The sequence below is a fragment of the Trachurus japonicus genome, chromosome 14 (genome assembly GCF_045865225.1).
Source record: "Trachurus japonicus isolate A0001 chromosome 14, Traja_1.0".
Lineage (NCBI taxonomy): Eukaryota > Metazoa > Chordata > Actinopteri > Carangiformes > Carangidae > Trachurus > Trachurus japonicus.
The window spans coordinates 32,279,150-32,351,238 of record NC_140920.1 but is presented as its reverse complement, the minus strand read 5'-3'; the positions used below and the strand labels follow the sequence as shown (position 1 = coordinate 32,351,238).

At 42.2% G+C, this 72,089-nt stretch overlaps 5 protein-coding genes across 5 annotated transcripts; all 5 read left to right on the top strand.

Annotated features, from left to right (window-relative positions):
• The first annotated feature begins 27,482 nt into the window (after nucleotides 1-27,482).
• Nucleotides 27,483-28,469, top strand: LOC146975125 (odorant receptor 131-2-like). Its single transcript, XM_085796944.1, has one exon. It carries the CDS (start codon nucleotides 27,486-27,488, stop codon nucleotides 28,467-28,469), a length of 984 nt encoding a protein of 327 aa, XP_085653070.1. The 5' UTR covers nucleotides 27,483-27,485.
• A 13,345-nt stretch (nucleotides 28,470-41,814) lies between these two features.
• LOC146975124 (uncharacterized) lies at nucleotides 41,815-43,960 on the top strand. The gene is made up of 3 exons (XM_085796892.1): nucleotides 41,815-42,369; nucleotides 42,606-42,749; nucleotides 43,904-43,960. The coding sequence occupies exons 1-3, from the start codon at nucleotides 41,833-41,835 to the stop codon at nucleotides 43,958-43,960; spliced, it is 738 nt and encodes a 245-aa protein (XP_085653018.1). The 5' UTR covers nucleotides 41,815-41,832.
• A 1,887-nt stretch (nucleotides 43,961-45,847) lies between these two features.
• LOC146975123 (odorant receptor 131-2-like) lies at nucleotides 45,848-46,834 on the top strand. Its single transcript, XM_085796943.1, has one exon. It carries the CDS (start codon nucleotides 45,851-45,853, stop codon nucleotides 46,832-46,834), a length of 984 nt encoding a protein of 327 aa, XP_085653069.1. The 5' UTR covers nucleotides 45,848-45,850.
• A 13,849-nt stretch (nucleotides 46,835-60,683) lies between these two features.
• Nucleotides 60,684-61,762, top strand: LOC146975122 (odorant receptor 131-2-like). The gene has a single exon (XM_085796942.1). It carries the CDS (start codon nucleotides 60,779-60,781, stop codon nucleotides 61,760-61,762), a length of 984 nt encoding a protein of 327 aa, XP_085653068.1. The 5' UTR covers nucleotides 60,684-60,778.
• A 6,827-nt stretch (nucleotides 61,763-68,589) lies between these two features.
• On the top strand, nucleotides 68,590-69,552 carry LOC146975121 (odorant receptor 131-2-like). Its single transcript, XM_085798901.1, has one exon. It carries the CDS (start codon nucleotides 68,590-68,592, stop codon nucleotides 69,550-69,552), a length of 963 nt encoding a protein of 320 aa, XP_085655027.1.
• The last annotated feature ends 2,537 nt before the right edge of the window (nucleotides 69,553-72,089 follow it).

Sequence of the window (72,089 nt, the reverse complement as noted above, 5' to 3'; positions counted from 1 at the left end):
ATGGTAGGCTACATGTACTGTAGATGTGGCAACTGCTGGAAATGTCACCGTAGTTAACCCATAATTAGTGTGAATGCTGGAAGCATTCACACTATTGTTATTCGGTTCGGCCATTTTCTGCCTTTCTTCGTCATGTAACTAGTCCTTCATACTTTGTGCTATTTCAACAATTCAAATATCAAAATGTTCAGCCTTTTCGGGACAGGTGTGCTATGTCTTTTCTCTTTTCAACTATTCATACTTTTTGCAATATTCAACTATTTCTGATTTCTTTTTCCCCATAGAGAATGCATTGGAACAGTCTTGAAACTCTTCAAATCTTCTTACTTCTTTCAGCCTTTAAAGCGTCCACATACTTTCAGCTAGAGACTTCATTCAAATTCTGAGCTGTAGACAAACTTCTAATGTATTCATCCTGTATTTACAACTTTTTCATAGCTTGTACCGTTTTTGAGATAAATCCTTTAAAAGCACATGAGGATTTCTGACAAATTTCACACTTTTCAATGAGTGTGTATGGGGTTGGGTCAGAGTGAGTGACATCATCGTTAGAGTGAGAGGGATCGAAAAAACATTCAGGATTTTTTCTGGATAAATTGCCAGCACGGCCACAAATTAAACTCTAGACACATGATTTCCTCACCGGTTTGTAGCCACACTTGTTGTGTCTCATCTGATGTGCTCAAAACAGCAGACAGACTTACAGAATTGTCTCAGTGAGCCTAATTGTCCAGCTAGACCCGCTCCAGTGGCTCATCCACTTCAATAGAAAAGTAGGAGCTGATTTTTTTAGAAAAGCAGAAATGCCCCCCTTTTCTACCTTGCGACCCTGAGAAAAGTTTTTGCCCTACAAACATTTAATGCACATTGCCTCGCTCAGGAAGGTCTGCTTGCCCAGATGGTCAGATGGCCACATTCTGATAAGAGTTACGGTTCTCTTTTTCTGGGCTGTTTTGGGAAGCTGCTCAGAGCACAAATCTCTCTGCTCTGCTCTGCTCTGCTCTGTGTGCAGTTGGTCCAGCTGTAGCGGCCAGCTCGTTATCATGTCTATAAATAGAACAGGTGCAGCTGCAGCCTGGCCGCTCGTTAAGATGTTTTTAAACACAGGCCCACACACACACATGATAAACCAGACTGACAGAGGATGTCCACGCACAAACACAGGCATCACACTCACACAGACAGACACACACAGACACTCACACACAGTCACACACACACACATACACAAACAGACAAACACACAAACACAACACTGTTCCACACAGTAAAATGTAAGCATGGTAGTCGCCATGGTAACTTCTGAGGGCAGGCTGCCAATCAATCAGATCATTAGGGAGAGAGGAGTTCTGTGGCGCTTATCAACAGTTTTACTTTCTGCACATGTACACGCAGACAGAGAGACCGTCAGACTCACACACCCAGACACACACACAGGTTTTCAGCTCAAATTCATCAGGCTCTCAATTATTTTATACTTTTGATGTAAACATCTCCAACAATTAATTTTTTTCTCATGAATTGAAGTTCAGACGTTTAGCCTTTCCAACTCTATTAATAGTAGTACAATTACAGGTGGAGCCTGGGACATAGGATGCAGCTTTTAACATGTGTCCTATCTATCTATCTATCTATCTATCTATCTATCTATCTATCTATCTATCTATCTATCTATCTATCTATCTATCTATCTATCTATCTATCTATCTATCTATCTATCTATCCCCTCCCTATTTTTAACCCCTCTGTCTCCTTTTTTTCTTTCTTTCTTTCTTCTACTCCTTCATTTGTATTTTACGTAACTTTTTCTATCCTTCCCTCTCTATCCATCCATCCATCCATCCATCCATCTACCTCTTTCTATCTATCACCCCCCTCTCTCTTTTTCTTTCTTTCTTTCTTTCTTTCCTTCTTTCTTTCACTCACTCCATTTCTGTCTTTTTACTTCTTTGTTTGTTTGATTGTTTCTTTCTTTCTTTCTATTCCTTTTCTCTTCCTTTGTTTTTACTCCATTTCTTTCTTTCTTTCTTTCTTTCTTTCACTCCATTTCTGTTTGTTTACTTCTTTGTTTGTTTGATTCTTTCTTTCTTTCTTTCTACTCCTTTTCTCTTCCTTTGTTTTTACTCCATTTCTTTCTTTCTTTCTTTCTTTCTTTCACTCCATTTCTGTCTTTTTACTTCTTTGTTTGTTTGGTTCTTTCTTTCTTTCTTTCTTTCTTTCTTTCTTTCTTTCTTTCTTTCTGTCCTTTTCTTTTTTCTCTCTTGTTTCAATCTTTCTTTCTTTCTTTCTTTCTTTCTTTCTTTCTTTCTTTCTTTCAACAATTTCTTCAGCTCATTCAGCATTGCTTCCAGCATTCACACCATTTCCATTCTTGGAAATGTTTTTTCTAGTTACCTTTCTGCTGCCTGTAAACTATAGTGTGTTTTGTTCCTTGGTAACATACAGGTAGTTTCAACATAACTAAAACTGTGATAACAAATTTGACTGTAGTTACTTTCCCCATGGCCTTGACGCACAGTGACCCATTTGGACGATTGTCATTACCTCCTGTAAAGTGCAATGCAAACCCTTTTTAGGAACACAGAAGCCATTTCCATACGATGGAGGAGATAATTACTTTCACATTCTATATCAATAATTCAATAATCCTGCCATGACCTATAGAAAGGCAAAATAGATTCCAAGTACATGAATAAATGCTACCATGTTAATTCTCAAAACTCATATTCACATGTTCCCACACCTGGGAAGAAAATACAGTAGGGGAGAGCCGGGTCGATTGATACACTTTTCATTTAAACGTCTTTTTCAAAGATGACGTTATGTACACAAACATTTTTATCATGTGATCAACAACTCACATGTGTATTCTCTTAGTTACAAGTGTAATTTAACACATATGTTGGATGATCGCGCTGTTTTATAACTTTGAACGTAAGTTGACATTTGTCTCAAACGCCCCACCTATGGTCCGTGTACGAAGTATAATTCAATTGCGTTGTTCACTTCGAACCATGAGAAATGTCATTTTTAGGGGTATTTCCTATTTCATTGACGTAAGACGTACAACGCAATTCAGCGCACCGAAGTGCCCGCTTGTTCCTTTCTCCAACTTGTACAATGAAAATTGAAAAAGGAAGTCGAGAGCCGGAACCAGCCTTCAAAATAAAAGCTCCGCGTTTTGAAGCATGTTGGCTACAGCGCCGGACAATTTAAAAGAAAAAAAAAACCCCGAAACGAATTAAATACAAACTCACAACAAATCGCCTAAACGATTATCATTTCATAAATGATATAAAGTGATATTTCGGCTACTTTCCCCACAACTGTCAGGATCCCTGGGGATTTTCACAATAAGGGCACTGGATCGCACTGAGATGCTGTCAACGACGTGAGGTGAGTGAGTCAAACTTTGTTGTGGTTGATGACTTCATCACTGCTGCACTCATGAAGTAGGTCACACGTTATGTTGTTTTTAATTTTTTCGACCTAACTTCAAGTTGTTGACCTGTAGCTAACGGTTAGCTCCAGAAGATAATCAACGCTAGCAATCCTAATTGTTTACAGGTAAACTAGCTAGCGGTTGTAGCTAAGTAACAGCTGTTGGATGCTAACGTTACGTCTTTTGTTATTATCAGCTCTTTAACGCCACCTCATTTGAATATTTTCTTCTCTAAGTCTGTGAGAAATGTCCTCATTTATGGTAGAAGTGAATAAATACGCGTTTTTGATTTATTTGCTAGTTGTGTTCACAACTGTGTAACATAACTTATTACCAGCATCATGTTTGTCCACGCAGACTACTAAGCAGTCTAAACTAAGTCTAAATGAAATATGAAATGTCATGTGTGTCTCTATTTGGCAGATGTGGGTCCACCGTGAGCTGATGCATGAACTCATCCTATGACAGCACCAGGATCAGCTTGAAAACAGCTGGTAAGTTGAGAGTAACCAGTGAGTAGAGTCCATCATTTAGACACATTTTTAGGGCATTTTGATCATCACATTTCCACGGACATGACTCCCTGTCATCATTTCATCAATTTATAATGTTTAAAGTTTGAATTCAGAGGGGAAGCTTTTAGTCTTCTTCTTTGATGTGGTGCATTTGTGTGGCAGCGTTATAGCGCCACGCCAGCTCCACACAGGCCTGGCACAATACTACAGTATTTTGAGTCGTGTATACACAGTCTGAAAGACCTCATCATTCCTTACTGTCCTACCAGAGCACTCTGCTCCCAGAACGCAGGTCTGTTAGTGACTTCCAGTATCTCTAAAACAGACTGGGAGGTAGAGCCTTCAGTGACCGGGCTCCTTTACTGTGGAACCAGCTCTCTCCATGGGTCAAAGAGGCAGTCAGACACTCTAACTACATTTAAGTCTAGGCTTAAGACCCTCCTCTATGACAGAGCTTGTAGTTAGGGCTGGTTCAGGTAGCTCTGAACCATTTTATAGCTACACAGCTACAGTATAGGCTTAGACTGCTGTGATAAGGAGTTGTGAGCCAATGGAAGTTCTGGAGGTAATATACATTCCAAATTAATTTATTAATTGTTCAACATTTGTAAAATCCTAGCACCCAGCATGTCTGTGTCTTAGTACTATCCTTTGCACTAGAAAGCAGGCTGTGTTTTGCTGTGAAAGCCATTCTTAGTAGGTACAGTTTGGGACTCAGAAAGCAGACATGTTGAAGCTCCTTCAAAAGCATCTGAGGTGAGTGACACTCCATCCACAGGAGAGCAGGAGTACTGATGGGCAGGCTGGTTGGTGTAGGGGCAGAGGAAAGCAGGCGCTGCAGGTGGAGCTCTAGAGAAATCTGTGGAAAACACAGAGAGGGTGTAAGACCAAGGCCAAAGTACAACAGATAATGACAACACAAAAAGAGAGGAGAGGAGAGGGCTTCCTGTAACATGATGTGTCCCCCCAGCAGTCTAAGCCCTCTTTGACCCATGGAGAGAGCTGGTTCCACAGTAAAGGAGCCCGGTCACTGAAGGCTCTACCTCCCAGTCTGTTTTAGAGATACTGGAAGTCACTAACAGACCTGCGTTCTGGGAGCAGAGTGCTCTGGTAGGACAGTAAGGAATGATGAGGTCTTTCAGACTGTGTATACACGACTCAAAATACTGTAGTATTGTGCCAGGCCTGTGTGGAGCTGGCGTGGCGCTATAACGCTGCCACACAAATGCACCACATCAAAGAAGAAGACTAAAAGCTTCCCCTCTGAATTCAAACTTTAAACATTATAAATTGATGAAATGATGACAGGGAGTCATGTCCGTGGAAATGTGATGATCAAAATGCCCTAAAAATGTGTCTAAATGATGGACTCTACTCACTGGTTACTCTCAACTTACCAGCTGTTTTCAAGCTGATCCTGGTGCTGTCATAGGATGAGTTCATGCATCAGCTCACGGTGGACCCACATCTGCCAAATAGAGACACACATGACATTTCATATTTCATTTAGACTTAGTTTAGACTGCTTAGTAGTCTGCGTGGACAAACATGATGCTGGTAATAAGTTATGTTACACAGTTGTGAACACAACTAGCAAATAGCCTAAATCAAAAACGCGTATTTATTCACTTCTACCATAAATGAGGACATTTCTCACAGACTTAGAGAAGAAAATATTCAAATGAGGTGGCGTTAAAGAGCTGATAATAACAAAAGACGTAACGTTAGCATCCAACAGCTGTTACTTAGCTACAACCGCTAGCTAGTTTACCTGTAAACAATTAGCATTGCTAGCGTTGATTATCTTCTGGAGCTAACCGTTAGCTACAGGTCAACAACTTGAAGTTAGGTCGAAAAAATTAAAAACAACATAACGTGTGACCTACTTCATGAGTGCAGCAGTGATGAAGTCATCAACCACAACAAAGTTTGACTCACTCACCTCACGTCGTTGACAGCATCTCAGTGCGATCCAGTGCCCTTATTGTGAAAATCCCCAGGGATCCTGACAGTTGTGGGGAAAGTAGCCGAAATATCACTTTATATCATTTATGAAATGATAATCGTTTAGGCGATTTGTTGTGAGTTTGTATTTAATTCGTTTCGGGGTTTTTTTTTCTTTTAAATTGTCCGGCGCTGTAGCCAACATGCTTCAAAACGCGGAGCTTTTATTTTGAAGGCTGGTTCCGGCTCTCGACTTCCTTTTTCAATTTTCATTGTACAAGTTGGAGAAAGGAACAAGCGGGCACTTCGGTGCGCTGAATTGCGTTGTACGTCTTACGTCAATGAAATAGGAAATACCCCTAAAAATGACATTTCTCATGGTTCGAAGTGAACAACGCAATTGAATTATACTTCGTACACGGACCACCTATGCGGGTCGTTTGAGACACAGAGGAGGGACGGTTGAAACAGCATGTTTTAAACAGAAACTACTGACATTACTCTAGTTTTTATGCAGCATATCGGACAACATACTAGTGTACTCGTTATTGCCAAAATGTCACATAATTTCTCACAATATAAATAGGTCAAATAAATATTTTTGTCCCGTGCGCAATTGTCAAGATCCGCATTTCGATTAAACTCGCCTTTCTTCTTTTGTACGAGTTGTTGGATGACTGCATTTTCATTTTATCTACTTATTTCCCTGTCGTAAGTCATGTTTATGGATACACAGTTGAACATATTGTCATTTTACCCTCGGCATTTTCCCCTCACTTTGCTGAATATCTGTTGATTCATGTCATAAACACGTTTTGTTCATTAAAAATATGTGGTGTTTATTAAAAATACATGTTGTTCATTCAAATCAGTTGTTGTTCATTGTAGAACAATAGAGTATTAATACGGTGATTTATATACAGATATTGATCGCGCAGTGTGACCACAATCACTACGCACGGTGGCGTGAGGGACATTTGAAACAGCTGTATCAATCGTCCCTGCAGCGACTACTGACACTTCAACCTGTTTTGCCTCTAAACTTCAAAACTATGACATTTCATAGTTTAGGACCTGTTTATGTACGACTTCATCTGTTGTTAGGTCATATTATTATTATTGCATGAAACACACAATACAACTTTTGATCACAAAAAAACTACCGCACGTAACATTTTACTTTCCGTAGTAAAAAACAGGTTCGCGCTAATAACTTTTGAATGGCGTGACGTCATTTCACAAGCTTTCCCAGGATTGGTCGGTGTTGAGTGCTGAACATAGTGACAAAATCTGACGGCTCAAGCTTGTGTGGTTTTCGAGGAAATCGCTGTGTATCAATCGTCCCGTGTATCAATCGACCCGGCGCTCCCCTAAAGCAGTTTTTAGGTGTTTTTATTATTTCCCTTTACACTCCCAGGAAGAACAACAGGAGGTAGGTAATCTCACTTATTAACATTGGATGAGGTCCACAATAATATCAACAATAACCTCATCCATCTTTTGTAAGGCAACTTGCCTCGTTTTACAAAGGCAGAAGACTCCTTGTGGACTTCATTTTCAGGACTTTTTGTGCAAGTCCAGAATTATTACTGATCATAGCCTTGCATATGTTTGCATAGGCTATTAAGGTTATGCCTTCTTGGTGGGCTGGTATCTCTGTGTCCTTCCCAGCAAGGTGGACCTCTGCTATCGGAGCAGTCAAAGATATGGTTTTTCGGTCGACGTGATACCTCTTCAGTGACGTATTCAGGCTTTTTGTCTTTTGGAAATGTTTTAGCAGGACCTCATAACGATGTACCACCTCCTCTGGTTTGGTAACTGGTAGACAGAGAGAGAGAGAGAGAGAGAGAGAGATAGATGACTGACTGTCAGAGAAGCGCAACACCAACACACAATGCTACTGTCCATGGTCCATGGTCCATGAGTCTGTCTCAATCAATTATCAACATTTTCTCTACTTGTACGAGTGTTTGATATGTCTATTCAATTGGTGAGGGATGTTAAGTCCAAAGTAGGCTATTAATGAATTACCTCGTTTAGCAAAGGCCCGGTCCTTCTCCCTTGTAGCTTTTAGCAGCTGCTGCTGCTGCTGCTTCTTCTTCTTCTGCTGCTTCTGCCTCTTCTTCTTCTTCTTCTTCTTCTCCTCCTCCTCCTCCTCCTCCGCCTCCTCTGAGGATGTGTCGGATGACACAGACGACTCCTCAGACAACTCCTCAGAGGTATCCGAAGGACTGCCCGAATCAGAGGAAGACAGAGGACTCTTCCTCTTTACCTGTCATGAGCAAAAGTGAAAAGGTTGGGTATTAGTACAGTCATTTGTGTGTTTTATACAGTATAACTAAATGTATTCTGTTTTGTGGCATGCAGCTGATCATTCATAGCCTGGCTCTCGCCAGACCCTTGTAGTTCCGCAAAGCTACGCTGAGCTCCACTCAAGGGTCTGGGACTGCTCCATAGGCGATTCATTTCAGAAGGCGGGGCCTTGTAAAAAAATCTTGTATGTGATTGGATAAACCACTTGTCCGTTATCTTGAATGACGTGCTACTTCAGCCACTCACTGCGAGCCGCCATTGTTGTTTGACTCAAACAGTCGCTTCAGTGCTACGTCACACCTCAGAAAGTCCAGCCCGGCGATCCTGATTGGTTCATTATTTTTTGCTCCGGGGAAGAAGTTTGCATTGGCCTCGAGTCCAGACCCTTGTGTGAAGCTGAGCGTAGCGCCTCTGGTGGAGCTTTGCGGAACTACAAGGGTCTGGCGAGAGCCAGGCTAGATCATTCATTCATCATTACAAATTAATTGCGGACAATAATATTTTATGTAGGCTACCAAACGATCACAAACTTTGACAATTGATACATGAAATCGATTTTGAAAATCAGAACAAAACGTCACATTTTTTATTGTTTATTTTACCTTTAACCCCGAGGAAAATAACAAGGGTTAAGGTAAGAAAGACCAACGGTCTGTACAGCTGGTCCCACTGTGTGTGTCAGGGCATATCCAGTGGCGGAGCTAAGGGGTGGCCAGGGGTGGCCACTCTCTGGCCACCCCACTGGCCACCCCCATGGCTGGGGCATAATTTGACAAAAAACGGCTCTGCGCGCGGAACTTTAGTTCCGCCCTACCGCCGTTTCCGCACGGACGCATTTTACTGCAGCACACAACAAACTTACTGCGGGAGCAGAGGAGCAGAGCAGAGCAGGAGCAGCCAGTTTGTCATAATACGCTGTCGCCAAGCAAGGACACCTTTGGAGGTAAGTTTTCTATGGTCACTTTGGTCGGTTCTGGTCGAGTTTTCTTACTTGTTGACTGTGACTTTACTCCAGTTCTGAAGCATTTCAGACACATACATCTGGTCTCCTTGTGGTACATTAGCGAATGGAGAGTCTGCTCTGACTGCCCTCATTTACGTTATATTGTGTGTATTTTGTGATTTTAGACAAGTCTTTTGCACTTAAAAAAATAGACATCATTATACCATTGATTAATCACCAGCTGCAATGTTTTTCCCCCCACACATTCAGCACACAATATCTTTTAATAGTGACTTGCATGCTGCTATTCTCTGTAGCAGAGCTGCATGAGCATAAACACTCAAATAACGATAGTCGTGTGGTAACTTAATGTATTTTGCTGCTCTCCTTACCTGTCAGGCAAAATGAAAAGAAAAATTGCCTGCTAGGCTACTTCAGTAGAAAGACAGGGAATGTTGAAAGGAGGGACAGTGGTGAGGACAGACAGGAACAGGATGAGAACACAGATCCTGTAGCTACTGCACACTGTGACTGCCTGCCGTTTCTGCCTTTTGTATCACCTATAATATAATATGTAATGATGTTTGATAAAATCATTGAGACTTACTGACAGTTTCAACATTTGTGTTTCAGACACTGTCACCACAGAACCTATGCAGGGCTCATCACAAGGTAGGTATGCCCACAGCTACTGTTTACTTTATGTATTGCAATTAATCTTTACATTCTAAGTAACAATGCTAGGTAATAGTATAGTATAATTTAAACCCGACATGACCAAATACTCCTATTAATATTTTATCGTGTGTGTGGTTCAACTGACAGGTGTCAACAGACAACAGACTAGACCCACAGCAGGAGATGGTGAACAATGTGTTGTAAATTGTTTTCTTGTCTGTATACAACATCCACTGCATGTCTGCCCGTCCTGAGGGATCCCTCCTCTGTTGCTCACCCTAAGGTTTCTCCAGTTTATTTTCAACAACATTCCAGGCCATCAACATATAACTGTTTTGTGCATTTGTACAGTAGCCCTTAAAGGGATAGTTCAACATTTTGGCAAATTGGCCCATTGCCATAATCGCTATAGTCATAGCAGTAGGTTCGTTACCTTTAATTGTGGGTGTAAGCTATTTTCAGTACGGCGGAGCGCAGCAGCTGGCTGCTCAGAGCTACGCTATGGAGGCTAACGGAATTTCTTGGTTTCCCTCATTAAACTCATCAAATTCAACATCCCAAAACTCCACAGCGCTTTTGTAGACAAGTTGTGACCTGCACAACCACCACGCTATGAGATAATGACGGAACGATACGAAACGGAGCCGTTTTCGAGGTAAATTCATACAAAACCGCTGATGCGCGTTGCGTTCAGGGACAGTTTTTCAGCAAGCAGTCTCCGTATTTACCCTGTATTTACCTCGAAAACGGCTCCGTTTCGTATCGTTCCGTCATTATCTCATAGCGTGGTGGTTGTGCAGGTCACAACTTGTCTACAAAAGCGCTGTGGAGTTTTGGGATGTTGAATTTGATGAGTTTAATGAGGGAAACCAAGAAATTCCGTTAGCCTCCATAGCGTAGCTCTGAGCAGCCAGCTGCTGCGCTCCGCCGTACTGAAAATAGCTTACACCTACAATTAAAGGTAATGAACCTACTGCTATGACTATAGCGATTATGGCAATAGGCCAATTTGCCAAAATGTTGAACTATCCCTTTAAGCCTTGTCTATGACTGGAATCCTTATGTTGACCCAATTTGCTGGCCATTATTTGTGTGTGTTTATACTGTAGCTTGATCAGCCTATAATAAAACAACTGTTTCTCAAATTATGTCTGTGTATTCCTGATACACCAACAGAATGAGCTCATAGTGATCACTACAAGCGGAGCTGATCATCTCCCGAATCCTCTCATTACAGTACGCTGTGCAGTTGTCTGTATATTGTGCTATTTGTAGTGTAAACATCTTTGTTACTTTACTTGCAGGAATAAGAAAAAAAGTTAGATACACTGAATATTAGTTGATCTTTTCCATCATTACCTGCGTTCTAAATATTATGGAGGTGTGTGGTTTACAGTAGGTGACCTAAATATTGCTATATTTTACAGTGAGACATTGCCACCCCATAATGATCACATAACCATCCTGGCCACCCCACAGAAAATTTCCTGGCTCCGCCACTGGGCATATCAGGTTGTGTTGTGATCGAAAGATCGGTTTAACATATTGGAGCAATTTCATACAATTGCGGCCATGGTAAACTGCTCACAGGATTCAGCTGAAGCATAATGAGCGTTATATGTCATTAATATGAAGTATTTGCTTATTTTGGTATACATTGTAGTTAAAAAACCATTTCATGCATTTTTATTATTAAATAAATACCTAAAGATTTCCCAGCTCGTTCCTGCATGAAATCAGGACAACAGCATGACCACAGTAAAAGGTTACCCCTCGCCACGGCTATATTACCTGTCCGTCTCCAGATGTAAGGAAGTCTTTCAGCTGAGCCCTCCAATAGTCCCGCTCCTCCCAGAGAACTTTATTTTCAGCTTTTAGCCGGGTTATTAACACCTGGGCAGTTGGAGCAACCCCCTTTGCCTCCGATGGCCCTGGCTCCGCCTCAGCAGACAACAGACAAAATTAATTGAGCAATTCTAATTAGTTAAATGTTTTCAAGTAGTCACATTAACTCATTATGTGAGCTGCCATTATTTAACACCAACATTTTTTATTTGCTTCTCTCACTAAAAGTGTAAACTCAATCATCATTTAAGATTTCAAGGATGTTACCTTCTCCCTCTGATTCTGCGGCCGAGACAACAGTGACAGCCTCCACCATGGACGTCGCAGGAGTGTGTTGTTTGGTCCATTTTACTTTCCTCCCCCTTGTGGTAGGTCCCATGTTCTGAAAAAGAAATCATGTTTGTTATGTTCATGGAAGCACACTGCGTTGACTGTCTGCCCTACAAAATCAACAACAAACAACTCATAATTTACTTTAGAAAAAAGGGAAGCTGGCTAAAGCCAAAAAGGCAGTGTGAGGCACTCTGAATGTTATGTAATAAACAAAAAACCTATAGGTTTTTAAGTTAAGTTTTTTTGTCATGTAATGTGTATATTTCATTATATTTTTCACTATTGTCCTTTTTCCTCTTCTTTTTGGTTTGTCTGCCATGTTGGGCTGTGTCTTGTGATCACATGACCTTTTAAATAGTGACACCTGTGCCTGAAGAAGACAATGTAAGTGTTGAAACGCGTTGGTTTATCCCCGTCAAATAAAGGATTTTTATTACATTACATTCAGAGTGCCTCAGACTGCCTTTTTGGCTTTACCCAGCTTCCCTTTTTTCTATACATTTTTTGAGTCTTGGTGAGCACCTGATTTTTTACACTCTTCCACAACCCTCCTGGACCCAGATTGCAGCACTACCTATTGCTTCGTCTCTCAATTTACTTTGTTGTTTAGATTGAATTGTGCCTCCTTCCAACAAACCTCACAAACATCCAAACTACTGTCTCTCAATGACATCTCTGTCAGATGAGATTCACGTTCTGTATGCTGTTTCCATGTTTCCGGGTCTTCAAGAGCTGAAAAAACAATAAGACTATTTACTTTTTCCACATTATGTTTCATTACATTTAGCCCTAATCCACAAGCCTGCATGTTTCCCTGGTGATAAACTGCCTTTAAAACAAACTTATTGTAATGACAACAATCGTGGTGAATCTTAACTCATCCTACAACAATTAATAATTATGTACACAACAATCCGCCTTTGCACTCGTGCATGGTGCAGGGATGGATTGCAGAGAATGTTTTATGTGGGACCATAATAGAAAAAAAAATATTACACCACCATGAAGTAATACTTCAATTACTAAGTGAGCCGTCAGACTTCAGAAATACTATAATATAATTAACAGAAGTAAAATCCCTTTTTATGTTGAAACTACCTGTATGTTACCAAGGAACAAAACACACTACAGTTTACAGGCAGCAGAACGGTAATTATGTGTTAACTATTTCCAGCAGTTGCCACATCTACATGTAGCCTACCATCTTTCATGCAGAGCAACACTATTACAGTGGAAGTTCTTTTAACTGTGTTAATGATGTTGAAACTACCTGTAGGGGAGAGTGGGGTAATTTGTGCCATGGGGCAAGTAGTTCCACCCCTGTTATCTAGAAAACCATAGAAGAAGTTGGTCATGTGACCACAAGGGGCATCCATTTCACTCATCCTATCAAGAAGGGAGACACATGGCTTGAGAGGAAAGCACATTTATGTTCAAAAAACAAGTTTTTGCCCTCCAAAGTAAAATTTCTATGATCAAGGTTTTTTGATTTGTTTGAACAATTATAGATAACTTTGAAAACAGTTCACACATGTTTTAGTGCTTTATTAAGCTACACCATGAGTCTATACAGTTAGCATTATGCCAGCTCAAAACAGCTGGGGAATCCTTTTTTCTCAAAATGCTGGGCTTGGGGTAATTTGTGCCAAAGGGCCTGGGTAAAGTTGTGCCAGTGGCAGTGCTGTGTATAGGAGAAACATGGCAGTGGGCACGGATTTGCTTGAAACTTAACATGTGTGATGAGGGACCGCCCCTGAACACACCTGCCCAGTCTGGTTGTGCTCGTAGCCTGGTGGATGAACAAAACATGGCGTTTCGTTGCGCCACAGCCCCCAGCGTGCCTCAGGCCTCCGCGACTGCATGGGGACAAGCGAGGGCCCGATCATCGCCGCTTCTGGCTTTCATTTTGTATTGAATGTCTTGCTTTTATATAGCATTAACATTTGTGAGATTAAAATGAAGTAATAATAAATAAAGGCCCAAATAGGACAATATATGTTCTATATATGTTTTTTCTTCTACACCTTCCCTCTGGCAGGCGCTACAGAGCCATAACCGCCAAGACCACCCGTCACAGGAATAGCTTCTTCCCCTCTGCCATAAACCTCCTGAACCACTGACTGTTTTTTTTTTGTTCTCTTTGCACATTACGCCTGATTGCACATTTTCTTACTAGGTTTGTTAATATATTTTTAGATTTGATTTATTATTGTTTCTTATCTGTCCTCTGTATAGATTTTATAGTGGCTTTGTTGTTTTTTATTTGCCATTATCATTGACAGCAGTGCTGTGTGCTTTGTGTTTGTGCTTTTTACCTCTATGTTCTCCTGTGGTGTGTCTTGTTTTCAAAGTCTAGCAGCTGCTGCAACAATATTTGCCCATTACGGGACAATAAAGAATTTACTTACTTACTTACCTCTTACTGCACAACAGTGGCGGCTGGTGCTAAAATAAATTGGGGGGGCGTCAGATAAATAAGATAAATAAAGAGCATTGCTAACTTCACATCCAGCAGTAAACAGCAGTCAGCAGCGGATCAGCTGATCTCTCCCTCCGTACAAACGCTCAGTTCTGATCCAGCTCCACTGGACTTTCAAAGTAAAGGTGACGTCAGCTGAAAATTAGTTAGGCTAAATAGTGAAACAGCGGCGCCTTTATAGCCGATTTTATGATACCAGGTTATGAGCTAAGCATAAGTTACCGTGGTGATCAGGCCTGGAATTTCGTCATTTTAGGGGCAGGGCCACTTGGCCTTAGGTGTTGTCAATTTTTTGAGGGCACAAAGGCCAAAAGCCAGGGCAGCAAGGCCATAAAATAGAACAATGATTTTAAATCCACGTCTTTAATGAATTTACTAACTACCGGTATCTGTTAAATTAATACATAAAACGGGCTCAAGCAAACCAGAAATTTTCAACTTTAAATTCATTTATGCATTTAATTTTTTGCACAAGATCCAGTCCTATGCGGCTATGTTTTGAAATTCCTATCTTACTTTATTACTATTGCACTGGCCGATATGAGAAAAAATCCTATCACGATAATTTTTTTCATATCAGTAGACATCAATTTATATCACGATATAGCCTAACTCAAATCACTAATTTGGTCAATCTTAAATATTCCCTTATTGCCACAAGTGAGATTTGAAGTTATCAGGGGGTTATTTTGTGATTTTTTTTTCCCCTGTCAAAAACTGAACATGACAGATGTAATGATGAACATTATACAACAGTATCATATAAATAAAACAGATGTTAGTATAGTAGCTTGCCTGGATCTGGGCAGTGTTCAGGTCGGCACAGTTTAACTTTACGCCGGAGTGCGGTGCGTTTGTGTCGGTGTGAACAGTCGCTCTGGGCTGAGCAGCAGCAGCAGCAGAGCGGCCGCACCGTGACCGCGTCCGTTTGTTGTGTGAACGCGGCCGGACGTCGGTCCGCTCCAGTTGTCTGGCGTCTCCATTGTGAAAGTTTAGCGTTAGCCTACTTCAGAGTTTCAATCAGTTTCAATTGGATCATGTAAACATGACGCACCACGCATCTTTTCACGGCCATCCGAGTTCTCCTTGACTCCTTCACATTTTCTTCCGAGGCAAAACTCTTTTTTATTTTTTTTACCGGCGGTGTCCCTCTGCTGACGTGCACAGCTGTAGCAACCCAAGCACTTAGCACGTGTTGACATGTTGTGGCTTGGCTCTTTTCCAGCCACATGATTGGTTCGGCGGGTGGGGTGTGTTTGATGAAGTCACCTGGTTGGCCGGTGATAGATTGGTCATCAAACTGTTGTTATAGCCCGCCCGAGCGGTTTATGCCAGGCTCGAATCAAACCCACCCCTGGTGATGCTGCTGCCAGGATGTCATCAAAATACGCATTGTTTTTCTTCAAAGACGCAGGTGTCAAAGCCGTGTTGACAGGAAAGAGGCAAAGGAGACAACCGCAAAATCAACCGGGGCAGTGCGGGTGGGGCATCAAGGCCACTGTGGCCTTAGGGCAGATATTTTTTTCAAGGGCACAAGGCCAAATCGGACGGGCACGAGGGCCATGGCCCTCGTGGCCCTCGTGAAATTCCTGCGCTGGTGGTGATCTAGTCGGGTTAAAAGAGAGCCACCTTTGTAGTACAGGAGAGCCTGGCTTTAACACACCTCGCTAACACATAAAACTGGCTTCGCAGTACACCCCTCAGCTATGTTTGGCATGACACAGATGGGAGAAGCGTCGTGTAACTCTGTCCACGGCCACTTGCCTGCTGCAGGATTTTTAAGTCAGGTTGCTCCGGTTCAAGCTCCTTTATCCTTTTTTTTTTTTTTTACTCCAGCGAACGCCTCGTGAAAGGATTATTTCGTAAAGAAACAACTGATTTTTCTTTTGCTGCGGCCGCCATTGTCTCCTGTCTTCTTGTTGTTGTTGTCTGTCTGCTCTGTGTGCACGCGCGGTGGGTGCGTCTGTAACTGTTTGAGTGACAGGCACGTCTCCGCTGCCAGGGGAGTGACTTTGATTGACAGGTCAGATATCGTGAATCAATCCGATTGGATGAAAAAATGACCCAAACGCGCTGATTGGCCAGGAAAAAAAGCAGCTCCCAGACTATGGTCCTGTGGGGGAGTACAGTGTGGGACCGGGGGGAAAAAAACAACCTCAGCAACATAGGCACATATGAGCACACTTAACAACATAAGAACTCGAAAACAACTTGCACCGGGGGAGGAGGAGGAAAAGGGGGGTGAAGGTGTTCCAACGCGGACAGCAAGCCAGCCGCGGCCGCAGCCATCATCGGCGCAGCCTGCGGACCCTGCTTGTTGCACTGGGGGGTGAAAGCAGCGAAAGCGTGGGATGGGGGGGTAGAGGGGGGTGTTGCATATGTGCATGTGTGAATGTGTCCATGGATGCATGTGTGTTTGTTTGTTTGTTTATTAGATCCCCATTAGCTGCTATGCAAGACAGGAGCTATTCTTCCTGGGGTCAAAACATCTTACAAACATTCTGTTTCAGAATTTAACAGAACATTCAACACAGATCGTCATCATTCATACAGTGGACAACAGCAACACAACACTTAAAAAAAGCTCATCTCATTTACAAACTGCCAACAATTTTACCATCATCAATTTCTTGTAACCAGTCATCAGTCATTTCGGTTAATGCTGTGGCTGTTGAGTGTCCCTTTTTGTATGCGTGCTGAAATACTGTATTCAAGTTGTTACTAGAGAAATATATTTGGATCTGTTCATATATGATTTTTTCCCATGATTTTGCTTAATACGGGCAACAGACTTATCGGCCTGCTATTTTTACCTGAAAGTGGCTCATTACTTTTTTTAGATAAACGAATAGACTTAGCTATCTTCCAATTAAATGGAAAAATAGATTTTTCTAAACTCAAGTTAATAATATAAGAAATTAAGAACTGGCAAATTTTTCTTTGCCAGTTCTTAATAGTTTTTCTACTGTAGCAGCACTGACCTTTTCAAAATGAAATTTGCATGATTGGTGTGTACCTAAGCCTGGGGAGTCACTTTGTCTAGCCTCACAATCAGTGCCTCAGTTCGCAGGGTGTCATTGCGATAACACAGCAGGTTGCCATGGAGATGTCCTTGATCGGGTCCCAGACGGAGTCAACAATCAACAGGTGTCCGTGAAAAAGGGAGGGGGGAATAGGAATACAGAGCGTCTCACTGCAGCAATCTCCTGGAGGAGTTGTTCCAGCAGCGGCCTTGGCCAAGGCTGGTGCCGCGGAGGGCCGGAATGCAGATTAGATTGTGATCGTTTGGGTTAGGGCGAGTAGTCGCATTTCAATAGACTTGACTTACTCTGTCTGTCCATTCTGGTCTCCAAATCGATCCATTCGCCTCTACCAAAGCAACGGTACATGCAACAGTTTTGAAACTTCACCTAAATCTTGCCCCAATACTGCTAAAAGTTTTGTCCATTTAAACTCATTAAAAATGATTGAGTCCATCACTCTGTTATTTTCAAAATCTATAAACAAAATCTGTAAAACTTATAAAACTTATCTCCTCCCACAATTTTTGCTCAATTGACACCAAACTTGATGGAGAGCATCTTCAGACTGTCCTCCACAAACAATCCATACAGATTTTTGATTTATCGAAAATTTAGCCTACAGTGCATGAAAATGTTTGACTGTAAACAGTACTGTAAACATATGCCATCAAATTCTTGCTAAATACATTTTCAATCTTCCTGAAAAAAAAGACAATATTTTGGATTCGTGGTTGATGTAGTTTGGCAAATATCAGAATTTTATCTCAAAAACTGAATTTTTGAGAACATTTTGAATTCTACTCTCATGGGAACAACTGCATGTGAGAGTGGCATTTTTAAACATTAGATTATCTCTTATAAAGAAAAACAGTTATTAAAAACAAATCACCAACATTTCCTTGCTGTCTAGATGCAATTTATGTATTATCAGATTTTTGTTTAGATAATACAATTTGTGACATTTTGACAATTTTCGAAATCTGCTACAACAGGTGTTGCCTGGTCAGTGACTCACTGAGTGTATTTTAGAAGTCAAATACAAGTTCTCACTTCAAGATAGTTAGCTCAGTGACTTAGACGCTGGTTCTTGGTGTCTGAGGTTGTGGGTTCAAGTCCCAGTAAGTGTGACTTAGACGTCCTCAATGGTGGTGTCACAGCATGCCTCTAAATTAAAAAAAACTTGCCCAGCACCAATCACTGACCGTGTTGTTTTCCTTAATCTACTTATTTTTCCTTCTTCTGCCAAGGAAATCCTACTTCCCATGCATAAACAGTGGGGAAAAAAAACTTTACAGAAATGTCCGGCCCCATACCAGATTTACTCAACTCCAAGGACATGTCAATATTCCTCCTGGGGGATAATAAGTGTTTAAATTTAAAAACTTTGAAAATGTTTACTAAACCAACGTTTGCAACTTCCACCAAAATGTCACCCCAATATTGCTGAAACTTTTGTCCACTTAAACCCATTACAAATTATTAAATCCAGACATCTGTTGTTTTTTTTCAAAATCTGTAAAACATATTAAAGGGATAGTTCAACATTTTGGCAAATTGGCCCATTGCCATAATCGCTATAGTCATAGCAGTAGGTTCATTACCTTTAATTGTAGGTGTAAGCTATTTTCAGTACGGCGGAGCGCAGCAGCTGGCTGCTCAGAGCTACGCTATGGAGGCTAACGGAATTTCTTGGTTTCCCTCATTAAACTCATCAAATTCAACATCCCAAAACTCCACAGCGCTTTTGTAGACAAGTTGTGACCTGCACAACCACCACGCTATGAGATAATGACGGAACGATACGAAACGGAGCCGTTTTCGAGGTAAATACAGGGTAAATACGGAGACTGCTTGCTGAAAAACTGTCCCTGAACGCAACGCGCATCAGCGGTTTTGTATGAATTTACCTCGAAAACGGCTCCGTTTCGTATCGTTCCGTCATTATCTCATAGCGTGGTGGTTGTGCAGGTCACAACTTGTCTACAAAAGCACTGTGGAGTTTTGGGATTTTGTATTTGATGAGTTTAATGAGGGAAACCAAGAAATTCCGTTAGCCTCCATAGCGTAGCTCTGAGCAGCCAGCTGCTGCGCTCCGCCGTACTGAAAATAGCTTACACCTACAATTAAAGGTAATGAACCTACTGCTATGACTATAGCGATTATGGCAATGGGCCAATTAGCCAAAATGTTGAACTATCCCTTTAACTCATTGAGTGCCAATAACGTAATTTTACGTTTTTTTTTGTTGGTTTTTTGTAATTATGAAAATAGACACACCTTATGTGTAAATTTGGGGACTCTACGATGAGCAGAACTGAAATAGATGACGATCAAAGACTCATGACAGCTCACGATCTGGAAGTTTTTATCATAACTTGGCTTTTGCAAACCGAGTTATGCATGCGGATGGAGCGCAGCAGGCTCCAGCAGCTCGGAGCCGAAACAGGAAGCGCTCAGCTGACAGTCCCGCCCAGTCTTCATCTCGAGCAACACCGTGTCCTCCCCAGGGTCCTCCCACGGCAGAATGTGATGGTCTCTCGGCCAAAGCAGGCCGGCACCACCGACCCGTACCACAGAAGAACCGCGACCACCGGTGGGGCCGGTGTTCCTGACCTCTTTTGGCCGAGATCACATTCCACGGCGAGAGGCTGTGACACGGCACCGTGCGTCTGTGTTATTTGCGTCTGTGTTATTGTTGTTTAGTGGCGCCCCCCCCATGGTGGTTTTGTGAATAGAACAACAATTGTTGTATATAATTATCTTACACGAGCCCTTTGATCCAGAAATGCAAGTGCCAGAAGAGCGACAGGCACATACAGAGCACCTTTCATAAAAGACGCTGTATCTCCTTTTCTAGAAAAAAAGCAGGGATTTTGATGAAAACCGGCCCTGTTTAGCTTGAGTTTTCTCAGGAACAGAGGCATGTAAAAACAGTTTGTGGCCATTTGAAGCAGAAAGTTTCACCTGAGCCATAGTGTTGGTGGCAATAATATAGAATACGCTGTGGCTCTACACAAATCGTCAAAAATGGTCTAAATTGCCGGTACACTTGACTAAAACTTTGGAAAAGAGCGCAGCACTCAATGAGTTAAACCTATCTCCTCCCACAATTTTTGCTCAATTGACACCAAACTTGCTGGAGAGCATCTTCACACTGTCCTTCACACATTAAGTCTCACTTCCAGACAATTAGCTTTGTGAGTTAGTAGCTGGTTCTTGGTGTCAAAGGTTGTGGGTTCAAGTCCCAGTAAGGGAGAACATGAGGACACATTAAATACCAGATGTCCTCAATGGTAGTGTCACAGCATGCCTTTATGATGACATCCAAATGCCCAATGTTGTCAGCTAGTACCACAAGACAATAGTCCTGATGGTGGCATTACAGCATTTATCTAAATTTCAAAACATTGAAAATAAATTCATAACATATCAACCATATGTGCTACAGCTTTGCAACTTTCACTTTAAAATTGCCTAATTATGTCTATTAAAAAAATTGCTATTGTTTATTGCTTTTCCTGGCAGTATAGATGCTTTCTAATAATACTAGGTTTTAAAAATGCCATTTTGATCACATAGTTATCTGTCCACTTACACATATTTTACTACTACAATCATATGTCTTTTATTGACTTTTTCTTTTTTCCCCCAGCATTTTTAAAAGAAAAAATTGAGAATGCCCAATCAGCACAGAGTAAACCTCAAGCTGTTGCTCAACATCTGAAAAAAAATACTGAACCCTAATTAGGGGTGGAGCCTAACGGTATTCAGAAAGGCAGAAATAACATGTTTTTACAAATACTTATTTCAAACAAATTATTTGTAACCAAAACCATCATATCAAAAAGCTGCGTCCCCGAGGCTATAAGAAGTGACTTACTAGTGTCAGGTATAAAGATTGGTCCTATACATCACAAAATTTCTTTGTACTGTGACGATATTCTTCTGTATTTTAGCAAGCCTGAGATTTCTGTGTCCAGGGCCGTAGAGATAATTAAATCCTTTAGTCAATTCTCAGGCTATAAAATTAACTTTTCTAAATCCGAGGCAATGCCCTTGACTCCTCATCTGTCCTGGTCCCCCTCTTGCTCTGCTCCTTTTCGTTGGTCCCCATCTGGATTTGTTTATTTAGGAATACACATCACACCATCAATTGCTGGTCTGTATGGAGCAAACTTTGTACCTTTGATTCGTAGGATTAAGGAAGATTTAGCGCGATGGACAGCCCTGCCTTTATCTCTTTTGGAAAGAGTTAATCTCTTCAAGATGAATATACTTCCTCGCTTACTGTACCCATTTCAAATGATTCCAATTCTTTTAACCCGCGAATCACTTTCTGTTCTTAATAGCTCTCTGTCCTATTTTCTTTGGAAAAACAAGCGGGCCAGGTTAAAACTTAAAGTGTTACAACAGCCATCTGAAAATGGGGGTCTGGGAGTACCAGATATCAAATGTTATCAAATCGCATGTCTGTGTTGTTACTTTTGTCACTGGTTTAATAATGACCCCAAATCTACCTGGCTTACACTTGAGGGGGCCCAAGTGACTCCTATTCCTCTCAGCAACATATTGTTTCCAAGAAATTGGTTAATCTCAATACTAAGATGAATGTTATACTTCAGACCTCCCTAAAAGTCTGGAAACCAGGAGGGTTTTCTCTCTCTTCTCACCCCTGTTTATTTAAATCCTGATTTTCCCAGGATCAGGATCAGGCCTTCTCTATCTGGGCCACTAGAGGCATTAAAACCATAGGTGATTGATCTTAAACGGTACTTTTATGTCCTTTGACCAAGTCAGAGCGAAATACAGCCTTCCCCAAAATCTTTTTTTTTTTAGATATCTGCAGGCACGTAGCTTCATTATGTCGGTTTCTAAACTACACCCTAACGGGTTCACTCTCTCACCTATTGAGAAGATATTGCAGAACCCTGACACAAAGAAACTTATCAGCAGGTTCTATGGGGCCCTGTTAACTTCAAATATGGACTACACTGCTCGGATAAGGTCCCTTTGGGAAACTGATTTTGGGGCCTCCATATCAGATGACGAATGGGATAGAGTCTGGAGAAGCCCCACAGGTTGTTTATCTACCAATAAGGCTAGGGAATTACAGTTTAAGATCACACATCGACTTCAAATTACCCCTGTAAAACGTCATAAATTTAATCCTTTGCTTTCAAAATTCTGTAACAAATGTAAAACTGCTGAAGGTACCTATTTCCATTGTATTTTTGAATGTCCTTTTGTTGCTGATCTTTGGTACAACGTGCACAGGGAAATAGATGATATTCTGAAGAAAAAACTGTCCCTAGACCCAATTTTCTGCATTCTTGGTGTACAATCCACAGAACTTAACCTCACACCCTCCTCACTGAGGCTGCTCCAGGCCCTGCTTTTTAGCGCTAGAAGATGCGTCCTCCTTCATTGGATACTGGACACTACACCCACCATTATATACTGGAGGAGGAGTGTGATGGACTTTATCCCCCTTGAAGCTATTAGCTTATGGCAGAAGGACAAACCATTTCTTTTTTTTAACATTTGGAACCCCTTTTGCATTATATTGGAGAGGACAGGGCTCAGGCTCTCCAGAGAGGCTTATTTGGTTTAGCGTGGCCTGATACAGATGAGCAAAGCAATACAGATGTTACTGGTTCAAAATTGCGGACTTCACGCGTGGTTCACGCGAGACGCCACAAGACACAGGCATTTTTTTTCTTTGGCGAGACAAGAGGTTTTAATGAAAAGCCTCAATGTGCGAAAACAACCACCAGGTGGCATCTGTGAGAACGGAGGACGACAGGCGGATGACTCAGTGATCTGTGCAGTAATCCACAGCTTAAACTCTAGGCTATTAAACTAGAACTAACTACTGTATACCCTGCCTAAATCACAGAAACTATTGTAATATGATAAAGCCTGTCTTGCTTTATGACTTGATGATTATGTATCACAAATTATGAAGGATCATCTGCGCAAGGCAAAGATGATAGCATCAACAAAACACGGCGTAACACACGCGGCTGTATGGGACAGGCTTTTATTTAATTCAGAACAAACCGCTTAGCAAAAATGGAAAATATAGTCTATAATAATTAATTGATCTGTTGTTTGGCCACTGTTTGAAAATAACCCGAATTATGAGCAAATAATCTGATCCAGAGCAGCAGTCATAATCAGACTTCTTCTAAATAAACCTAAACATTAAATAACTGGGTCAGGTCGGACCATGGGGTTTTTTTTTTCTCTTCTTCTTCACAGGAGAAAATGAGGTGCGCTGTGCTCACGGACGCGTTGATGTTTTGTGATTTATCTGCTGCCTTGACTCTGCCCTTTATATATGTGCGTTCAGATTAACAATAAGACAAGCCATGGTTGAGTTTATTGAGTTAATAATCAATCTTAGTACCTCTGATCCGGAGCGATAGTGTTATGAAAATCGCTACAGTTGAACTGGTCTGGTTTTTAGCTGCTCAATCTCATTGTTTCAAAGAAAAGGGATTGATTTTTATAACGAAATGAAACGAAAACAATATTATATTGATACATTGTTGTAAAAAAAATCCAAAAGAAACGAAAATGAACTAAAGAAAATAACTTTCACACACACATTAAAACAGTGCGATTGGTTGAAAGCTGATAATTAGCCATGTGCTTATAAGATGATTGGCCGAAACCAAGAACAAAGCCGCGTGAATGGCCAATCGCCATGTGTTAACGGACACACATCGACTCCTGATCTTTCCTCGTCGCAAGCCTTGATGTCTCCGCTGGTTCTATCTTCAACCTCGGACAGCATTAACATCTCTCACCAACACCCCGATGTAAGCTTGAGGCATGTCGGACCTGAAGACCATGCTCGAGTCCGTTCAATAAAATGTTTTCATATCCAAGTTTGCTTGAGGCATCTTATTTTGTCAAGTGATTCAAAAAGCAGTAAGCAAGGTTATTATAGCCTATAAAGCTCTATAAAGCTAGAGAAAAAAATCAGTTCTTTGTTCTAAAGACTCATTTTATTGTGGGAAATATTCATTTACTAGAGACAAGGGAGACACACATTAGGGCAGGTGCAGAGTGAAAACAGGCAAAAATAGAGAAAAAACACAAGCATATAATAAAACCAAATAAAAGCCCAGGCTTTGCTTTGCTTAAATCGCTCAAATCAACCGGCGTTTCTTAGGACGGCCAGTCTCTCCACTCCTCTCCCTCACTTTAGCACCTTGTGGGGGACAGCTCTCCATTTCAGCACCTCCACCCCGACAGCCCCCCTCCCCCTCCTCCCTCTGCCTCAAGCTTACATCGGGGTGTTGGTGAGAGATGTTAATGCTGTCCGAGGTTGAAGATAGAACCAGCGGAGACATCAAGGCTTGCGACGAGGAAAGATCAGGAGTCGATGTGTGTCCGTTAACACATGGCGATTGGCCATTCACGCGGCTTTGTTCTTGGTTTCGGCCAATCATCTTATAAGCACATGGCTAATTATCAGCTTTCAACCAATCGCACTGTTTTAATGTGTGTGTGTGAAAGTTATTTTCTTTAGTTCATTTTCGTTTCTTTTGGATTTTTTTTACAACAATGTATCAATATAATATTGTTTTCGTTTCATTTCGTTATAAAAATCAATCCCTTTTCTTTGAAACAATGAGATTGAGCAGCTAAAAACCAGACCAGTTCAACTGTAGCGATTTTCATAACACTATCGCTCCGGATCAGAGGTACTAAGATGCTGATTATTAACTCAATAAACTCAACCATGGCTTGTCTTATTGTTAATCTGAACGCACATATATAAAGGGCAGAGTCAAGGCAGCAGATCAATTAATTATTATAGACTATATTTTCCATTTTTGCTAAGCGGTTTGTTCTGAATTAAATAAAAGCCTGTCCCATACAGCCGCGTGTGTTACGCCGTGTTTTGTTGATGCTATCATCTTTGCCTTGCGCAGATGATCCTTCATAATTAAAAATAAAAAGTCCAGGCCGGCTGCATGGCTGACGGTGTCACCACTCTCATTATCACTGGCTGTTTGTGTTGTCTGTCAAAAAATGGATGAATGAAACCTATCGACTTTGTATCGGCCGCGTCTTCTATCGAGGGAAAGTTATTTATCCTATGTTTTATCGCCCAGCCCCAAAGTGACACAGACCCGTTCATTCACAAGAAATCATCCAGCTGCACTCTCAAACAAGGTGCGGAGTGAGAAATCTGCGGCACTACTGCACAGTACTGTAGTTGGCTCATTTTAAAAACACATTTTGGAGATGACGAGACAGATGACCAAAAAAGAGAGTGAGACGTGGGCTATAGTCTACTGTAGCTGCCGTCGTTACATTTTGTAATTGAAAAACTAGGCTACTATATTATTTACTGTCTGCAGCTAGTTCTCCTTTCATCCTCTTGTATTCTGTATCATGAACAGCGCCACTCCTAATCGCGGCTACATTGTGTGACTGTCAGCATTGTCCCCAAAACGTCTGAGCAGTATTTAGTACGGTGCTGCCACCTAGAGGAAAACAGTTGTGGTGAAAAGACACACGTTCACGCGATCCTGCATTGCAGGAAAAACCCCGCAATTTTGAACCAGTAACATCTGTAGTTAGTTAACCACCACTACTGTGTTTTGTTTATTCATCAACATGTTTATCTTAGTTTTTGCTCTTTTTTTTCTCTGATGTCTGTGATCATCCCCAACATGTAGTGTTTTTGCCTTCTATGTGTGTTTGTATATTTATTTAGTATTATATTTTATTTAGTATATATATACATATGCTTATGTCGGCATATGTATATATGTATGTGTGCGTGCACATGCATAGATGTGTATGTGCGTATATTATGTACATTGCTATACTGTTTTCTTCTTTTTTGTTTTACTTTTTATATTCATTTTTTTTCTCCCCTTTTATAACCCTGTAGAGTGTGGAGGGAATGTCTGTCATTGTTTGTTAATTGTTTGTTTATTGGAAAAAAAAAAAAAAAAAAAGCTGCGTCCCCTCAAGTGACCACAGTGATTAATACATTGGGTGACCAAACGTCCTCTTTTGCCCGGACATGTCCACTTTTCAAGGCATCCGGGGGCGGTTTTATGAATTCATGAATATGTCCAGTTTTCATTGTTTTTCCCTGGGCTGTGGACCCTGACAGACAAGATTACCTGTGATCTACCTGTTGACCCTTAGAAAAGCCACTTGTGAACGTTTAGTTACGCTTGCATAAGTTGAGCCTTTGTGCGATTGGGTGTTGCAAAATTCCCTTCCCACTTCCTGAGAGCAAAAAGACAGTAAAGAGACAGTGTGTCTGTGTGTGTGGGGTGTGTGTGTGTGTGTTTGTGTGTGTGTGTGTGTGTGTGTGTGTGTGTGTGTGTGTGTGTGTGTGTGGGTTGGTGGGTGGGTCAGAACCAACAGTAAAATACCCCCCAAACACACTGAGAGCAGACAGGAAAGACACTAGAGAGGCAGGTGTGAGTGAGAGAGAGAGCGACAACCTTTTTTTTGTAGTAACGATAGTTCATCTGTTTATATTCTGTCTGTTCAGCGTCCTCCAACAAGGACGGGTGGTGGTGGGGTTCACAATGTTCATAGTGGTATTTATTAGTTGTTGGTTTAAGGGTTGATGATCATCCAAGAGGTAATGGCTGTTAGTAGTTCATTTTCGTTTCAGTGGTGTTCCTCATTACATGTTTATGTCATGAAGTGGATGGTAAAACTGAGCTAAGATACAGTATAGTATGTGAGGACAGGTAAGATTTGCAGAACAGTTCTGCTCACATAAAATTAGTCATGGCCTCTAACCTGATCAGCACAGGGAATGTGTATGTGAATAATTTTCCGGTTTGCAAGCAAATCTAACAGGTATCTGTACTCTCGTGCTGACCTGTATTCACTGTTTTAGGAATACAAACTACACAAAAATTGATACACTGTTGTGCTTTAATTATACCAATAGGCTCATATTTATATTTGGTCTGAAATGTTTTCTAAAATGTCATATGCAAACCAATCTCAGGGTCTTAATATAAGTGATAGTAACATGTCTGGTCAACAAGATCAGGGGTTACTAGAGATAGTCTTGTTTTCTACTCTGATTGGAATGCCATGCTGTGTCTTTCTCTTCATTAACAGCATTATGCTTTTCACTCTGAGGAGTAAACTGGTGTTTAGAGAGACCTCACGTTACATTCTTCTGTATAATCTCCTTTTTGCAGACACTGCTCTGTTGGCATTTAGCGAGTTAATGTATATAATTGCTGCTTGTAGAGTAATTTTAACATATCCTGTGTGTGGTGTTCTTGTTATGTTCACCAAGCTAACAAATGATATCTCCCCCCTTACACTAGTGGTGATGTCACTGGAGAGGTGTGTAGCTGTGTGCTATCCTCTAAGGCATGCTGCCATCATCACCATCAAAAACACTGCTTTAGCTATAATTGTGGTTTGGACCATTAGTTTACTAAATATCCTTACTCGAGTTGTTTTATTGTCAATTTTCCAATTTAAAGACCTGGAAAACCTGCAGATGACTGATATTTGTTCAGACATACTCCTGCTGGATGAGCCAATAACTTATCATTATGACCAGGTCTACATTTATTTTGTGTTTTTATTTGCTGCTGTGGCAATAATCTCCTCATATATTGGTGTGATGATAGCAGCCAGGTCAGCCTCTACAGACAAAGATTCATTTCAGAAGGCTCGTAACACACTGCTCCTGCATCTAGCACAGCTGGGCCTCAGTCTCTTCTCAACAATGCATTCTGCTATTGTTCAATTCCTCTCAACAGCCCTGGATAGGGTAACTATTTTACGTATCAAGAGTGTTGTTTATGTGTTCATCTATGTCCTCCCCAGATGTCTGACTTCTCTCATCTATGGGATCAGAGATCAGACCATCAGGCCCGTTCTCTTTTACCATCTGTGCTGTCGACTGACATTAAGTCATGTTAGTAAAGGCTGAGGTCTCGCCTCAGATCATGGTTCAGCCGACAGTGTTTCAGCTTATAAGGCTTGTAAAACCTTGCTGTTGCATCTGGCGAAGCTGGGGCACTCCTCTCCTCTCAAAAAATATATATTTTCTGATTTTATTTCTATATTATTGTTGTTAGTCATTATTTTTAATATTACTATTTTCATGATTTCTGATATCTTGTGCTTTTGTTCATGACATTGTAATATTAAAGCAGATAACAGCGGCACGGCCGTTTCGGCTAATGCTGTGTTCAAGGCAGGCTTTTGAAACCGTAAGTTACAGCTTCAAGTCACAACTACGACTTGGTAGCGTTCCAGGTAACCCGTAGCTCGTGTTTTTACCGTCCTGTTGTCTGTGAAAGTTCCCTATAACGGCCACTCGTAACTTCCGACCCGTGAACTCGTACCAGATCGAACTGGTATGACTTCACAGGAAGGAAAAACACAAAGTACGAGTTTCCTTGAACGCACCATGAGTTAGCAGCCCCCGCCCTTGTCAGGCATCAATTGGTCCTCGTGCTACGTCACCACATTCACGCGCATCCCTTGGCTGCACACACAGCCCTTCATGCCGTTCTCTCCCCTCATTGGATAACACTTGTATCCCACAAGGAAAATTTTCTCCTCGGGTTACAACAGAGCAGAGTGACGGAGAGACTCGTGTTTAGGCTGAAATACTTCATGTAAGTGATTGCTGACGGAAAATAGGACTATTTAGGACTTATATTAACAAAAACATTCCACTGATATCTGCTTTAATATTATTATAAGGTGGAGGCTTCAAATAAGCAAAAAAAAAAAAAAAGAACTCAATATGCACACACCTATTAAAGCAGAAGTAAGCGGAATGTTTGTGTTAATATAAGTCTATCTTCCGACAGAAATCACTTACATAGAGTGTTTGGTCTAAAACACGGGTCTGTCAGTCACTCTTTACAAAACCATACTTGGCATGACACCTCCCTACCTCTCCTCCCTCCTGCATCTCTCTCACTCTGCCCTCAATCTAATGTGACGGCCTATTGTCACAAGGACCTGTCATGTGTGTGTGTGTGTGTGTGTGTGTGGTTGTGTGTCTTTGCTTTTGTCTGTGCAGGTCGGCAGTGGGTGTGGGCTCTGATGCCGGTGGGCCTGGCCAGTCCCCAGGTGTTCTTAAGCGTGACGTTTCTCCCTCCTCTTCCCTTGCTTCACCTGGCTCCAGAGGGAGAGCTGTGTGCAGCTCCGCCGCAGCCCCTCGTGTTCCTTTGTGTTCTTTTGTTTGATTATGTTTGGTTGAGACTTTCTGTTGTGTTAATAAATTTATCATTCTATTATTTTACCCGTACGTTTCATTGTATTTGTCCGGCCTAGAGCCGGGTCGTGACTAATGCTAAAGCTAATGATTGGAACACCATTCAAAACACCCTCAAACTCACTGTCCTCACATCATACACAGTCTTTAAACAAAATTTGCAGCAAATTATAGTTGACTCTTGCACCTGTTGAGTAGGCCTACTTGTCACGTCTTACTGTTTTCACTTTTATTGTATTGTATTTATTAATAGTTTATTGTGTATTTTACATTACCTTGTTTTTTTGTTTTTTTTTTAGCATCCCCTCCCCCTTCCCTCTCAAAGAGCCTTTGCTCTTTGGTTCAGGCTGCATTTGTAAATAAGAATGTGTTCTTACTGTAATTGTTTGCCTTGGTAAATAAAGTTTAAATAAAAAAAATTAAAAATTCCAGTGTCAGACTTTCATCAGGTAAAGCACCTAGACATTGCAGCAATAAATTAAAGTGTGGGGGACGTTACATGTAGCCTACATCTGCTGCTTATGTTTATTTCAGCTTTCAGGCCTGATAGTTGGTGGTGGTGTGGTGGTTGTGGGTTTATGGTTTATGGGGTGTGCTTGGTGACTGGTGGTGAAGGGGTAGGGGCTGGCGCTGGGGCTGTTGGACATCGGAAGAAGTTGACAAGTTCCTGTCTGGTGTGGTGCAGTGTTGTGCAGTATGGCAGTGACAACAATCACGCGGCAACATTTGAGTGGTGACAAGCGCAGCCCCCGACGAATGATGAATACATCTGTATTCCAGACTTCCAGATGCCAAACACCCATTCAACATGGGTCCTGGTGCATGTGTGGGCCTCATTGAACCCCTCCTCCTGTGGTGTTGCTCAGTTGGTTACAGGCCTCACGAGGTAATTCCGGAGAGGGTAGCCACTAGTGTTGCTTTCGTCAACAAAAATTATGACGAAATATCATCACCAACGAACCTTTATCACGTGACGAAAATGAGAAGAGATGAAACGTAATGGCCATGTGACGATAACAATAATAAAATATATATAATGCAATATTGTTGATGAATAAAAACGAGACTAAATGTGGTTTACAGAAAAACTCTGCTAAATTGTCTCTTTATTTTTGTTGACCAAAACAAGACGAAATAACGTTACAATGATTAGTCACGCTATTATTATTATTTTGCAGTACCGGTATTTCTGTTTCCTAGGCAGCGATGTCACTTCCTCAATCCCCACTCGCTGCATTATTTAGAAGATGCAGCTGCAGTCTGACAGAGAGAAAGGGACCAATGGCTGGCAGCCAGGGATCGTCAAACCACTGTGACAAGGGGCGCCAAGTGGCGCAGTGGGTTAAGCAGGTGCGTGCCCCACGTGTTGAGGCCAGTGGCGGCTGGTGCTAAAATAAATTGGGGGGGCGTCAGATAAATAAGATAAATAAAGAGCATTGCTAACTTCACATCCAGCAGTAACAGCAGTCAGCAGCGGATCAGCTGATCTCTCCCTCCGTACAAACGCTCCGTTCTGATCCAGCTCCACTGGACTTTCAAAGTAAAGGTAACGCAGCTGAAAAATAGTTAGGCTAAATAGTGAAACAGCGGCGCCTTTATAGCCGATTTTAGGATGAAACTCTGAACATAACCTGGTCGGGATAACCTGGTCTCCTGTCTTGTTGTTGTTGTCTGTCTGCTCCGTGTGCACACGGGTGCGTCTGTAGCTGTTTGAGTGACAGGCACATCTCCGCTGCCAGGGGAGTGACTTTGATTGACAGGTCAGGTATCATGAATCAATCCGATTGGATGAACAAATGCCCAAACGCGCTGATTGGCCACGGGCGCAGAGAGCTGCGCCCGGAGGAGAATTGAAGTGACCAATTAGAGACCAGCATGAAGTCACATGGAAGCCAAAAGTTTAAGAGCCCACATACACACTCATTAGGCCGGCGCCCCTCGCTATTGAAATGTATGAAACAACCCAGAATAAACCCAATATGGAATGGAAAGGCTTACAAATTTCAAAGTAAAACCCATTGTATGAGTGAACACTGAACAGATATGGTAATTACTTTTTATTATGTTATTTATGTTTACTGTGTCTACACTTTTTTCTATTGACCGGCCGCCACTGGTTGAGGCTATGTCGTGTACACAAAGGGTAATAGGGGATGTACAGTAGTGGTAAGGAGGGTTGACTGTTGTACTGACTATGTGACATGGTGCAGGGACATTCCAGTCCGGTCGTGTCTTTGTTTACCCTCCAGCTGCCCAGGTCACGTAACTCAAAACTATGAACAATCCCTCTGAATGCTTCTCTCTGATATTTCCGAACAGTTTATCCAAAAATCTGCTGATATTTCCTTTGAAATTGATGCCAATATCGCTGAAAACTCCGTATTTCTTGTGCTAGGAGCAGCATGAGCAGCACGGCTGGGAGTAAAAGTTTGGCACACATAGCAACAGTAACCAAGGGGGGTTGGAGAACTGTCATTGGACCAACCTGATGTCAATCTTGTGTTCTGGTTGCTGTAGTGTTGCCACCCGTCCCGTTTTTTCCAGAATTGTTCTCTTTTTTCATCAGCTGTCCCGGGGAAAAATAAATCTCTCCCGGGACACAGTTTTTCCCGTTTTTTGGGGAAAATATAAAAAAATTAATTTGGTTTATAGCATGTCACCATGAAACTCCTCCAAAGCAGAGGGATCAGTATCGCCTATAGAACACATTCTATCCATTGCTGTTTTACGCTATTGCACGGACGCATCTGTTTTTGTTTTTTTTCTGGCTGCTGCGGTGTAGGGGTCAGAGTCGCCTGGACACTTTTTACCGGGTAAACCCCGGTAAACTTGCACTGTGCCCCCCTGTAAAATTCTCAATAAAATGTCATGAATGAGACCTATTTTTCACCACAGAATAATATCCCTCCTCCCCCCTGCGCTATGACTGACCTGACGCGTCTAGGAGTGGTTGACAGCTCTCTCTCTCTTTTTTTCTCACTTTTAATGATAAAGTCACGTCAAACCAGCCATTCCCATTAGGAGAGCCAAATGCCTGACGCGCGAGTCCGTAACGACCTACTGGCACTGACGCACCTGTCTATGGAACTCAAAATGAGAGAGAAGGTGCTCTGCTCTACCTTATTTCCATCTCACCCCACACACGTCGATCCTACGGCTTGTGTATGGCTTTGATCCAGAAATGCGAGTGTCAGAAGAGCGACAGGCACCAACAGGGGGTCATTCCTATGTTCCCACAGCCCTATGTTCCCTCAGCCCCATGTCCCCACATTTCTAACTTTTGTTGTCACTGAAAATTAGGCCCTATGTTCCCACAGCCCTTTGGTCCCACACAGCTGTTTGCTTTGAACAGAAAAACCGGTTCCTACAGTAGCTCTCCTCACACTTTTCAGTTCATAGGCTAAGTGAAGAAATTTCGTCGTGTTTCATGTAATAAATTTCACATATAAGGGGAGCCGAACATAAAGCCTCCATTCAGAACTCCAAGACACATGTGCCAGACGGACAGAGGCATGCGTAAAGCACAGATTGAGACCACTTCATGATGTTTACCGTAGATGACCATTTATTAGCCTGGGCGTTTAATATGCTAAATCGACTTGGAGCCCAGGCGTTTATAAGAACCAGGGGCCTCATTTATCATTGTGGATACACGCTTTTTTACACGCTCTTTCCCCCATTTTGTGCGTACGCACTTTTCTCCGCCTAATTTGGGATCTATCAAACCAAAACTTGTCGGGAGTAAGTGCAAAAATTTACGACCAGTCCGACCATGGCGTACCGGCATTTACACGCTTTTTGAAGAACAGGAGGAATTGGCGACGCCGCTGCAGAGTCAGAGAACTGCAGTATGCGAGGGAGAGAGAAGCGCGGACACTGTTTGAAGTAGCAAGTGGTGGTGATGATGACCCCCCCCCCCCACCACCACCACCACCACCACCACCACCGCACACGTGTTGACGTCGGCACTTTACATGAAAAGCACAGCGACTCAGATTTTTCCCCTGTGCATTTACACTAGTTTGCTCCTAAATACTGGCTTTATAAAACGAATTTCGTTTTCTTTTGATATCATATTGATATTTTTCCCTTGCATGTAGGCTACACCTCTTCCACAACCCGTCTGTCCAGTCTGGAAAATAATTACTGCGACGTGCGTGTGTTACGTAGCCAGACTGGACACACACAAGCAAGCAGCAAGCACAATAATGTCGGAGCAAATCAAAGCAAATGAGAAAACATGATCGATATTTTTTGTGTGAATAATATTTATTGTATTTAACAAAAATGGGTGCTGCCCAACATAATTTTAGGAAAAGTCACAGACTGGTGGACTTCAATGTTTGTTTGTTTTTTGTTTTTTTTAATATATAGCTATGCACAAATGAAAATCAAATCTTCCAGTGAACGGAAGTTGGGGGTTAGTGGAAAGGGGTGCAAAGTAGTACTGACTGGCAGTGGAAACCCTGCTTTAAATTATTATGACATAATCTAAAATAAGGGGCAGAATAAATATGATTCTTCTTCTTTCTGTTCTGTTTAATTTAGATTTGGGAGGTTTTTTTGTTTTTATTGTAGCCTTTCAATGCAAGATGATGTTTCTGACTGATATTGCCGTGTTACCGTGTATCTCGCTTTCAGAGAAATTCCGCTTCTTTCTCCGCTCTCCGTCTGTCTGTTGTCTTCACCGTCTTCCACTGACGTCATTCCACACGTTTCCAGAGTGCACATGGCTACTTAATATGCACGTAACTGATTTGCATTGACCACATATGGTTGTATGGGGCCGTTTAGGGGGCTGGGTATGAGGCGTGTTCTCATCCACGCTTTTCTCAGGTCCGGTGTGATCTATCAAGGGAAATACCGTGCAGCCGTGTGTACGCGGAGTTTGATAGATCTGAAAAGAGTGTATATTTTTTGGTCGTACGCACATTTTGCCTTTCCGTCGTACTGAAAATTTAAGAGGACTTTTACACGCTCTTTGATAAATGAGGCCCCAGGCGCGTATTTGCAACAGGCTACAATTTATTTTTGCAATGAGCAGCATCAGACCATCATGCAAAGAACAAGGATTTCACCGTAGGACCACTGGAACAAAACTACTTTTCCCCCCGACGCATCTTTATTGACATCAGACAATAAATACAAAGACAGTTTGTCTGTGTTACCGCAACACAGGGAGCTGATCAGAGCAGTGTTATGAATGATAACGGAAGGGGGGGTCGATCGCGGTAATTTCAACACTGTACATTAGCGCATTTATCTATATCCCTATATCCCTCAGTCTAGCGCGCCTGTGTTTGTGTGTGTGTGTGTGTGTGTGTGTGCGCGCGCCTGCATGCGAGAGAGAGAGCGAGAGGAGGGGCTGACTGACAGAAGAGGTGAGAGCCGGTGCTGTTAAAAAAAAACTTTTGTTTTCTGTGCAAGACTATGGTAAACACTTAATCGCCCGGGCGTTTAATTGAACCGGCGTTTATTATGCCAAATGAGGTCGGACCCCGGCGGCTATTAGAGCACAGGCGCGTATTTGCACGCGGGCGATTATTTGGTCATCTGCGGTAGTTGTTTTTTTTTTGTTCATTTTCGTTCCTTTTGGATTTTTGTGCGTATTACTGAGCCGTTTTGGTCCATGTTTGTAAGCCTCTTTTCCCCTGGATTATATTTTCTAAAGTTGCAACAATATAGTAATATAATACATATTGTTTTCGTTTCATTTCGTTAAAGGGATAGTTCACCCTAGAATGATATTTCGCTCATTATCTACTCACCCTCATGTTGACTAAGGGCTGGAAGAAGTTTCAGATTCCTCCGTGGCTTCTCTGAGTTACAGGGGGTCTCGGCATAGCAGTGCATGTCCATATAAAGGTTGCAAAGGGACACCGGAGCTCTTCGTAAAAAAACACACACAAAAAAACATCCAAATACCTCCATGATGCTCGTATGTAATGTCCGTCTTGTGCTGAAGCCCCAAATTGCGTAATTGTCCCGAAAAAAATTAAATAAGTCTATATTTTAAGCTTGTTTGTAGCGGAAGCTTCTCGAAGCTCCTCTTCCTGGTCCGTCCAAATCTCGCGTGATTCGCAGTAACCGCACTGACGCATGCTGACGCCGGCGCAAATCACGCGCAAACTTCTTCCAGCCCTTAGTCAACATGAGGGTGAGTAGATAATGAGCGAAATATCATTCTAGGGTGAACTATCCCTTTAAGTAAAAATCAATCAATCCGTTTTCTTTGAAAATATGAGATTGTAGAGCAAAAACCAGAGCACCAGTTCACTGTAGCAATTTTCATACACACACCCAGTCTCGCTTTCAATAAAACACACTCGCATTCTATTACAATCAGTGAAATATATGAAAATAATATAAAACACAAATTTAAAAAATGACAGTTGTTGTTGCTCTAGTTTTTTGTTTGGATAAGCTTTATATTTAAAAGCGTAATGTTCAGCTTCCTCTTGTTATATTTGCATCAACACTGTTGCTTCAGGCTGTGATCAGCTTTTTTGTTTCCATTAAAACAACCTGCTGCTCTTGGCTGAAATCAGCCCGTTGTCGCTCCATTCTACGATTAAAGTAGTATCAACAAAGTCACTGTTAACAAAATCAACATCTAATATGTCCTTTCAAATTGTGTGTTCGGAGCAGCTGCTGACAGATGTGTATTAATGCTCCGCTCGTGAGTCCAGCCGCATCGGGTCCAGGCTGCTGGCACGGACGAAGCAGCTTAGAAACTGTTTAAACGAGCGATCGTCGGCTATGAGTGGATTGTTACATTCACCAGAACTTGCAGAAAATAGATATGAGACAATTTACTCAAACTTGGAGCCAGACCCGGCCAGGCTACAGGAGAGATCAAAAATATGGAGGGGTCCAGGACCCCCATGAGAACCACTGATCCTGTTGAACGTAGGCTACTGTAACCACTGTGATACAATAAAAAACAACAACATTGATCTGATTGACCGGCGTAGCGGTCCCTCTCTCCATTCACTCTCTAGCTCTCTCGACCACAGCTGCAAATGAAGTAGCCTATGGCCTATGAACAGCGCCACTCTCCATTGCAGCTACGTTGTGGTCAAACGTGGAATTATCCCAAAATCTTTTGAGCTGCATCTCAGTACGATGCTTCCACCTAGTGGCTACAATGTGACCTACAATTTCACGCAACGCGTGAATCACGCTTTCCGTGAGGGAAACGTCCAAATGAAACTAGTACCCACTGTATTAGACCGCTGTGTCCAGCTGTGATCGCACAGCAAATATTACAATGTTTCCATTTTGCAGTTTTCGCGCTGAGAGAGAGAGAGAGAGAGAGAGAGAGAGAGAGAGACCGGGTGTATACGGGCAAAAACTGAAACAGGCCGGTTAGAAAAGAAAAGCTGTCAGCTGTCAGCTGCACACGTGTGCTCCATGCAGATGTAACGGAGGTGCGCGGACTGTCTGTGTTACACAGACACTTCACAAACTTTATTTTGTGGGCTCAGGACAGACTAGATCATGATTAGCCTGTGTTGGATATAAAGCGCCATATGTACTCACTCTCGTTTATGATGATTATTGAATTATAACGTAGCCTAATAATAATTCTCTCAGCTGCTGTCCAGTCCGGTAATAACAGGTTTCTGTGGGCATGGAGCCTAAACTACGTAATATCTAGGTAGAACAACTGTAAAACACTGGAGTTGATAACAGACCTAGAAAAAATAAAAATCCAGTGAACAGCGACATCGACTCTTGAGATGAGAGCAGCACACGTGTCCAGATGCGTCATTTTCAGCTGTAGGCAGACGTGAGTGACATGTGCAACAGGCTGTGCTGTAACATCACTCAGTCTACCCCCCCAACCACATCCAATCAAGACCCCAACACAACAAAATATGAAGAAGGACTAACACTACTAAAAATTAAGGGCCCTAGTTTCTTAGACCAGGTGAAGTCTAATGACATAATGTTCATTATGCTTCTGGCCTGTCTAGCCTCTACCTGGTCTTTTTACTAAACTTAACCAACTCCTTTCTTCATTGCCTAAGCCCAACCAAAGCATCTCCCTCAGTCAGCTGTCAGCACGAGCGGCGGCTGCAGCAGCCTCGCGCCCCTGTGAGCTCAAACCGGGTTCAGCCGCGCTCGAGCGGGGCAGGGGGGGAGAAAAAAAGTGTATTCCTTTTACTGTGTGGAGATCTCCAACAACGGAGTCGGGGAGAAAGCAAGTGGGACAGATCTGCCCAGTCCCTGAGCAGCGCACGTTTCACAGACAAGCCACAAAGCAGAATGTAAACAACATCACGCGGTTCAGCACCTTCGACATTGGACAGCTGCGGGGGGACTGTGTCGGAACAGCGGTGTTTCGAAGTGGGGGTATTTCGGAACAGCGGGGTGTCGAAATGGAGGGGTGTCGGAATGGAGAGCTGTCCCCTAGTAGGCTATATACTGACTATCTGATACCGAGGCTGTTGTGGTGGACTAAGAGAGATGAAGATTTGTGTTTTGTTTTTCATGGGGTCATCCCTATGGGGGACAGCTCTCCATTCCGACACCCCTCCACTTCGACACCCCGCTGTTCCGAAATAGCCCCACTTCGAAACACCGCTACTCCGACACCCCCTCCTCCCCCCCGCAGCTGTCCAAGGTGCTGAACCGCGTGACGTTGTTTACATTCTGCTTTGTGGCTTGTCTGTGAAACGTGCGCTGCTCAGGGACTGGGCAGATCTGTCCCACTTGCTTTCTCCCCGACTCCGTTGTTGGAGATCTCCCACACAGTAATAGAAATACACTTTTTTTCTTTTTCTCCCCCCCTGCTCCGCTCGAGCACGGCTGAAGCCGGCTTGAGCTCACAGGGCGCGAGGCTGCTGCAGCCGCTGCTCGCACTGACAGCTGACTGAGGGAGATGCTTTGGTTGGGCTTAGGCAATGAAGAAAGGAGTTGGTTAAGTTTAGTAAAAAAGACCAGGTAGAGGCTAGACAGGCTAGAAGCAGAATGAATGTTATATGTCATTAATATGAAGTATTTGCTTGTTTTGCAGTTAATTATGCACATGATCCGTTTGACCCCAAAAAGGAAAAAAGGATCAATGCGCACTGCGCGCTGGGGGTTTCCCCCAATAGCCTTTTCGGAGTAGCGGGGTCTTTAGAAAAAATAGAAAACCCCGCTATTACGATGAATGGAAGTCTATTGTCGGATAGGCGGGGCTTCGGAAAGGCGGGGTGTAACCATCCCTATGTTCCCACAGCCCTATGTTCCCTCAGCCCTATGTTCCCTCATTTCTAACTTTTGTCGTCACTGAAAATTAGGCCCTATGTTCCCTCAGCCCTATGTTCCCTCATTTCTAACTTTTGTTGTCACTGAAAATTAGGCCCTATTCCCACAGCCCTTTGGTCCCACCATTGGTTGGGTTTAGGCAATGAAGAAAGGAGTTGGTTAAGTTTAGTAAAAAGACCAGGTAGAGGCTAGACAGGCCAGATAGACAGAGTCCAGATAGGTAGAGAGAGTCCAGAGGGAACATAGGGCTGAGGGAACATAGGCACGCTCCCGTTTTTCATTACGGCTGCGTGATGCGGTCGATCGCGCTACTGAATTAATAAGTAAATAAATAAATAAAGCATCATCACAAGGGCAGAGTGGTATGGCAGCGACATGCAGTCATCCTCCCTCAGTCCTGCTTTTGGGACATCCACAGCTGCTTTTCAGTGCCAGTTCGTCCCTGCTGTGTTAATTCAGGTGGAGTTTCCTTTACGCACCGACAGCCTTTGATCTCTGCTTTGATCTGACGTCAGATGTGACGGGACAATCTATATAGATATAAATTCACGTGTTGATTCCGTTAGTTGCATTAAATAGTGGTTATTGTGGATATTTATTGCATTGAACTGTGGAGATCTGCCTGTGAGGTCTTGGTGACGTGTGTGCACTGCAGGTCAGTCAGCCAAACTTCCACTGCACCTGCTGCGCTCCGCCCTGCGCTGAGAGTAGACCTGGTTGGAGGTGGCGAGCTTTCAGCGCAACCTCTGCGGGACATTTTCGCACAAAACTTCCACTGCACCAAGCTGAATCTGTGATGCCTCCCCCTGCTGCGCGGCCACGCCTATCTCAGTGCAGCGCGATCTGCCAATCTTCCAATCTGACTTTGCGCTAGGCTGCGCTGGTTGAAACTTGCATTAGACCAGCTGCGTTACCTTGCGCCACCTGCGCTGCGCCAGCAAACTAGGGCCCTTAATCTTATTTTTTCCACTTACAGAACTGTTTGCAACTGGAAACAATGTAATTACACGTGACGGTCTGGGAGACCGCTGTGGTGTGTTAAAGGGATAGTTCACCCTAGAATGATATTTCGCTCATTATCTACTCACCCTCATGTTGACTAAGGGCTGGAAGAAGTTTCAGATTCCTCCGTGGCTTCTCTGAGTTACAGGGGGTCTCGGCGTAGCAGTGCATGTCCATATAACGGTTGCAAAGGGACACCGGAGCTCTTCGTAAAAAAACACACACAAAAAAACATCCAAATACCTCCATGATGCTCGTATGTAATGTCCGTCTTGTGCTGAAGCCCCAAATTGCGTAATTGTCCCGAAAAAAATTAAATAAGTCTATATTTTAACAGGGTTTCCGCGGGTCATTAAAAAGCATGAAAAGTCATTAAATGGATTTTGTGAAAATTCAGGCATGAATTGGCATGAAAAAGCATGAACTGCGATGTTTAGAGGCATTAAAAAAATATGTAAACTTGATTGAATAAAAACATCGTTTTTCACGATTTATTTTGATTATATAAACATCTAAATCTAATTTTGATCCGAAGTAGCGTAATGGTTGACAGGCGGAACCTATTAATCGTCTGCTTTTTACGGCCGGTGCACAAAGTTGAGACACTGGACGAATGCCAGCCTACTGATGCCAGCGCGAGTGAGTGTGAGAGAGCATGTGAGCGGGAAATGACGGGAAAATGGGGAAATGTAAGTTTCAACAGAAGTGGCTGGAGGATGAACAATTTAAAAGCTGGTTAAAGCCTGTCGACGGACAATCCGGCGATGCATTTTGCACCGTGTGCAAAAAAAACGTCCAACTTTGCACAATGGGCGTCAACGCGCTAAAGTCCCACATGCAGTCAGAGAGACACAAGTCTGCGATGAAAGGCAGGCAGCAGCTAACCGTTTCGAATTTTTTTGCCGTGAGCGCTTCTGCTGTCAACAATTCGCCTGCAGCTGCCGCTGCTACCACCACTCCTTCAGGCCCCAGCGGAGCCGCTACAGCGACTGCCCCCAGCAGAGCCGGGACAGCGACTGCCCCCAGCGGAGCCGCGACAGCGACTGCCCCCAGCAGAGCCGGGACAGCGGGCAAGACCACCGACCTGCGAGCGGCATTTGGCTCGAATGCGACTTTGGAAGCGGAGGTGCTCTGGTGTCTTAACACTGCAGTGAAGCATCACTCGTATGCATCCAACGATGATGTCTCCATGTTATTTCAGAGAATGTTCACTGACTCTGAGATAGCAAAGTCTTTCACCTGCGGAAAAGACAAAACCAGTTACATAGTAAAATTCGGACTTGCCCCACATTTCAAAGATAATTTAATTCAAGCAGTTAACAAGGCAGGGCCTTTCGTGTTGATGTTTGACGAAAGTCTCAACAACTCAACAAAAACTAAACAACTTGACATCCATGTGCGGTTTTGGGAAGGAGGTTGTGTCCAATCCCGCTACCTTGGATCACAGTTCATGGGACACTCCAAGGCACAGGATCTGCTGCACCATTTCAAAGTAAGTATAGTCATGCTTTATCAAATAAAATCAATTGAAACTGTAGTTGCGGGGCATCTTTCATCCACATTAAAAACACACACACACACACACACACACACACACACACACACACACACACACACACACACACACACACTTCAGTGAATCCTATCACTTGGTTATTGCAAACAAAAACATCTATTTAAAGAATAATCTCCAATATCTTTCAACATGTCTGCATGGTGTCAAATCATTTGAGTAAAATATTTATTCTTTTCATAGGAATGTGTGCACCGATTAGACCTCCGGAATCTGCTTTCCATTAGCATGGATGGACCCAACGTCAACTTGAAGTTTCTGAATGACTTCCAGCAAGAACATGCTGAAATACATGCAGGACGTCAGCTAATTTCTGTCGGGAGCTGTGGGCTGCACACCCTACACAACTCATTCAAGTCTGGCTTCTCAGCATGGACTGTTGAAAAACTACTAAGGGCAATGCACTTTCTCTTTCACAATGTCCCTGCAAGGAGAGAGGACTATACCAAACTTACCAGTTCATCTCTATTCCCACTCACATTCTGTGGCCATAGATGGGTGGAAAATCTGCCTGTTGCAGAGAGAGCCATCGAGGTATGGCCAAAGCTCAAAGAGTATGTAGCAGCAGTCCTCAGAAAAGAGCTCCCAAACCCTGGAACGTCATCATTCGATACTATCGAAGCAGCAAGCAAAGATCCCCTGATCTTAGCTAAACTTCACTTTTTCATGGCTATATCCAGAACTTTCTGCCCATTCCTAACTAAGTACCAGACTGATGAGCCTGTCCTGCCGTTCTTGTGCCAAGACTTGACTGAACTGATGAAGGTAATGGTCTCAATTATTGTTTCATTTCTATGGCTATTTTTAAATCAAACAATACAGTGTTTATACAAATAATTATGTACAAATGAAAATGTACAAATGAATTAACATGATCTAGAGGAATAATATAGCTTTTTACATGATTATAAAACAGTTAACATGATTATAGACATGACATGATCAAGAGTAATATAGTTTTTTTTACATGATTAAAATATTTCAAGTTTTTCAATTTACAGAGTCTAGCGAGACGTTTCATCAAAAGGGAGTTACTCCAAGACATCACTCCCTTTAAACTGACCAAACTTGACCCTGATGACCAGAAGAACCGTGTCAGTGCATGCCATGCTGACATTGGCTTGGGTGCTGAGTCTGTCCTTAAGGTACTTGTGTTTAATTTATTTTTGTGTCTTTTGTTGCCATGTTGAGAGCTGCAAATCTGATTTTCACAGTTGAATGTTGGCAATAATATTCACAGTGTCAATAAGGATTATATCCTATTATATAAAACTAACTCTGTATTTATTCCCCGTATATTGCAAATGCTGTATACTGTCCCTCTTTGATAGGCTCTGCAGAGTAAGCCAAATAACAGTGTAGGTGAACTCTCAGCCCTGGAGTTCAGAAGGGACTGCATAACAGCCCTCTCCAGAATGATGAAGAAAATCCAAGAAAAGAGCCCTTTGAAATATCCTGCTGTCAGGGAGATTGCATTCTTGGATCCCTCCAACATGACGAGAGACCCTGAATGGTGCAAGGGAAAGATGAAGTCACTTGTGCAAAGATTCCTGCAGGACAGGCAGCTGACAGGCGGTGTCTCAGCTGGTAGGAATGTTAAGGATAGCTCTAAAATCAAGGTTTATCACTGTTTTGTGTGCATATATTGTGTTCTCACTACACCTGATCTTAATATAGGAACAGTAGTTGTTTTTTTTTGGAGTATTTTTAAATGTGCATGCCAGTAAATTGGCCCATGTCTCAATTTACCAACATTTACCAACAAGTTTTTTCTTTACTAAAACAGCCCTAAATTAAACTGCTGTAAAAACATATATCAATATTTTTTTCAAATTGTTTTGTATAAATCTGATGAATCTCATAATGTATATCTGATGTTTTTACCTCAGTTTATTTGAGTGGCTGTTCTCAATCACAAATATTCCAGATGGTAGTACATTTATCCAGAGTGTATTATATATATATTATATTATATTATATATATATTGTATTATATATTATATTATATTGAAATAATATTTCATAATTCACAATTTTAAAGGCTTATTTCAAAGAAGCCGGTAACACAGTTTAAGTTATAGCCAAATGAAGAGGAAATTCTGACCCTTAGAGTAATTAAAAAGGGTGTAATATTGTCCGAAATGAAGGGCTAGTAGATTTTACATTATTTATTCAAACTCTTTTTTTTTTACAAGCAAACATTAGTATGCTGTATCAATGCGATGTGTATGAGTGTTTTTTATATTGTGATTTAATTACATATTTTATTTACACTTATTTTTGTGTTTATCCATTGCAGGTGATGCTCTTGTGCAACAGTTTGACAGCTTTCTTTCTCAGCATTGCAAAAGTCTGAAGTTTCACTCCTTCAAACCCATGGATCAGCGGCTTGATGTTTTTCTTCATGAAACTCTTGACCAGGATTATCCTGAGCTGCGGAGTTTCTTTCAACGCCTGCTGCTCTTATCTCATGGGCAATCTACAGTGGAGAGAGGTTTCTCTGTCAACAGGGAAGTGGAGACCTGCAACATAACTGAAAAAACTGTTGAGGCCCAGAGACTAGTCTGTGATCACGTTAGAGCTTGTGGGGGTGTTCTCAAAGTGTCCCTCACAAAAGAACTACTGGCTTCTGTAGCCTCAGCCAGGACAAAATACAGGATGTACCTCGATGAAGGAAGGAGGGAGCGGGAGGTTGCAATGCGTGGACTTAAAAGAAAAGCATTAGAGGACGAGCTGGAAGCAATGAGAAAGAAAAAGGCTGTGTTGACAGAGGTGTGCGCCAGCCTTCAGAAAGATGCTGATGACCTAGCTGAGAAAGCTGAAGCTAAAGCAGGAACACTCATGGCACAAATGATCACAAAATCAAATAGTCTTAGAAGGAGACACAAGGAAAAATGCGTCGAACTGAAAGATGTAGAGAGAGAGTTGGAGCAAAAAGGAAAGGAACTAAGGCATATGCAGTAATGGCTCCCCATTTTCCTCACCTGGATCGTGTGTGTGTGGGGTAGTGTGAACAGTGTCTTTTGTATTTTGTTGTGTTCTTATTCTTAACTGTCTTGTGATCCATCTGAAAGTTAAATTTGGATGTTCAAATAAAAAGATGGCGTTGGCAAATGCTTACAATTTGTGTGTGAACGTATTTGCATTTGGACATTGGCATTGAATTAGTTTAAAGTGGCATGAAAAAGGGCATGAAAAAGCATGAAATGAGATATGCTGATACCTGCAGAAACCCTGTTTAAGCTTGTTTGTAGCGGAAGCTTCTCGAAGCTCCTCTTCCTGGTCCGTCCAAATCTCGCGTGATTTGCGCCGGCGTCAGCATGCGTCAGTGCGGTTACTGCGAATCACGCGAGATTTGGACGGACCAGGAAGAGGAGCTTCGAGAAGCTTCCGCTACAAACAAGCTTAAAATATAGACTTATTTAATTTTTTTCGGGACAATTACGCAATTTGGGGCTTCAGCACAAGACGGACATTACATACCAGCATCATGGAGGTATTTGGATGTTTTTTTGTGTGTGTTTTTTTACGAAGAGCTCCGGTGTCCCTTTGCAACCGTTATATGGACATGCACTGCTACGCTGAGACCCCCTGTAACTCAGAGAAGCCACGGAGGAATCTGAAACTTCTTCCAGCCCTTAGTCAACATGAGGGTGAGTAGATAATGAGCGAAATATCATTCTAGGGTGAACTATCCCTTTAAGGGGGATTAGAATGTGGGCGGTTCTAGTGTTAATTAAAGAATACTTGTTTTTACACTTACATATCCTGAATTAGAAGTGCAACAATGAAAGAATAGATTTTTACACCTATTTTGAATTTTATTCTAATACAAATACCAATACTGGATGCTTTGCACATTAACCCTAATAAAAAGCAACACCACATTCAAGAGAGACAAATTCTGATGTTATTTCCAACACTGGAAATATGTCATGAACAAGATTATTGGATGTCCACCTAGTGTCATGAAGTGGGTGGGAAAACTAAGATATAGTACGTAAGGGCAGGTGAGATTTGCAGAACAGTTCTGCTCACATGAAATTAGTCATGGCCTCTAACCTGATAACTGTCAGCGCAGGGAATGTGTATGTGAATAATTTTCCGGTTCGCAAGCAAATCTAACAGGTATCTGTACTCTAGTGCTGACCTGTATTCACTGTTTTAGGAATCCAAACTACACAAAAATTGATACACTGTTGTGCTTTAATTACACCAATGGGCTCATATTTATTTTTGGTCTGAAATGTTTTATAAAATGTCATATGCAAACCAATCTCAGGGTCTCAACATCAGCCATAGCAACATGTCTGGTCAACAGTATGTGGGGTTAATGGATAGAGTCTTGTTTACCACTCTGACTGGTTTGCCATGCTGTGTCTTTCTCTTCATTAACTGCATTATGCTTTTCACCCTGAGGAGTAAACTGGTGTTTAGAGAGACCACACGTTACATTCTTCTGTATAATCTCCTTTTTGCAGACACAGCTCTGTTGGTATTTAGCCAGTTACTATATATCATTTCTGCTTGTATAGTACTACTAACATATCCTTTGTGTTGTGTTCTTGTTATGTTCACCAAGCTAACAAATGACATTTCTCCTCTCACACTAGTGGTGATGTCACTGGAGAGGTGTGTAGCTGTGTGCTACCCACTAAGGCATGCTGCCATCATCACTATCAAAAACACTGCTTTAGATATAATTGTGGTTTGGACCATTAGTTTATTAAATGTCCTTACTCGAGTTGTTTTATTGTCAATTTTCCAATTTAAAGACCTGGAAAACCTGCAGATGACTGATATTTGCTCAGACATACTCCTGCTGGATGAGCCAATAACTTATCATTATGACCAAGTTTATACTTATTTTGTGTTTTTATTTGCTGCTGTGGCAATAATCTCCTCATATATTGGTGTGATGATAGCAGCCAGGTCAGCCTCTACAGACAAAGATTCATCGCAAAAGGCTTGTGACACACTGCTCCTGCATCTAGCACAGCTAGGCCTCAGTCTCTTCTCAACTATGCATTCTGCTATTGTTCATTTCCTCTCAACAATACTCCATAATGCAACTATTACACGTATCAAGAGTGTTGTTTATGTGTTCATCTATGTCCTCCCCAGATGTCTGACTTCTCTCATCTATGGGATCAGAGATCAGACCATCAGGCCCATTCTCTTGTACCATCTGTGCTGTCGACTGACACTAAGTCATGTTAGTAAAGGCTAAGGTCTCGCCTCAGATGATTATTTAATGATTTAAAGGGATAGTTCAACATTTTGGCAAATTGGCCCATTGCCATAATCGCTATAGTCATAGCAGTAGGTTCGTTACCTTTATTTGTCGGTGTAAGCTATTTTTAGAACGAAGGAGCGGAGCGGCAGGCTGCTCAGAGCTACGCTATGGAGGCTAAAGGAATTTCTTGGTTTCCCTCATCAAACTCATCAAATACACAATCCCAAAACTCCAAAACGCTTTCGTGGACAAGTTGTGACCTGCACATTCACCACGCTATGAGATAATAATGGAACGTTACGAAACGGAGCCGTTTTCGAGGTAAATACAGGGTAAATACAGAGTCTGCTTGCTGAAAAACTGTCCCTGAACGCAACGCGCATCAGCGGTTTTGCATGAAAACAACTCTGTCTGGTAACGTTCTGTTATTATCTCATAGCGTGGTGAATGTGCAGCTCACAACTTGTCCACGACAGCCTTTTGGAGTTGTTGGGTTGTGTATTTGATGAGTTTGAAGAGGAAAACCAAGAAATTCCCTTAGCCTCCATAGCATAGCCCTGAGCAGCCTGCCGCTCCGCTCCTGCGTTCTAAAAATAGCTTACACCGACAATTAAAGGTAACAAACCTACTGCTATGACTATAGCGATTATGGGAATGGGCCAATTTGCCAAAATGTTGAACTATCTCTTTTAAGCACTGTTTTCTAGGAGACCACAACGACTTGGAACTTAAATATGTGTTAATTTGAAAAGACACAGTACACTATGAAAAAAATGAGTGCAATCAAAGGTGGATTGAACCAATGATCATAAGTGGCTTGTATCTGCCACTGTGACAATCACTTCCTCCTGTTTAAGTGTGATGATAGCAACCAAGTTGATCTCAGCTGACAGTGCTTCAGCTTATAAGGCTTGCAAAACCTTGCTGTTGCATCTGGGCCTCAGTCTCTTCTCAAAAAATATATATTTTATGTTTTTATTTCTATATTATTGGTGTTAGTCACTATTACTTTCATAATTTTTTTCATGTTTTCTGATATCTAGTGATTTTGTACATAATATTAATGTTATTATAAGGTGGAGGCTTCAAATAAACCCACCATGTTTTGTTTTTTTGCCTCTCCCTGCATTGTTTCATTATTACCTATCATGTTTTATGTGTATTCTTTCAAATTGTGCAAAAAATAAAGAACTAAAGAACTAAATATGCACACAGCTATTGAGCAGTTCCTCTCTACAACCCCTCGAAGGTTAACAATTGTTTATCTATCTTAAAGATCAGACCATCAGGCCCATTCTCTTGTGCAATCTATGATAATCTGGTCAATCTCAGTCATAAGGTTAAAGTTAAGGTTAGTTCATTGGTCTCTACCAGGGAGGAATTTGGCCTGAAGATAGGGCCAAATTTCTCATGTCATGTTAGTAAAGGCTGATGTCTGATCTCAGATTACTGTTTAAATAATAAGGAAATAATGAATCTGAAACTGAATAATGATTAAAGCATTATTTTTTTTAAAGATTATATTGACTAAATTGAACTAGAATATGTGTAAATGTAAAGATGTACAGCCCATACTTGAGTGCATATTATTCCCTTGCATCCACATGTGCATTCACACTCAAGTCAAAAGACTATGTAATATGTAAGTATTTCAGCTCTAGGTTTGATTAGATCATTGTTATGTGGAGGAGAAAGGGGGAAGCCTGCAAGCCCAGAACACCACCACAGTGAAGTATGGGGGTTGTGGGGCTACTTTGCTGCTGGAGGGACTGGTGCCCGTCATAAAGGGGGGCAACGCCATTCCGACATCCCACCAGTCCGACATTGGCCTCTAATTGTCTAAATGGCAACACTTAATTTTCAATCAAATGTCCCATCATTCTGACAATTTTTGCCTCCTATGGTCGGAATGACGGTACCTTTTTTCTTTTTTGAAACATCCTGCCGTTCCGACAATTCATTTAATAGCGTATTTCTCCCCAAAAGATTTTGCACTGGTTGGGCTTAGGCAATGAAGAAAGGAGTTGGTTTAGTAAGTTTAGTAAAAAGACCAGGTAGTGGCTAGACAGGCAGACTAGTCCCTGTCGGCACTCTGCTGCGTAATTACACACAACCATGTGGGTATTCCTCTATCAGCATGTCTTAAAGAAGGGAGTCACCTGTTGAGTAACGCACATTTCCTCATGTCGGAATAGCGGTATGTCGGAATGGTGGGATGTCGGAGTGGTGGGATGTCAGAATGACAGCATGTATCCTGTCATAAAATAGGCAAGGCAAGGTAATTTCATGTGTATAACCTTTTTTTTTTTTTTTTATACAAACAATTTGTCTCAAAGGGCTTTACACAGCATCATAACAACATCCTCTGCCCTTTGACCCTCACATCCACTGAGAAAAACAAGTTTTTTTTTTTCCTTTTTCAATTTAAAGGCATGGTGTGACACAACCATTGAGGACATCTGGTATTTTAATGTGTTCTCCTCACCCTTACTGGGACTTGAACCCACAACCTGTGACACCAAGACCCAGCTCCTAACTCAGCAAGCTAATTGTCTGGACAAGAGCCCTGGTCTGTGGCTTCTCAAATAGACTCGGGGAGTCACCAGTCAGGCAGAAATGGTCAAACTGTCAGAAATGCTATTATCTAAACAAAAAATATGATAAAATCTAAATTGCATCTAGACAGCATGGAAATGTTGGTGATTTGTTTTTAACGATGAAGTGTTTTGCATCATAAGAGAAAATCTGATGTTTAAAAATGCCACTCTTACATTGACTGCAGTTGTTCCCATGAGAGCAGATTGAAAATGTATTTAGCAAGAATTGGGTGGTATATGTTTACAGTCAAACATTTTCATCCACTGTAGGCTCAATTTTTGATCAATCAAAAATCTGTGTGGATCGTTTGTGGAGGATAGTCTGAAGATGCTCTCCAGCAAGTTTGGTGTCAATTGAGCAAAAATTGTAGGAGGAGTTTTACAGATTTTGAAAATTACAGAGTGATGGACTCCATAATTTGTAATGAGTTTAAGTGGACAAAAGTTTCAGCACTATTGGGGCAACAATTTCTTGGGGTTGAGTAAATCTGGCATGGGGTCGAACATTTCTATGAAGTTTTTTTCACTGATTTTGCATGGGAAGTAGGACTTCCTCAGAAGAAGAAAGAAGAACATTGAGGAAAACAATAGGGTCCTGGCAGCTGATGCTGCCCGGCCCCTAATAATGACAGTTCAAAATGTCAGAGAGGAGAGGAGAGGGCTCCATGTAACCTGATGTGTCCCCCAGCAGTCTAAGCCTATAGTAGCGTAGCTATAAAATGGTTCAGAGCTACCTGAACCAGCCCTAACTAAAAGCCGGTTCCATGCTGTCATTCCGACATCCCACCATTTAGACATACCACCATTCCAACATGTGAACGTCCCACCATTTCGACAAGGCTTTCAAGGAAATGTGCGTTACTCAACAGGTGACTCCCTTTTCTAAGACACAAGGATAGAGGCATATCTACATGGTTTTGTGTAATTACACTTAATTTTTAACTGTATGTATACTAATGGTAGCAAATGTATATGATCAGTATGTTTGTTGGACAGCGATTAAATCAGTCTTACTTGACCCATGAATTTAACTGCTGCAATGTGCAATATACAGTGGCAAGAAAAAGTATGTGAATCCTTTGGAATTTCTTAGTTTTCTACATTAATAAACACAATGTGCATAAACCTCATTCCACAAAAACAATTATAATATTTGATGTCTTTAATGAACATATCCATTAAACATTCACAGGGCAGGTGGAAAAAGTCGAACCCATGGAATTAATAACTGGTTGAACTTCCTTTTGTCATGTCTGTCAAGTTTCTGTTTGATTTTGCACATTTCATGTTATGTCTTGTCTTTCCTGTTTTATTTTGAAATCACTAACCCTCTGTCTCTGTTCTAGAGTCACCTTCCTGCACGCCCTTCCCCCGTCTCGTCACACCTGCTCCCTGATTGTTCTCCCCACTAACCCTCTGTCTCTGTTCTAGAGTCACCTTCCTGCACGCCCTTCCCCCGTCTCGTCACACCTGCTCCCTGATTGTTCTCCCCACCTGTTTCTTCTTCTTCTTCTTCTTCTTCTTCTTCTTCTTCTTCTTCTTCTTCTTCTTCTTCTTCTTCTTCTTCTTCTTCTTCTTCTTCTTCTTCTTCTTCTTCTTCTTCTTCTTCTTCTTCTTCTTCTTCTTCTTCTTCTTCTTCTTCTTCTTCTTCTTCTTCTTCTTCTTCTTCGGAAGTCATACTTCCCATGTGCGAAAACTCACCAAACTTTGCACAAAGGTTCAGTCCCATGCCAGATTTAAAAACTTTATTACAAATTATGAAGTCCATCACTCTGTTTTTTTCAATAACTGTAAAACTTTTAAAATGTATCTCCTCCCACAATTTTTGCTCAATTGACACCAAACTTGCTACAGAGCATCTCCAGACCGTCCTCCACAAAACTTGTTTCTCGGATTTTTGATTAAGCAAAAATTGAGCCTACAGTGCATGAAAACGTTTGACTGTAAACACTACTGTAAACATATACCATCAAATTCTTGCTAAATACATTTTCAAACTTCCTGAAAAAAAATGAGAATATTCTGGAGTCATGCTTGATGAAGTTTAGCAAATATCTGAATTTTTGAGAACATTTTGAATTCTGCTCTCATGGGAACAACTGCAGTCAATGTGAGAGTGGAATTTATAAACATCATATTTTCTCTTATGAAGCAAAACACTTATCATTAAAAACAAATCACCAACATTTCCATGCTGTCAAGATGCAATTTATGTATTATCAGATTTTTGTTTAGATGACTGAATTTCTGAAATTTTGACCATTTCATCACAACAGCTGCCCGGGCACTGACTCACCTGAGTGGATAAATGAAGCTACACAGCAGGTCTCACTACCAGCCAATTAGCTCAGCGAGTTAGGAGCTGGTTCTTGGTGTCAGAGGCTGTGGGTTCGAGACCCAGCAAGGGTGATGATGATGATGACAGATCAAAATGTCAGTTGTCCTCAACACGAAACACAAGACAATTGTCCTAATGGTGGCATCACAGCAAGCCTCTAAATTTAAAAATCCAAATAGCTTGGACTGGACCATGTGCGAAGGCTCCTAACATCTTAGATTCATAGTAGATGTTTGACAAATACATATCATTATTTTACTGATTTTTCTTTTTACTGTGGTTTCAAATCTGCCTACACGACAGTGAATGGCTTACTCAATTTGTGAAGCCACTGTTAAATGCCACTTGTCAATTAGCTCAATGCGATAGACAATGGTCTTTGGTTCCCAAGGTTGTGGGTTCAATCCTTAACTGATGCAAATTGAACATTATAAGGTCAACTGTCTTGTCTTCCTATTCTCCTGTTTGTTGCTCAGAATTGCCTAAATTTGCCCAAAAGTAGCCCGGACCCGACCCATCGCTGCGCAGCAGCTATAATTACCTCTTGTATTTTACCTTGTGTGTCTCCCAGGCCCGGTTTGTACGTACCCGGTTATTTTTTAAAAACGGAGACATTAACCATCGTTTGCACCCTCCGTTTACACACAAACGGAGAAAACGCCCCTGAAAACGATGCTTTTTAAAAACTCCGGCCAGGGTGGAGATTTTGGAAAACTCCGTTTTCACGTTTGCATGTAAACGGAGAAAAACGGAGATTTGGGTAGCCGATGTCAGACCCTGACGTCTAACCGTAACCATATTACATAACTTAACAAAATAAATAAATAATGATACAATTTAATGCAGACTGATGTGTTCATTGTAAAACATTTATTTATTGATGTAACGTTAAATGAAGCTTCACTTTTCATTCAAACAAACTGCTACTGCCACAATTGTTAGATTTCATGAATGAGACCAGCATTTATCTCCTAAAAATAATTTAACGAGCCGGTGGTAAACCTCTTAAAACCTGTGGGTAAGTTAATTAGCCATCGTTTTGATCCCGGGAGGACGACAGAGGCTGGCCGACCGAGCAGCATTGCAGAGCGGACACTGTCTCTGTGATGTCCCGGTCGTTGCTCCACAGGTGGAGCTTCACTTATCCGGAAAAAAAAAAAGCTTCACTTCTCCGAGAAACATCGGAGCAAACTTCTTAACAGCCGTCATTTGGATAAACTGGCCGTATATTTGGCATCTAAACAGTTACTTTCTCGCATGAAAAAATATTAAAACTTTACACACAAGGAGGGAAAGTGACATTGTTGTTGTTGTTGCTGTTGCTATCAGGTTGCTATGCGGGATCATGAGTGGGATTCTGATTGGCTGACGTGGGCTTGAGCTTCTCGCTACACTGCCACCTACAGGCTTGGCATGCTCTTGACGGTACACGGGTTAGTGTAAACGAAACGTTTTCTGAAAACGGACTGGTGTGCACGCAGTGTTTTTTATAAACGGAGAGGGTGAAATGTCCGTTTATGAAAATAGCCGGGCACGTGTAAACGCAGTCCCAGTCTAGTTGCCAGTTCCTTGTACTTCACAGTCCTCGTCCCAGCTTCTTTCATTGCCATAGTCATAGCCTGTTTTGTGTACGACGTTGTTCTGTCTGTCTGACTACCTGCTTGTGTACTGAACCCTGCCTGGAATTAAAACCTGCCTTTTGTCTGAACCTTCTGTGTTGTGCATTTGTGTCCACCAGTTCTGTGCTCTGGGGAGTTCATGACACCTTTGGCAGCAATAACCTCAACCAAACGTTTCCTGTAGCTGCAGGTCAGAACTGCACAGCACTCGGGATGAATTTTGGACCTTTTGTCCTGACAGAACTGCTTCAGATCAGCCATGTTCATAGGATGTCTGGTGGTAATGGCTCTCATGAGGTCATTCCGTAGCATCCCTGTTGAATTCAGGTCTGGGCTCTGACTGAGCAACTCTGAACAGTGTTTTTTTTAGGTTGCCAGGATAAACTTTGGAAGCCATTTTGCCCTCAGTGATGGCAAAGCTGTCCAGGCCCTGAGGCAGTGAAGCAGCCCAAAACCATGATGCTCCTTCCTTAGTTGTTGGTTTAAGCCAGTGTATTTCAACCTTTTTTGAGCCACGGCACATTTTGTTTATTAAAAAAATCCCGCGGCACACCACTAACCAAAAATGTTACAAAATGACACTGTAAAGCCTAAAGCCCTATTCGCACGGGATTATTACCTGGGGACGTCTGGTAATTTGTAAATTACCCCCCCATGTCCGTGTTTCTTGCGGTGCATTCGCACGGGATAAGTGAAGTCTGTATTTTACTCGAATTTACTGACATTCAGGCTCCGATATTAAGTCAAAGCTGTACACGTCGTAACATCCGCTGCTGTCACATCCATGTGCGAAGCAAATGTAAATAAAATGTCAAAGCAGCAACGTGACTTCGCAACAGTGTGCAGTTGTCACAATAACGGCCATGGCATTTGTATTAAAAAGCCGCATGTCAATATCCTATTTCACTTTTTTTTAATGGATCAGCTGTTTCTTCGAATGGGTCTCCAGCACCGATACGAGCCCGTGTTTGCACCTAAAACGCTCATAATTTCCACCGCAGCCTCCATGTTTCAACCCGTACAGTAGGATTTCAACCGGGGAAGAAGTAGAAAAGGCGCCTAATAAAAACAACAAAAACAAAAAATGCCCCTCAATTACTGAGATGCAGATTAGCACGGGACTAGTTTTACCACGGGACGTCGGTCTTTGGTGAAATATAGTAGGTAATTTGCGGGGGAATTTTTACTTTACAAATTACTGACATGGCGCATTCGCACGGGATTAAGATCACAGACGTCCTCCGCAATTATTACAAATTACCAGAGGTACCCAGGTAATACTAATCCCGTGCAAATAGGGCTTAATACAGTAAATATAATACAAATTGTGTCTCTTACTGTCAAGTTATGTGCTGTTGAAGTGTGTATTTGTTGACCACAGCTCTGCCCGAACTTGAAAAAACGGCTGATCAACTGCTGAAGGACACGATGGACAACTCAATTCTATTCAATCTTCAGTTTTTTATTTTGGGGCAGAAGGGGATGAATGGGGTGTAACAGAATAGGTTAATAACCTAGGATAAACAGAAAGACAAAGGCTTTAATAGCAAATAATTTCAGTTTACACTTCTTAATATAAAGAATAAATGAATGAATAAATGTTAATGTTACTTGATAAATGAAATGAAATTAAACTTATTCAGATTAATTCAACTCAAATCATTTCAAAAGGGTTAACAATTAAAGTAACAAGCTACACCAAAGGTTACGATTAGAGTACTAGAAACAAAGCACGAGTACCAAAGTACTTCTATAAAATCATAATAAAGTTTCCAATTTACTCAACTTAAATGTAACCATTGCAACCACAAACACACAATCAAAGCATTTGGAAGCATGGCCTCCAAACTTAAACATCTACTGTACTGTACCAGTGGTGTCTTCAATTGTTGATCAGGAGCTGTGGCTGTGAGGTGTCTCCAGGAGCAGGCAAGAGAGCTGACTGAGCCAGCTCCAAACATTTCAGACCATGCTTCCTGTATGGGTGCGCAGGTGAATGTGCTCCCTCAGGCACTTCCTTCCTCTTACCTGGGGTTCCACCACTGATGTGGTTGCCCCCTGCAGGTTCGGAGTGTCTGGGATCTGAGATTGTGGCTCCTTTCTCAGTGAACCAGGTTTTGACACAACACTTACAGTGTAGTTAGTTTGTTCTGACTCAGTAATGGACATTGCTAAGGCCAGGTCATTGTGCAGGCTTCTGCCACTACACCCATTGACATAAAAGAGTCCTATTTTATTAGCCAGCTCTGCCAGACAGTCACTATTGCAGACACAGATGCTCAACAAAGCCAAATTATTTTAGGAGCTAAATGATATTTGTTTGGACACAAACTGTTAACTGATAACAAGAACTTGGATTCTGATTTGACTCAGATTCTTCTTCTTTTTTTTTAAGCTAAAGCAACAGGTGCACACTTCCACTCGTGCCTTCAGCCATATTTCACAGCAAAGCGTTACATGAGAGGACTTACACTTACGCTGTGGACTCCCTGTGATAGAAAGTCAGAACAAACTTTGAGTGCAAAGGAGGCGCTCTCCAGCCGACTCCCCCGTCACTCACCTGCAGCTGCACAGACGAGCAGAGGAGCGCGCTGCTGTTCTGGCATGGATGTGACGCAGCACAGCGGGAGCAGCGTGCGTGTGTTTTATAAAAATAAAAAACAAACAAACAAAAAGAGACCGGCCGGTCGGCACAAGCCTAGTCACAGACACTCGATGGAGTGTTGAATCTCATCCGTTAACGGTTACAATCGTTTACGAGTGTCGGTTATCGGTCTGAAAAAAATTCAAAATGTGCATCGCTAGTTTGGATCAATTAGGCCTAATAGTCCAGTCATTTTATGAGAAAAGGTTAAACAAATTGCAACAGAAGCAAACTCAACTGATTTTGTATCCTCAGCATGTCCTGAGTGAGGGAAAAAAAAGCCCCGAAGAATCCCATTAGGGGAAAGTTTAGAAAAACACCCAAACATATCCCATTTATACGCATATAAAACATTTTTTTCACGTGAATAGGGTAACATTTTTAACCTTTAGATATCTCCATGAAAATTACTGAGTTGATTACTTACATTAAGACAAACAAAAAATGTATTACAAGTTTTTTGAAATTCTTTGTTAACATGAGCAAATTTGCATAAATTCCACCGTTTTGACGGCACATGTATACATGAAGTTGCTGTGGTGGTACCGGCATGAAAACTGGAATGAGTTGACTCCATCGGTCAACCAACAAGTTGACCACTTTAAATTAATTTCAAGATGACTGCAATTTTTCAAGACAGCCACATCCTTAGTAGAGCAGGTATGACATGCTCCGTCTAATCCCATCATTTAATACCGATGGGATTAAATGGGTTCATACTCATGAGTAGCCTAAATTGGTTCCATTCCTTAAGTTTTTTAACTGTAATATGTTAACAAGATTGAACAAGACATTTTCACCTGATCTACTCAATGTTTAGATCAGGTGTTGTATGTATGCAAATGAGCCATACGTAATTGGATTATGCACTGTTGGCTCATGTCATACCTGCTCTACTAAGGATGTGGCTGTCTTGAAAAATTGCAGTCATCTTGAAATTTAAAGTGGTCAACTTGTCGGTTGACCGATGGAGTCAACTCATTCCAATTTTCATGCCGGTACCACCACAGCAACTTCATGTATACATGTGCCGTCGAAACGGTGGAATTTATGCAAATTTATGCAAATTTATGCAGATTTGCTCATGTTGATAAAGAATTTCTAAAAACTTGTAATACATTTTTTGTTTGTCTTAATGTAAGTAATCAACTCAGTAATTTTCATGGAGATATCTAAAGGTTAAAAATGTTACCCTATTCACGGGGACAGACCTCCATTCCGACACCCCTCCATTTCGACACCCCCCTGTTCCGAAATACCCCCACTTCGAAACACCGCTGTTCCGACACAGTCCCCCCCCCCCCCCCCCCCCCCCCGCAGCTGTCCAATGTCCAAGGTGCTGAACCGCGTGACATTGTTTACACTCTGTGTTGTGGCTTGTCTGTGAAACGTGCGCTGCTCAGGGACTGGGCAGATCTGTCCCACTTGCTTTCTCCCCGACTCCGTTCTTGGAGATCTCCACGCAGTAATAGAAATACCTTCCCCCCCCCCCCGCGCCGCTCGAGCGCAGCTGAACCCGGCTTGAGCTCACAGGGGCGCGAGGCTGCTGCAGCCGCCGCTCGTGCTGACTGCTGACTGAGGGAGATGCTTTGGTTGGGCTTAGGCAATGAAGAAAGGAGTTGGTTAAGTTTAGTAAAAAGACCAGGTAGAGGCTAGACAGGCTAGAAGCATAATGAACGTTATGTCATTAATATGAAGTATTTGCTTGTTTTGCAGTTAATTATGCACATGATCCGTTTGACCCCAAAAAGGAAAAAAGGATCAATGCGCACTGCGCACTGGGGGTTTCCCCCAATAGCCTTTTCGGAATAGCGGGGTCTTTAGAAAAAATAGAAAACCCTGCTATTACGATGAATGGAAGTCTATTGTCGGAAAGGCGGGGCTTCGGAAAGGCGGGGTGTAACCCCTATTCACGTGAAAAAAAATGTATGCGTATAAATGGGATATGTTTGGGTGTTTTTCTAAACTTTCCCCTAATGGGATTCTTCGGGTCTTTTTTTCCCTCACTCAGGACATGCTGAGGATACAAAATCAGTTAAGTTTGCTTCTGTTGCAATTTGTTTAATGTTGACCCCTTTTTTGGCCTAAAATTACGGGAACTGCCCATTGGTCCGACCTCCCATTGGTTCGACCTCCCGTTACTCCGACAAAATCAACCAGAAGTCGGACCAATAGGAGGTCGGACCAATGGGTGGTCCCGTTAGTTCGAACTGTCATCGCTACTTTGTGACAAGCTCTTCCATTGATAGGAGCATGCAGCTTTCTCTCTCTCTCTCTCTCTACGCACATCACACACATACACGCGCGGCCCAGAATATCACCATATTCAGTCAGAGAGCCAGATCATGTCAGATCGCACACAACCATCATAAATGCTGATCAAGATGTGTAAACTGATAATCAAAGCCCCCCTCCCAGAGTACAGAGTAAAAGAAATACACTTTTTTTTCTCTCCCCCCCTCCGCTCGAGCACGGCTGAACCTGGCCGGCTTGAGCTCACTTCACGGGCGCGAGCCTGCTGCAGCCGCCGCTCCTGCTGACAGCAGACTGAGAGAGAGAGAGAAAAAAAAAGTAAATTTGGCTTTGGTTAGGTTCAGGCAATGAAGAAAGGAGTTGGTTAAGTTTAGTAAAAACACCAGGTAGAGGCTAGACAGGCTGGAAGCATAATGAGCGTTATATGTTATTAATATGAAGTGCTTGTTTTGCAGTTAATTATGCACATGATCCGCACAATGCGCAGCCTCCGTTTCCTTTCTGATTGCGTCCGTCTGTCTGTTCGGAGTGGGAGAGAGAGAGAGAGAACCCAATCCACCTGTCTGTAATGTAAGTTTGATTTGATATGAGTGTCAAGGTTTAATTACGGACACTAATGAGCGCGCAGCAGTGTGTAAAAGTCGTGCGTAATGACAGCTCCTCGTTGGTGAAACACAATAAACTGCACCTCTTCTTCCACGTGTGTCTTATTGACAGGTGGAGCCTATATGAATAATGATATAAATGCATAGTGAACGGTAAGAATGGAGAGTTTGACTAATAACTAGTCCAGTTCGAACTAATGAGGACCTCCCATTAGTTCGAACTCTCATTACTCCGATTGTCGGACCAATGGGAGTTCGAACCAATGGGAGGTCGAACTAATGGGAGGTCGGACTAATGGGAGGTCGGACCAGTGCCATGGACCCATTAATTACTGGACTATAAGTTAAATTTGGTAATTTTCCACGGCACACCTGGCGAACTCTCGCGGCACACTAGTGTGGTTGAAAATCACTGGTTTTAAGTAACATTGTGGAGTTTTTCGGCCTTAAAATAATGTTTCCAGACTCATTGCAGTGATAGAAAAATGGTTAATAGGATGAATGGTGCTGCCGCCGCAGCCTGAGCCGGGTCGCGTCGGCTGAAACTGCACTATGTAACTTCCCTGAAACACCGCGCCCCCTCCTCCCCCCCTCCCCTCTGCGTCGGAGAGAGACGTGGTGGGTAAAAGCGAAACAAAAGCGAAACTTACGGTTCTCCTCCGGTCGTCGTCGCCGGCGCGGGGTCATCCCTATGTTCCCACAGCCCTATGTTCCCTCAGCCCTATGTTCCCTCATTTCTAACTTTTGTCGTCACTGAAAATTAGGCCCTATGTTCCCTCAGCCCTATGTTCCCTCATTTCTAACTTTTGTTGTCACTGAAAATTAGGCCCTATTCCCACAGCCCTTTGGTCCCACCATTGGTTGGGTTTAGGCAATGAAGAAAGGAGTTGGTTAAGTTTAGTAAAAAGACCAGGTAGAGGCTAGACAGGCCAGATAGACAGAGTCCAGATAGGTAGAGAGAGTCCAGAGGGAACATAGGGCTGAGGGAACATAGGGCTGAGGGAACATAGGCACGCTCCCGCCGCCGCCGCCCCCCCGCCCCCCCACACACCCCCTCCCCCGACCACCCGCCACACAGTCTCCTTGCAAACATGTGGGAAATACTGTCATTTATTAATGGGAATAGACGCTGGATGCGCTGGCTGATAAGTTTCGTTTTCGTTTTTCCCCCCAGACTATAGCGCTTCTCAACCAGATGGTGGGAGCACTGAGCTGAAACTCCGCAATGTTGCTTTAAGCATCCAAGAGCTAATGGCTGTATGTTATTTGTTTTTCAGTGGTGTTCCTCATTATATGTTTATTGCTGGATTTTTGAAAAACATTAACCAATATTGCATATACATACATAATTATTATAATGGTTAATTAAAGAATACTTATTTTTACACTTACATATCCTAAATTAGAAGTGCGACTCTAAAAAAAATTGATTTTTACACCTATTTTGAATTTTATTCTAATACAAATACCAATACTGGATGCTTTGCACATTAACCCTAATAAAAAGCAACACCACATTCAAGCTAGACAAATTCTGATGATTATTTCCAACACTGGAAATATGTCATGAACAAGATTATTGGATGTCCACCTAGTGTCATGAAGTGGGCGGGAAAATTGAGCTAAGATATAGTATGTGAGGGCAGGTGACATTTGCAGAACAGTTCTGCTCACATGAAATTAGTCATGGCCTCTAACCTGATAACTGTCAGTGCAGGGAATGTGTATGTGAATAATTTTCCGGTTTGCAAGCAAATCTAACAGGTATCTGTACTCTAGTGCTGACCTGTATTCACTGTTTTAGGAATCCAAACTACACAAAAACTGATACACTGTTGTGCTTTAATTACACCAATAGGCTCATATTTATTTTTGGTCTGAAATGTTTTATAAAATGTCATATGCAAACCAATCTCAGGGTCTCAACATCACCCATAGCAACATGTCTGGTCAACAGTATCTGGGGTTATTGGAAAGAGTCTTGTTTACCATTCTGACTGGTTTGCCATGCTGTGTCTTTCTCTCCATTAACTGCATTATGCTTTTCACCCTGAGGAGTAAACTGGTGTTTAGAGAGACTTCACGTTACATTCTTCTGTATAATCTCCTTTTTGCAGACACAGCTCTGTTGGCACTTAGCCAGGTACTATATATCATTTCTGCTTGTATAGTACTACTAACATATCCTGTGTGTTGTGTTCTTGTTATGTTCACCAAGCTAACAAATGACATTTCTCCTCTCACACTAGTGGTGATGTCACTGGAGAGGTGTGTAGCTGTGTGCTACCCATTAAGGCATGCTACTGTCATCACTATCAAAAACACTGCTTTAGCTATAATTGTGGTTTGGACCATTAGTTTATTAAATGTCCTTACTCGAGTTGTTTTATTGTCAATTTTCCAATTTAAAGACCTGGAAAACCTGCAGATGATTGATATTTGTTCAGACATACTCCTGCTGGATGAGCCAATAACTTATCATTATGACCAGGTTTACACCTATTTTGTGTTTTTATTTGCTGCTGTGGCAATAATTTCCTCATATATTGGTGTGATGATAGCAGCCAGGTCAGCCTCTACAGACAAAGATTCATCGCAAAAGGCTCGTGACACACTGCTCCTGCATCTAGCACAGCTGGGCCTCAGTCTCTTCTCAACTATGCATTCTGCTATTGTTCATTTCCTCTCAACAATACTCCATAATGCAACTATTACACGTATCAAGAGTGTTGTTTATGTGTTCATCTATGTCCTCCCCAGATGTCTGACTTCTCTCATCTATGGGATCAGAGATCAGACCATCAGGCCCATTCTCTTTTACCATCTGTGCTGTCGACTGACACTAAGTCATGTTAGTAAAGGCTGAGGTCTCGCCTCAGATGATTATTTAATGATTTAAGCACTGTTTTTTAAGTGACTACAATGACTTGGAACTTAAATATGTGTTAATTTGAAAAGACAGACACAAAAAAATTAGTGCAATTAAAGGTGGATTGAACCAATTATTGATCATTATGACAAAGTCTACACTCACTGTTGGCTTGTATCTGCCACTGTGGCAATCACTTCCTCCTATTTAAGTGTGATGATAGCAGCCAAGTTGATCTCAGCTGACAGTGCTTCAGCTTATAAGGCTTGTAAATCCTTGCTGTTGCATCTGGTGCAGCTGGGCCTCAGTCGCCTCAAAAAAAATCTATATTTTCTGTTTTTATTTCTATATTATTGTTACTATTATTTTATTTTTTCCCATGTTTTCTGATATCTAGTGCTTTTGTACATTAAATTGTAATATTAATGTTATTATAAGGTGGAGGCTTCAAATAAACCCACCATGTTTGTTTGGTTTTTTTTGCCTCTCCCTGCACTGTTTCATTATTACCTATCATGTTTTATGTGTATTCTTTCAAATTGTGCAAAAAATAAAGAATTAAAGAACTAAATATGCACACAGCTATTGAGCAGTTCCTCTCTACAACCCCTCGAAGGTTAGCAATTGTTTATCCATATCCTTCCATCTACTGTATAGGATCAAAGATCAGACCATCAGGCCATTCTCTTGTACAATCTATGATAATCTGGTCAATCTCAGTCATAAGGTTAAAGTTAAGGTTACTTCATTGGTCTCCACCAGGGAGGAATTTGGCCTGAAGATAGGGCCAAATTTCTCATGTCATGTTAGTAAAGGCTGAAGTCTGATCTCAGATTACTGTTTAAATAATAAGGAAATAATGAATCTGAAACTGAATAATGATTAAAGCATTCTTTTTTAAAAGATTATATTGACTAAATTGAAGTAAAATATGTGTAAATGTAAAGATGTACAGCCCGTACTTGAGTGCACATTATATTTATTTTTAACATAATCACAGTCACTGTCAATCACATCCATCATTTTGAAAGACTGTAATGAAATTCAATGAGGCTTTACAAAACTGCAATTTCTGTAGCATCATGCTCACGTAGGCATACATATAGACCCCCACAGACAAATCAGATTTTCAAGATGAATCAAAAATATGAGAACTTTATTTGAACAAGAGGTGGCATGTTTTGGTGATGGAGAACGGGGGAGGTGGTGGGTTGGAGGTTAGGGTGGAAGGGGGTGGTGGTGGTGGGTTGACACAGGAGGTAACGAAGGAGTTGGAGCAGGAGATGGTGGGTTATTAAAGCCAACGGGGGAGGAGAGAGGGGTATTGGGGGGGGGGGTGCTGGTTTATTCAAAATGTAGTGCTGCACCAGCATCCCAGTGCTCAGGTGACCTCACACCTCTCCGGTATTGCCACCGCAGCTGCTTCAGCCTCTCCTCCAGTCTCCTCCACTGTTGGGGTGCAGGGTCCCCGCGCTCGGCCAAGCCACACCTGCTCTCCACCAACCGCTGCTCATCTTTGAGCCGGCGTATGAACACCCAGAGTGACAGATGGCGCCGTTTCACTCCTGCATTCCATCTGTGATGGAAAGCTGAAATAATCATACGTAGATGTATAAGAAGAAGGGGTCCGCCCTCTATTCAGACATTCCGCTATTCCGACATGTCTCTATTTAGACATCCCGCTATTACGACATCCCTCTATCTAGACATGCCACTATTCCGACACTTTTTGGTATCGCTAGTCCGACACGTGATCTTTTTTTGTTTGTTACACAGCTGCGATACCCAAGCGCGTCTCTCTCTCTTTTTTTCTTTTCAGCATGCCTATCACTGGTTTGATGAGGGAGTGATGTTCTTAATCTCAACAACTAAACTATCAAGTCGCAAACAAAACTGACACACATGATAAACAAACAGAACTATGCTTCAGTTTGTTTGTCAAGTTAACCTGTGAGACCTTCAGCACCACGGACAGCGCCGCTGATGAGCCGCGGAGAAGCTGCAACTGTGAGCGTCTGGGCTCTGGGCTTAGGGCCTCATTTATCAAAACTGTAAGTAAGCAGTCTAAAACTGCTGCTACTAAATGTTTTGCTTAGGACTACAGCGAAAAGACACCCAAAATATTTACACCTTTTTCAGATCTATCAAAATGTGCGTGCACAACTCTCCGCAATTTCTCTTTGATAAATCAAACTGGATCCAAGAACGGTGCGCACTTGAACACACCGCATATTCCGCCCCCGGAATGCCTAGACACAACCAAATATGGTCAGCACGTGCATATTAATTAGCCATGTGCGCTCTGTGGAGCGGCTACAAAGTGACAACAAAGACAACGGGCGGGGGAAAGAAAGCGAGACACATGGCATCGGGCAATAAATCAGTCAGAAAAATGATCTTGCATTTTAATAAGCTACAATAAAAACAAAAACCTCCCAAATCTCAACAAAAGGGAGCAGAAAGAAGAATAATCGTATGTAATCTGCCCGTTTATCCCAGAAATTTTTTTTTCCCCCTTTACCTATGTTAAAACAATGTAAGGATTTCCAGGATAGTTACCATTACTTTGAACGCCTTTCCACTACACAGTTACAGCTCTACTGGACTCGGTTTAGGTCATTTTCCAGCTGAGTCCTTCACAGTTCCTCCTCAGGGCCGCGTTGTCTCACTCTTTATTCTCTCGTCAGCTCCAAACACACGTGCACCTCATTAACTCAGGTTGACAGAATAATAACAGTCTCAGTAGCTGCAGATCAGTGGCTGCTGCTGTGTGTTTTTAAACTTGGCGGGTTTGTTTTTTCTTCTCTCTTATAGGCCTATGTATTTGTGTATGAGAAACAGTGTCTCAGATGAAAAGAAAAAAAAAAATCATAACGACAAGTCTGACTATAACGTAATCAATCAATGTCGGAAAAGCGGAATGTTTGAAAAATAGTAAAGTGCTGCTACTCCGACAATGAAAAAAAAAATGTCGTAATAGTGGGACGCTTGAAAAATAATGTTAATGCAGCTATTCCGACAATTAGAAGTCAATGTCGAAATAGCGGCATGTCGGAATAGCAGCATGTAACCGTATAAGAACTACATGCAACTTACATGGCACATAGCCCATTGACATTACTTAATACATTGCTCTGTGATATAAAGTTTTTTCATTTGGGGAGTCAATGAGCAAGAAATCACACAACAGATGAAGCACTGAAGGAAGTTTGACATTGCTTGGGAGTTATAAAAAAACAAATTAAGATTTTCCAACAGAAGTCTCTCCAAGTCCAGGAGTTGGTGGAGGATGTGTTTGCCAAGCGTTCAGCCACATGTCCTCTGTTATCACGATGTTCGAACCCTTTTTCCCATCGTTGTTTCACATAGGGCCGGATTTACTAAAGGTTTGCGTGTATTAAAACGTGTGCAAACGTGATTGCAAACGCAAACACACGTGGAACCTGATCTACTAACCGGACGCACCGAGGACTGCGTCTCTCAAGGGCGCATGACGTCTGTCCGACTACCCATTTCTCCGACCACCCATTTCTCCGACTCCGACCATACATTTCTTTATTTTTGCGTCATCAGTCCGACCTCCCACTTCTCCGACTTAAGTAGCCCTAACCCTTAACCTTACCCTAAACCTAACCTCAACACTGTAGAATGGGTAGTCGGAGAAATGAGCCGTCGGACTTGTGGGCAGTCGGACTGACGTATGCTCCCCGTCTCTCAAATGGGCAAAATAGCACGTGCGATCCATTTAGCGTGTTTGCCTTGATGAAAATGTAAATATGGGCGTTTCAGCCAGAACGTGCAAAATACTGGGAGGAGTAGATGCAAATCGATTTATTTAGCACACGCAATGTGATTTACCAAACCAGGAAGAAATTGCGGTGGCTGTTTTTGCGTCTTTATTTACCACGTCTGAAAACCATGTACTAACTGATACAACTTTGTCAAAACTTCTGCGTTTATTGGTTTGATACCTGTCAGAGACCCATGATCTTACATCTCTGCATTTCCTCATGTCTGGGTAATTCTGTAACAGTTTTTCAGCCGTGTTAAAAGTCTTTTACGCGCCGTTACGCACGGTGCACGTCTGTCCTGCAGTGCTCTCCTCTCCTCTCCTCTCCAGTACCTGGCTGCTCAGCTCCGTCTCTCAGTCGCCCGTCACCCGTCTTTGATCCCTCTGGTCAGTGGTCAGAGCGTTTAGATCCGTGTGTCCAACCTGAGCTCTCTATTAATCCACTGGATCATGGGCGGCACACACACACACACACACATATTATAGGTGTGTGATTGTCGCTGCAGCTGCTGCATGTTCGTCACTATATGACGAGTTGGGCCCTGTAGCGATTTGTGTTTATTTATCTAAACAGAGCGCGAGAGAGATGAACACACATGCTGTCATTGTATGCATCGGATCAAATGTCATTCTGTCCCTTCGTCCATCCAGCTCTCTGTCCATTCTTTCCATGGCGGAAACGATTACCACGCGCAAAGCCCTCATTTACATATTGTGGTTTGCATGTGTTTTCATTTAGCGGGTTACTCTTAGTAGATTGCGTGCACTAACCAAACACGCAATATTTTAGCGGGTGCAAACAATTTAGCGCCCGCTATCTGGGACCTTAGTAAATCCGGCCCATAGTCTTCTAGAATCTTACCGCCCCTCTCATCCGGAAGCGCAGCTTATTTGAGTTGAAAGTCCATTAAATATTAAAGAAATCTATGTAAAATTACACACAAAAACGAAATTTACATTTGATGTGATCTAAATTGTTGGATCACTAAATTGTTGTTTCATACATCCTAATGGTGCAGCTCGGACACATCCTCAGTGTTGAACCCAGGGTCATAGGGTGTTTCGGGTCTCAGATCATCAGACACCCTCTCCTGGGCGACCCAACCGGGGGTGATCAGTCCCCGACTTGTGTCCGAGCAGCGCTACACCATGGATCTGCCCTTTTGATCCACAGCCACCTTGAGGCTTTTTCCGTGGCCTCGCTGATGGTACCGGTGGCTTTCCTTTCCTGCAATCCTCTGATCCCAAGGAGCCTGAGTGCTTGGTGCAGAGATTACCCTGGGAAACCCCTACAGCCCACCTCAAAAGGCTTGCAACGGGCCTTCCAGCCATTCGTCCTGCAGGCTTCCAGCAGCTCCAGGTATTTGGCCTTCTTGCGCTCATAGGCCTCGCTCATCGGGTCTTCCCAGGGGACTATAATTTCCAGCAGCACAACTTGCTTTGTGGAGTCAGATGTTAAAACCAGGTCTGGCCGGAGTGATGTCTTTGCAATGTGCTCTGGAAACTTAAGCTTCCTCCCCAGATCCACCTTCAGTTGCCAGTCATGAGCTGAGGCTAGCAGCCTGGTTGAGGCCTTTCACTCTGCTTGAGGTTTCTCTCCTGTACTGATGAAATGGATATTGTGCTTTGCTGGACACTGATGTTTGCTCTGCTGGATTCCTGTGCTGATGGTGTCCGCCATTGCCCTCAGAACCTGGTCATGGCGCCAGTTGTACCTCCCCTCTCCCAGGGCCTTGGGGCAACAGCTCAGGTCGTGCTCCAGGGTGCCTATTGCTGGACACAATGGGCATGCAGGTGTTTCTACTGTGCCCCAACAGTGCATGTTGGACGGGCTTAGGAGTACATCATACACCGACTGGATCAAAAACTTAAGTCTAGCTGGTTCTGACTTACACAGTTTTGTCCACATGATCTTTTGGGTAGATGCATGGTCCCATCTCGTCCAAGCACCTTGCTAGCACATGGCCACTGTCCTGGTGCGGCGTTCCTCTTCCATGTCTGCATGGATCTCTTCCTGCACCAGCTGCCGTCTCTCCCTTCCCTGGGCTCTGTGGTTTTGTGTGGCTACCAAGATCCGCTCGCCCCACTGCCACAGTGCCTACCAGGACACCATGCCACAGTCTTGCTTCTGCCTGTGCGATTGCCTCCTTTATTTTTTTTTAACAGTAATTTAACAGTAAATTGTTGCAATTGTAAACCCAATATCTAGACACAGAGTAAACCTCAAGCTGTTGCTCAACATCTGAGAAAAAAAATATTGAACCCTAATTAGGGGTGGAGCCTAACGGTATTCAGAAAGACTAAAATAATAATACAAATACCAAAATCAAAAATCATCATATCAATAAGCTGCGTTCCCTCATGTGACTGCAGTGAATATTTAATAAATAGGGTGACCAAACATCCTCTTTTGCCCGGACATGTCCACTTTTCAAGGCATCCGGGGGGGTTTATGAATTCATGAATATGTCCAGTTTTCATTGTTTTTCCCAGGGCTGTGGACCCTGACAGCCAAGTTTACCTGTGATCTACCTGTTGACCCTTAGAAAAGCCGAGCAAAAAGACAGTAAAGAGGCAGTGTTTGTGTGTGTGTGTGTGTGTGTGTGTGTGTGTGTGTGTGTGTGTGTGTGTGTGTGGGCGTGTGGTTGTGCATGTGTTTGTCAGAACCAACAGTAAAATACCTCCCCACACACACTCTTTGAGAGCAGACAGGAAAGACAGTAGAGAGGCAGGTGTGAGTGAGAGAGACAGAGACAACCTTTTTTTGAAGTAACGATAGTTCATCTGTTTATATTCTGTCTGTTCAGCATCCTCCAACAAGGACGGGTGGTGGTGGGGTTCACAATGTTGGTAGTGGTATTTATTAGTTGTTGGTTAAAGGGTGGATGATCATCCAAGAGGTAATAGAGTTAGTAGTTCATTTTCGTTTCAGTGGTGTTCCTTGTTACATGTTTTTCGGAATCCAAACTACAATACACTGCTTTAATTACACCAATAAGCTCATATTTATTTTTTGTCTGAAATATTTTCTAAAATGTCATATGCAGACCAATCTCAGGGTCTCAACATCAGCTATAGCAACATGTCTGGTCAACAGTATCAAGGGTTACTGGAAACAGTTTTGTTTTCCACAATGATTGGAATGCCATGCTGTGTCTTTCTCTTCATTAACAGCATTATGCTTTTCACCCTGAGGAGTAAACTGGTGTTTAGAGAGACCTCACGTTACATTCTTCTGTATAATCTCCTTTTTGCAGACACTGCTCTGTTGGCACTTAGCCAGGTACTGTATATAATTGCTGCTTGTAGAATACTATTAACATATCCTGTGTGTTGTGTTCTTGTTATGTTCTCCAAGATAACAAATGAAATCTCTCCCCTCACACTAGTGGTGATGTCACTGGAGAGGTGTGTAGCTGTGTGCTACCCACTAAGGCATGCTGCCATCATCACTATCAAAAACACTGCTTTAGCTGTAATTGTGGTTTGGACCATTAGTTTACTAAATAACCTTACTAGAGTTGTTTTATTGTCAACTTTCCAATTTAAAGACCTGGAAAACCTGCAGATGACTGATGTTTGCTCAGACATACCCCTGCTGGATGAGCCAATAACTTATCATTATGACCAGGTTTACACTTATTTTGTGTTTTCATTTGCTACTGTGGCAATAATTTCCTCATATATTGGTGTGATGATAACAGCCAGGTCAGCCTCTACAGACAAAGATTCATCTCAAAAGGCTCGTAACACACTGCTCCTGCATCTAGCACAGCTGGGCCTCAGTCTCTTCTCAACTATGCATTCTGCTATTGTTCAATTCCTCTCAACAGCCCTGGATAGGGTAACTATCTCACGTATCAAGCGTGTTGCTTATGTGTTCATCTATATCCTCCCCAGATGTCTGACTTCTCTCATCTATGGGATCAGAGATCAGACCATCAGGCCCATTCTCTTGTACCATCTGTGCTGTCGACTGACAATTAAGTCATGTTAGTAAAGGCTGAGGTCTTGCCTCAGATCATGGTTTGATGATTTAAGCAGTTTTTAGGAGACTACAATGACTTGGAACTTAAATATGTGTTAATTTGAAAAGACACGGTAGACTATGAAAAAAAAATTAGTACAATCAAAAGTGGATTGAAGCAATTATTGATAATTGTGTGTTAATTTGAAAAGACACAGTAGACTATGAAAAAACGAGAGCAATCAAAGGTGGATTGAACCAATTAGGTATCAATTATTGACAAATTCTACACTTACTGTTGGCTTGTATCTGCCACTGTGGCAATCACTTCCTCCTAGAGTTAGGAGATGTGTGATGATAGCAGCCAAGTTGATCTGAGCCGACAGTGCTTCAGCTTATAAGGCTTGTATAATCTTGCTGTTGCATCTGGTGCAGCTGGGCCTCAGTCTCCTCTCAAAAATTCTGTGTTTTCTGTTTTTATTTTTTATATAATGGTTGTTAGACACTATCATTTTAATTATTTTTTTATGTTTTCTGATAACTTGTGCTTTCGTACATGAAATTGTAATATTCATATTATTATAAGGTGGAGGCTTCAAATAAACCCACTGTGGTTTTTTTTTGCCTCTCCCTGCACTGTTTCATTATTACCTATCATGTTTTATGTATTCTTTCAAATTGTGTAAAAAATAATGAACTAAATATGCGCACAGTTATTGAGCAGTTCCTCTCAACAACCGAAGGTTAGTGATTGTTGATCTATATCCTGCCTGGGTGTCTGAAATCTCTCATCTACTGTATGGGATCAAAGATCAGACCATCAGGCCCATTCTCTTGTACAATCTATGCTGTCATCTGGCACTCAGTCATAAGGTTAAGGTTAAGGTTACTTTATTTGTCTCCACGAGGGAGAAATTTGGCCCGAAGATAGGGCCAAATATCGGTCCAGCAGTGCAGCTCGGTGGAAAAGGTGCCACTAATGCCGCGTTCTAGTTACCTCGGAAGTCGGAGCTGGGAATTACGTCACACCCGAGTTGATGGTATTCCAGTAAACAAGTTGGAAAACATGGACGCCTCCTGTTGTTGTTGTTGTTAAAGGGACAACGAGGAGTTTTGGAAAAGCGAAGCGTTTTCACACTACATTTATGAGCCTCCGCACGCACCGTACATTTCTTTGACCGGCGCAAGACGGACTCATGTTTTCATTCATCAATAATTAAAGTCAGAGGTTCAAAGAGGTTCACATACCGTCGTAGTTCCGACCATAAACGGCGATTCTGCGGCGTTATTCTCATAATTCGCCACGAAGGAAACGCTGGTCTAGCCTCGTAAACCAGCCTCTCGCGGAAGTGCATTTCATTTCATTCCGAGGGAGAGTCTGGCCTCATCCCCATTCTAAGTGTTTGGACTGAAACCCTCAGAAGGCCGAGCCAATCAGCGTCGCCCGCTGTGATTGATACAGCACGTTGGCCAATCAGGGACCGACTGGTGCAAATCCCTGTCACTACACCAACTTGCTGATTGGCTGAATGGGGTTGTCTGTCAACGCTACTACCAAAGATATTAAACCGTCTTTGCTACTACTCCCGCCCTGCTGCTGCCCACCCCAAACGCTTAGAGAGGGGATGAGGCCAGACTCTCCCGAGAAATGAAATGAAATGCATTTCCGCGAGAGGCTGGTTTACGAGGCTAACGCTGGTCAGCTCGACCAGCATTTCCGCCACCACTAATAATAACAAAATAAAGATAGAGACAGAACGATATATTTATCGAAAATGGGCCCATTAACAAGTGTGGGTAGCGGAGATTCATCCACATTAACGTGAGACTTTTTTATTACCGAATAGAAACTCCTCGTTGTCCCTTTAACTGTTGTTAGCAATACCAGTTGAAAACAACGCATAGAACGGTATTTAAACCATACTGTACCATGTCCACAGATAAGACGTTGGACAGTACTACATGTACCACTAATTTAATTTCACAAAAACAAAACAGACGTGCTAATAAATAATAGATTACGAGAGCTTTCACTACTGTTGATGTACGGCACAGCCATTCTGGATGACGTTTTCATGACGTCGTCAAGTCGGGGTTGGTGAGGTTCGTCCCACTTTCCGAGTCCCATTTCCGACTTCAGGGTGCGTTCCAGGTGAAAATTCCGAGTGGGAACTCAGACAGTCTGACTTCCCAGTACAACTGGAACGCACCTTAAGTAAGCTATCTAGTATCAAGGAAATGTTTGTGTTGCCTGGCAACAGCCTTGTCTCCCTTTCAGTTGCAGAACTATTTGTGTTGGCGGAGCCAAATAAATGATTAAATAAACAAACAAATCATAGTCTCTTGTAGCTTATTACTGTTAACTAATAAAATGTGCTCGTTGCACTGTTGTATAAAAGCAATATCACACAGGAGGTCATGCTGTTGTACTGTATATCATCACAGTGTGATTATCTGCGGCACTCGGCCTGCAGCCTCTCGTGTGATATTGCTTAAAGCAGAAGTAAGCGGAATGTTTGTGTTAATATAAGTCTTAAATAGTTATATCTTCCGACAGCAATCACTTA

Coding starts and splice junctions, on each gene's coding strand:
- LOC146975123 (XM_085796943.1), top strand. CDS start 45,851: ATGTTTTATAAAATGTCATATGCAAACCAATCTCAGGGTCTCAACATC.
- LOC146975121 (XM_085798901.1), top strand. CDS start 68,590: ATGTCATATGCAGACCAATCTCAGGGTCTCAACATCAGCTATAGCAAC.
- LOC146975124 (XM_085796892.1), top strand. CDS start 41,833: ATGGATGGACCCAACGTCAACTTGAAGTTTCTGAATGACTTCCAGCAA. Junction 42,370..42,605: donor ACTTGACTGAACTGATGAAG/GTAATGGTCTCA, acceptor TTCAATTTACAG/AGTCTAGCGAGACGTTTCAT. Junction 42,750..43,903: donor GTGCTGAGTCTGTCCTTAAG/GTACTTGTGTTT, acceptor TATCCATTGCAG/GTGATGCTCTTGTGCAACAG.
- LOC146975122 (XM_085796942.1), top strand. CDS start 60,779: ATGTTTTATAAAATGTCATATGCAAACCAATCTCAGGGTCTCAACATC.
- LOC146975125 (XM_085796944.1), top strand. CDS start 27,486: ATGTTTTCTAAAATGTCATATGCAAACCAATCTCAGGGTCTTAATATA.